This window comes from Callospermophilus lateralis, unplaced genomic scaffold (genome assembly GCF_048772815.1).
Source record: "Callospermophilus lateralis isolate mCalLat2 unplaced genomic scaffold, mCalLat2.hap1 Scaffold_86, whole genome shotgun sequence".
Lineage (NCBI taxonomy): Eukaryota > Metazoa > Chordata > Mammalia > Rodentia > Sciuridae > Callospermophilus > Callospermophilus lateralis.
The window spans coordinates 2,718,663-2,777,170 of NW_027516693.1; the positions used below are offsets into that span (position 1 = coordinate 2,718,663).

The 58,508-nt window shown below is 35.0% G+C and overlaps 1 pseudogene; it reads left to right on the top strand.

Moving 5' to 3' along the window:
- Positions 1-35,016: 35,016 nt before the first annotated feature.
- Positions 35,017-38,151, top strand: LOC143387822 (ADP-ribosylation factor-like protein 4A; annotated as a pseudogene).
- Positions 38,152-58,508: the final 20,357 nt, after the last annotated feature.

Below are 58,508 nucleotides of genomic sequence, written 5' to 3' on the forward strand. Positions count from 1 at the left end.
ATCTGGGCAAGTGTAGGCTGGATTCTTTGATGAAGCTTTGCTCTCTACTGTTGTGAATTATTTTGTGACAGCATTGGAGGTGAAACATTGCCAAACATTGCACCAAGAGGCCTTTCAATGGGTCATAAAAATGCTATGAAAATTGCTGCCATAAAAAAAAAGACTTATTACAGGGAAACTTCTAAATTCAGAAACTAAGAATAACCGAGAAAGGAAAACATTCTATACATTCCAAGGAGTTTGTAGGTACAGCACGCCTGCAGGCAAGTATTATTTGCATTTATAATATATTCCAGAAAACAATATCTGAACATTCTGCCATTAAGTTTATAATCACCTGACTCTCTCTAGAGAAGTCATCCTCAATTTGAATCCCTCTCTAGCTTTGTTGGATACATTGTAGACCATGAATTTTCTCTTTCTGTTCTTCCAAAGGACCCACAAAACTGCATTGCATAGGAGAGGATTACTGCATCACTTGGATGCTTGGGGAAAATGATGCTGTGTTAAAAGCCTAGTTTGGAATGAGGCTATCAACTTTCAACTGATATACAGCTTATTTGAAATATCTCTTGCTAATAAATCTGAGGACCAAGTTTCTTTCCTGACAATTGCACCTTTGCATTCATTTCCATCATTTGTCTTTCCTATAAAAATCCTGTATATCCATTAACATTGGTAATTTGGGGTAAAGTGTGCAGGGGGAATTCGTTTTCCATATGCCTTGTATGCAGATGTGGCTGTGTTGAGATACAGTAACTATTCATATCACTGTTATAAAATTCTGAACATGCTTAAGCAATAGTCATAAATGCATTAAATAACACCATCCCAAGCACTAGGAACCTCCGTCTGCTGTCTGGGTAAGCACCCTCTATATGTCATTTTGATGTAATGTGCTTCCATTTCTGCTATTATTAGATGCAAAGTATCTGAATATATGCTAGATTGAATTGAAATCTGATTACATCTGGGTTTAGGTTTTTGAGATATTGCCTATTTTCCTAAGATACACTGTTCTGTTTTCTTTTTAATCTCACAAATATGTACACAAATTCATACCCCTTCATTTCTTTCCACTCATCTTTTACATTCACGGGTCATATGGGATTCCTGATTCTAATTTTAAAATGTAATCAAGATGTAGAAATAATAAAGCAACATTTTGTAGGTTCTAAAAAAGGAGAAAGTAAGAAATAAGAAAGGGAGAGAAAGGAAGGAACAGAAAGAAAAAAGAAATAAAAAAAAAACAGAACTGCTTCTTATGAGAGGCTCATAGATGAGTGGTCTGCTGCACGCTGGATGGAAGTCCATAGTGTAGCCATTTGTTCTTCTTTGCCAATGCCCTCTTCCATCCATGGATTCACTTTCCAGTTTGGGTTATTCTTGGTCAACCAAGATCTACAAGGATTATGTGGGAAATATCAGAAGCAAACCAGTCATAAGCATCACTCTGAGTAACATGATGAAGTCTCATGCCAGTCTGTTTTACTCAGGCCATGAGTCCTCCCTTTGTCTAGCATATAAGGGCTACCTATGCAACCTGATGATCATCAGTTACTTCCTCTGCTATCAGGTCCCCTACTGCCGTATCACAGTGCTGTGATCAGGCAGCCCTTCTTTCCTTAATGATGGCCTCAAACCATAAGAGTAATGATGCTGGCTGGCACTTCTCACAAGCCAGAGAAACTGTTAAACCCTTTCTTTAAATGAAAAAGTGAAGGGGCAATATTTGAAATGAAGAGACCATATTCACATAACAATGCTTCAGAATATTCTTATAATGATTCTATCTAATAATTATTTATTATTACTACTCTCTTACTGTGCTGGTTTATAAACTCAATTTTATGATAGGAATGCATGCATAATGTCCTCACTCACTTGGAATGAGGGTCTTGGCATGTATCCTCCCCAGATAAGGGTGATTACTGTAATTTCTAAACCTGTATGTCATTAAAGTCCATGTTTATCATCATTCACTGCTTTTCACAGTATTTGTTTTCCTTTTTCAACACCTTTCACAGAGGAAGCCAGAGGGCATTTTTAGATATTTTCTTGAACTGTTTTATTTTGAAAAATTACATCTATACTTGAATCCTGTATCACAACCGAATGTGAGCATGAATCAGGATAGTATTTCCATAACCTTTAAAGTGACCAAGGAATATCAATTAATTTATTTGAAATCTGAACTCCTCTGGTGAGTTTTCAATGATGAAAGAGAGAAACTACATATTAGCACGGGGATGGCCTTCTCTCTGTATAGGACTGTGATTTGAGGGGAACAATGCCAGGAAGTGTGTGTCTCACAAGAAGACTGCTTAGCTAGAATAACTAGCACCAAGACAGTGCCTAACAAGAAGTATTACCTTGGTTAATTGGACACAGTGCAGCGCTCATCTCAAAACTTCTAGCATGTCCAAGCCCCAGAGTTAATTGGATCCGATGAGACACATTCTGCTCATCAAATTTACAAAGAACATATGTGTAAACAAGAATGCCAAAGATTCCTTTGTAATAGGGGCAGTACTTTCTAGAGCCTGTAGCATTTTTGATCCTAGTTCATAATTTTTCTTATATATAATATGTATATGGATGTATATATGTACACACACTTATAAAATACACAGAACTATAGATGTGCATAAACACACATATATATGTAAAATACAAAAACATATATATATATATATATATGAAAATATAGTATATGTATATATGTACATATGAAATCAAATAATTAGGAATTTTATTGGTGAAATTAGATGCAAAGAAAAGGGAGGTAGGTAGTATTTTGGAGAGTTGAGTGTCTTAAAACACACACGCTACACATTTATAGGGAGTCATAGCCTGTTGGTTTGCTTCTATGTAGGGTTAATCTCTTTCATAAACATTGACATTCCAATTAAGTTTCAGAGGTAACCTTATTCTCTCCTGCTTTCCCCCTCATCTTCCTTCCTTCATCCCTCCTTCCACAACTCTTTCTTCCTTTCTTTTGCAGCATACTTGGAGAATATCTCTCTGCTACCCTCATCCTGGCTACACAGTGTCTACACAATAAGTGCACTCACCCATCTTATTCACACAAAAGTTAGATGGTGTATTCAGTTGAGTTTTATCCCTGCTTTTTAGTACAGGACATCTACTTACTACATTCCTCTTGCGTCTTATCACTATCTAGAAATTTTAATGATATCCTTCCTATAGTATTTCCATACATGTAATTTCTCTCTCCTTTCCAAGTAGCTCTGCATATCAACACATAATCAATCTTCCTAAAACAATAGACTTCACTCAGCGGTTGACATCTTTCAAATTTTGATAGTTTTCCAGATTCTGTTGTCCATAATTTTCAGCATGTTCTCAAAGAGCTTCACCCAATCCACCCAGTGAAAATCAAATTCCAGAATTCTCTAATAAAAATAAACCTACAAGAGACATTAGAGAAGGAGGAGGAATGGGGAAGAGGACGGTAAGGGAAGGAAAAATGTAGATATGATCAAAGCATGTTGTATACATTTACAAATATGCCACAATGGAATCCAGTATTCTGTATGTTAATATGCAGTAAAAAATTCTTCTGTTCTAACCTCCATTCTGACATTGTTTTGCACTTTATTTTCTTCTTGATAATGAGACTCATTTTGGTTTATTTTGTTCTTATGTCATTATCCTAGGAACCTGTGCTTGTTCTGAACTTGCATTGAGGAATGTCTGTTCTCTGAACAAGAATACAGCTCCTAGGAGACTTACAACCTTGGAAACTTACACCAAGTAAGTATAGCCACAGCATTGAATGCACTTTACGTTTGTTTGTAATGTATGTTCATTACGAATAGACAGCAGTACCCTCTTATGCAGAGGGAAAATGTTCTAACACACCTCCAGTGAATACATAAAACTGCAAATAGGACCAAACTGTGCATACACTATCCTTTTTTCCTCAATGTACATATGTGTGATAAAGTTTAATTTATAAATTGAGCACAGTAAGAGATTCAGAACAATATCATAAAATGCAATAGTTAAAACAATATACTGTAATAAAAATTATATGACTATGCTCTCTTGCTCTCTTTAAATATCTTATTATACTTTCACTTAAAAGAAACATTTTATACCTTCTTTTTAGCATATTTGCATTTACAACACCCCGATTTTTACATTTATTAAATAAAATAAATGTCATTTGAACACTAACACTATCACACACTATGACAACCAGTTGATCTGATAACTGAAACAGCTACTTAAGGGACTAATGGGTGGGTAACATATACAGTGCAGATATGATGGGCAAAGGACTGATTTATGTCTCAGCCAGGGCAGAGTGAGACAATGCAAGGTTTTATCATACCAGACAGAATGGTATACAATTTCAAACTTATGGATTGTTTATTTCTGGAATTTCCCATTTAATATTTTCAATTTGCTGTTGACTGTGCATAACTGAAACCACAGAAAGAAAATCTATAGATAAGGGGCATACTGTTGAACTTTTAAAAACCTTTCTTCCATTTGCTATAACCAGTACTAGCTGTCTTATGTGATGCAATCTTAGGAAAAAAGAGGTGACTTTACCATTCTATTTTTAAGTTGCTTATGATGACATGTATAAGAGATGGGCCTCTACAACTTGATAAATATTGGACAATCTTGACTCCCACCAGAAGCTCAGTCTTCATGCCACAAAAGATCCAGGTTCTGTGGGATCTAGAACATCCAACCTGGGGCCCTGTTTGAAATAAAACTTACGAAATTATTGTACAACAACAACAAGAGCAATGTTTTATTTAGCTTTTTCACTGCTGTGACTAAAGGATGTGACCAGCACAACTGTAGGGAAGGAACAGTTTATTTGAGGGCTCACAGTTCCAGAGGTCTTAGTCCAGAGAAGGCTGGCTCCATTCCTCAGGGCTGGAAGTGAGGCAGAACATCATGGTGGGAAAGTGTGGCAGAGGGAAGCAATTCATATCATGGTGATCATGAAGCAGAAAGAGAGAGACTTCAGCTACAGATACAAAATATATAACCCATAGCCATGCCCCTGATTAACTACTTCCTCCAGCCACATCCCACCTGCCTCTAGTTACCACTCAGTAATCCCATCAGAGATTATTTCACTGATTGGGTTAAGACTCTCACAATCCAATCATTTCTCCTCTGAGACTTTCTTGCATTGTCTCACATGTGAGCTTTTGGGGAACATCTTATATCCAAACAATAACAAACAATAATCAAATTTTGAGAATATAGGTGGGAAGAATTTCTTTTCTCAGTATTTTCTTATGGATAGTTAAGTAAAGGGTCGCTTAACATTTCTCAAACCACACATGCATTAGCTGTAACCATACTGACTTCTCTCTCTTGACCCAGTATTTGCTTTTATACCATGCCTTCTGAGAGTTCTACTCTGGTCCACCTTCTATAACCTTCCCAAAACAACAACTCCAATTGGTTACAGAAGAGCTTCAGGATTTTCTTCACATCTTCCTCCCTGCAGTATGAGGATTAGGTACTCGGAATGAAAGGTGCTATTTCTGAATTTCCATAAACTAATTCATGGGCACTTCTTGTATTCCCTATATATGAAGATTTTCCAATGAGATCAAAACACAGTAACTAGCTTCAATGGATGGTAGTTTAATGCAATAGAAAAATGCATGGGATTTGAAAGCATTCAGATGGGTTCCAAAATTTCAGCTCCATCAAAAACACTGAACAAGTTATTTACATGATAGGATCTCATAGGTCTTTATTGTTAACCAGAAGCAAGAAAATTAACGTACTAATGTTAATATGAGGAAAGTAAACTGAAGGGGTTAAGTCTGCAACTCCGAAACCAAACAGCCCTGTATGAGTCATTTCCCTGTTAGTAATTAGGCTACTGCCTAATTTCCCCATCAGTAAAATAGAGGATAATCAGAGTATTCATAAGGTTGTTGTGAGGATTCAATGAGTTAATGTAAAATGCTTGAAATAGTATCTGTAATATGGTAAGTGTGTAAATGCTAAATAAGGGTCACATGCTGTTATGGAGAGGACTAAATTAATTAGCACACATAGAGTGTCTGCCAGTATCTGGGACATAAATATTAACCTCTCTTTCCCCATTGCCACACACTCTTTCTACCCACTTTTCTTATTATTGGAGTATGGAAATTCATCAAGTCATGTTTCCATTTCTTATAAAGAACTTCCAGGCTCCCGGCTTCTCATCTCTTCTGTTCTCAAACTTTGGAGATGCCTGACTCCTAACAAAAGCTTTTATGTCAGCATAGATCCAGATTCTGGGGGAGATGAAACATATAATCTGGGGAGCCCTGTTTGAGATAAAGCCTACAAAATTATTAATACAAATTAAGAAAAAATATAAAGTTATTAAAATAAGTTACATATTTAAGATGTGTTAAACAGTACTACCTTCAGAAAGTTCAGAAAAAATAGCGTAATTTTGATTAATTAACTGATACTTCTAAACCACATTTTATACTACATTATTTGGTTACATACTCTCTGAAAACCCATTTTATAATTATTTTTAAATATTATTTTCTATGGAAACATATATAGTTGAATTGACTAGGAATAAATTCATTTGTTATGTTTTAACTATTTATAGTTCTTTAAAAAATCATTCATCTTTATAACTCATTGATAAAGTCATATAGTTTTTAGAATGTTGTCAAAATTGGGTGTATTTTTCAAGTCTTTTTTCCTAAATTATCTGTGTATATTCTATTGTTGGAGAATTCACCAAATTTCATGAATTTCATATTGGTTAATGAATTTCACATCGATTTTGCCTCCATCACCCAAACATACTATAGTACCAGACACATAAGTAATTTTGTACAGTTGTATAACTTGGGGTCCTGAATCTTTATGCCATGAGTTTTAGTACATAGACAACTGAGTAGTAGAGGTATCTCTAGAACATATTTCTACACAGAAATTATGGTCAATCATATATCTACAGACAGGAGTGACTAAGATCCATATGTGTGTGACTAAGATCCATATGTACACATATATACTCACACACACACACACATATACATACACACACACACACACAACACAATAACTAGCCTTAAGAAATGTGTGTGTACAATATATATCACTAAATCTAAACTAAATATATAAGCTCCACTTGGACAGATCCCCAAATGTCTATGGCCACATGAGGGGGAGGGTGTAATAAAGGCAAAGTTATAGAGAAATACACAGTGGTTTTTACCAATTGTTCATAAAATATCATGTTTTTGAAATTTTGTGAATATAGTGTAAGGACCCCTTTTAGGACCTAAATGAAGGTTTCAGAATATACATTTCATTAGCTTTATGTTAAATATTCTGTGTGAAGCCACTCTTAGTGATGTGTAATCAAAGCTAATGTTCCGCTTTGACAATTTAGTTAGGCAGAGTCTTCCTTTCATATGAGTTGAAAATTTCCTGATTCTTCAGCACTATTCACCAAAACAAGGATTCTCTCCTATTATGCAAACTTTCCCTCTTCACTGAACTGTAATGTTCACCATTACATCAAATAGTCATCCCTCTTCTTTCCTTCACCACTACAATTATTTATTTTTTTTAATTATTGCTGGATCTTTTATTTGTTTATATGTGATGTTAAGAGTTGAGCTCAGTGCCTCATGCATGCTAGGTAAGCACTCCACCATTGAGCCACAACCCCAGCCCACCACTACAATTCTTACAAAACAAATTAAAGCTATTGCCCATACTGTCTCACTTTCATTCTTGCCTCAAACTATTGAAATTAGGCTTCTTCCTATGCAATGTATTGAAAATACAATTGTGATCACACCAGACCTAGTCTTAAGTTCAAATATCTTCTTAAGTTCTTGATGTATAAAACTTTGGCATAACATCTTGATTCTTTTTGACATTTGGTCTTTTGAGACTTTATATGAATCCAGTGTGATATACGTACTGACTATAGCACAATGCAGGATTGAACACATGACCCGATGAAATTGTGTACATAAAGTTTTTGTATCCCAACTCATCCCAGTATGGTTATTCAGCTGCCTGCTGAGATTGAAGCCCTTGTTGTGACATTTTCCTCACTAAGAAACTGCAAATAACATTTTCCGACCACATGTGGGTACTGTGAGAATCGATGCTCATTAAGTGTGTTAAATGAAACTCATGAGTGGAGTACCAAACATTAGCTATAAATCAAAATTAACAAATGTGACTTGAGTTCTCAGGAGGCAAAACACTTAGAATCTTAAATAATATGTCTGTCATGAATCACACTGAAAGATGCCTTTCTCCCCAAATATGTGCACAAATGAAATGCAAAGAAGTAAGCTGTCAAGATAGACAAGGAAAAGGAAATCTGTTGCTTGTCCCTTGAACAAGTTCATTTAGCGATATACACCATCGGAGTTTCCTTTTCAAATGGATCCATGTGGAAAATCCAAATGACTGAACAACTAACTCATAAATGTGAAAACCAAGTGAGCTCCAAGGCTCCAGTACAGTCAAGGCATTTTATTTACTCCTGAACATTTTTTTTATTATTCATATTTAAGGAAGACATATTCAGATCACTCCTTAAGAAAATAAATTTAGTTCATGCTGACTGTTTTAATGAGAATCAGTTTGTAGAGGTGATAGGGCAGGGAATAGTACTAGGGAAAGTCAGATAATTTAGAAAAAAGGATTTAAAAAAAATCACGAGCATCAGCTATGTGCCAGACACTCTGCTCCTAAATCTTGAAGTTATAGACACTGGGCTAATTTTTGGAAATCCCTTACTCAGTGCATTGCTAAAGCCTAGAAGGTGATAATCACCCTGGACTAATCAAACTTCTTTGTCCTCTTTCCTATTATCCAGTAAATTAACCAGCTGCTAATTTATACTTCATTATTATCTTGCAATCAAAAAGAATTTTATCCCTATTCTTTTTTTTAACCACCACAATTTTTACAAGAGAAATTACAACTACTGTACATACTTGCTCAGTTTCATTCTTACCTATTGAAATTAGGCTTCTTCCTGTGCAATCTTTTGAAAATACTTTGGTTGTGATCACCCACAACCTACCTCTTGAATTAGAATTGTTACTTTTGGTTTTATCTTTTGGAAAAAAGTGTATTCAATATTTTCTCTTGTTCTTGTCCACAGTGCCCCCTGCCTACTTCAGGTTTTCACAGTCTCAGACAACAAACTGGGCAGTTGTGTTGCCTCCTTGTCTCCTGAGGAAAAAAAATCATATGATATTTACAAGCATGAATAATTATACAAGGGAATTGGTAAACAAAGGTGAAATCACAGCAAATAAATGGAAAGTGATGACACTGGAGGTGAAATTCAAATTGAACTTAAGTAGAAATAGAGAAGATAATACCCAACTGTGGAACTGTGGACATTGCTGCTGCCATAACAGAGGCTCAAGGTATGTTGATGAGAAAAGAGCTTGAGTAGGACGCAGATTCCTCTGGAGGTGGTGATGCTGGCAAAAATTTAAAAAAAAAATACCCATTAAAAAAAGTCTTGTAGAAATCATGACATGGAAAATGCAAATAGTAAAATGTTGGAAGCTGACAAAACAATTTGCCAAGTGTCTCAGTCCATTCCAGTTTCCATAAGAAGTCACTATAAGCCAGGCAGGTCATCACAGAACATATTCTATTTCTCAGTGCCAGAGGCTTGAAGTCTAAGGTGGAGGTGCTAGCAGGTTTGGTTGTCCAGCAAAACATGCTTACTCATGGTTGGCACCTACTTTCTCTGTCCTCACATAGGGAGGAAAGCAAGTCAGACTTCTGGGGACTTTTTCATAAGGGCACTAAATCCCATTCACTAATCACTTATCAAATGGCTCCACCTCCAATATCTTCACCTTGGAGAATAGAATGTCATTATATGAATTACGTGTGTATAGAGGGGGAGTTTTAACCACAGAACTAAGACATAAAAAAGGTGATCACTCTGTATTGTAAACCACATTATGAGAAGAAGGAGGCAAGCACTGATCAAATTAGTGGATGCATTTAAAAAATTAATTCTCAATGTCTTTCATGTTTTTTAATTACATAAATATTATTTCCATGGTTTTTATTTTTCCTACATATTTGTAACTGATACTAACAGAGTTTTTAATAACGTCTTGACAAAAATGTTAAAAATTCATGGAACAATTCTTCTTCTTCTTATTGATGACTAAAATTAATGTGATTTTTTTTAGCTTGTGTGGTCATTTTTCCAGTCATACCTTCCTGTGCAAAATGAGAACTGCCTCACTTTATTTATGCACGCTCCCATAAGGAGAACTGATGGTACTGAGCTGAGTCTTAAAGGAAAAGTAATTATTCACCAGTAGTAAAAGCAATGAGGGGGACTGTGTTGGTCATTAGAGAGATGAGCTGGCATGTGCAGTGACCTGATATATATGATGGAGTGAGGTGAGTTCAGAGAACTAAAGTGGTTTGGTACAGCTAATGCTCAAATGTGCCCAAGGGTGAAGAGCAGCAAGAAACAAAACATAAAGGTCATTTGGTATCAGGTCTAATAGGGACTTCTCTGTTGGACAGACGATTTTGATCTTTATGCTTTTGATAATGAAAACCTGTGAAGGGTTTTAAGGAGAATCACATTCAGACTTCTCTTTTAGGAAAATCACTCTGAGGGATTTGGAGCTTGGATGGGTCAGAACCTGTAGCGTGAAGACAGGAGTGTCAGACACTGGTTAGATGACTGACATTACCATGGTAAGAAATGAGGACGGGACTTAGATACAGGCGAGAATGCAAAGCCATCACTCTTGCTCTTTATCATTATTCAGAAACTGTTGTTTTCTCCAAATTCAATTTTTCTAACATTTCTCAGTAATTCTCATTTAAAAATATTGAATAACACATCCTCATGGGCTGAACATTGTCATACTTCTGTCTACCAAATATACCAAGGACTCCGGAACAAATGCAGCCACCCTCCTGTGTAGGCTGAACACTAGCTCATTCCTCATTTACAAAATCAATGACTCCTTCCCTTTTTCTCTTCTGCATGTGCACTTTGCTGAACATAGCTTTGTTTTCCCTAGTCTGATTAGAAAAAAAAAATGTTCAGGTAAGATGCATCATTAACAAATAGTGCTCTCTTGTTCCTTTCAAGCTGTCTCCTACATTTTAATTTACTGGGCAATGCTAATGAACTCAATATGAGACCTAACAGTTTTCCTGGGGGATAGAGAAAATTAGGAAATTGCCAAGTAAACATGGGATAGTGAAGACAAAGCAATGCCAAATTCAAATCTTAATGACTCCAAATATCACATAGGTAATAAAGGGAAGGAGTGTCACTGAAATATACTTTTTTAATACACATTAACACTTCTAAAGGTTAACAATGCCCTAGGAAAACTGTGCCATATCCTTTTCCATACAAAATAATATAAAAGTAAAACAAGAAAATATTTTCTTCTTTACATTAGAGATTCTAACCTACCAAACATCATAATCTTACTCAGAATTTTCTTCTTGGATCCAAATGCCAATTTCCTCTCATATTCATAAAACTTCTTTGAATTATACATTTTGAGCCTTGTGGATCTGAGTTTTATTTCATAGAAAGAGAAAGAGACCTATTATACGGGGGCATTGTTTTTTTTTTTTTATAATCCAAGGGCACATCATTTCTCCAAGTATGTCTGGCAGCCTTTAAATAATGTTTTTGTTTTGTCCATATTGACTATTTATTATTAGTTCTGCCCTTGGATGAGATTCTGTTCTTTTCTAGAGAACATGTCCTAATTTTTTTCTTTGTTAAGACATTTTCTATTGTAGTAGATGGCAGTTTGTGATTTCACTACACACTTGGCAGATATCCTTATTCCTCATAATGACTGCATCAACATCAGCCATGAATATCAATGATAAACAGTGTCCCTCTTCAGGCTCATTCCTGGGCTAATGCATCTGGCCTCCTTGAATAGCATTCATTAGAACCATGCACCAAGACCATAATACACCAAAACAAATGATGCTGGCCTTTCTCTGTTTTACCAATTACCTCCTGGACCTTGTTCAAATGGAATCAAAACACCCTGAATAAGTTTACTCATCTTTAAGAAGTTTTGAAAATACAAGAGAAGCTTTAAAAAAAGACTTGAAGTCTTTTCTGGATGAAAGAAAAAAAATATTAATTCTACCTGTAAAATATCAGTGTTGTCTTATATATGTCATTATTTGTCAGGCGCTAAACAACAGAGAATGACAGGTTTCTATGGAAATTCAAAACTCAGCATTCAATATCCATAGAATATTGGAGGTTCAGTACACATATTTATATCAACAACTATAATACTACCCTGTGGTCATTAAATTAAAGTTCTGCACTATAGAAAAAATGCATTAAGAAGGCTGAGGCTGTAGCTCTGGTGGAGCACTTTCCTCGCACATATGAGGCACTGGGTTCGATTTTTAGCACCACATTAAAAAAATAAAATAATTCATTGGGTTCGTCTACAACTAAAATTATTTTTGAAAATCAGATTAATAGAATTTTCTATTGCTATATCAAGCCAAATGATGGTATCATTTTAAAAATTACAAGGAGTGCTTACACATTAAAATTCACAATTATATGAAAAATAAAGGATATAGCATAACATTCATGGAGGAAACACAATAAAGCATTCTTCCTTCTCAAGAAGTACAGTATAAGATGGCAATTTGGAAATAATCACAGCAACTGATGGGTTGTTGGAAATACCACAAAAGCAGATTGGGGATGAATTGAAGTGTCACAGAGATTATAAGATTTTGTGGAAAGCAGCTGGAGTTCCTAATCAAATCATAGGCTACACACCTTGAAAGGACAAATTTTTTTCCATTGACATGTATGCAAAACGTAGCATATGGAACCATTTCACTGGCATATTTGCATATATGATGGTGCACATGTGTAGCTACAGACTGGATACAGACACACATAAGAACTCATATAAGGCTTATCAGAGTTTTAAATTATATTATATAAAATGCTATAAACTTGGCTAACCAATATTACTCTAATCACAATCCTCTTTTGATTTACATTTCAGATGTGCACTCTCTTTATCATTAACGGCACTTATTATACAGCTTAATGATTCAGAGAATGAATTTTAAAGTTTTGAAAACAATGAAACACAATTCTTGCAAATACAGTAGTCTTTAACCATTATATTCCACTATTAACAATATTAGGCAATATAGTTAATATTTTTATATGAGTTATGCATTTGCTTGTGTTCATTGACATCTGCCTTTCATTTCAATTATTTTTTTAGTTTCTCCAAGTTAGACCCATGTTTTTCCTTTCTATCTAACTTAAATTTATCTTTTGACCAATATCTCCCCATCCCCTACCCTTCATGACTCCCACCTTCCCCAGATTCAACATTCTACACATATCTGTGAGATTGTGTGGTATTTGATTTCCTGTTCCTATTTCACCTAATATGATGTTTTCGGGTTCATCCATGTTGTGATAAATAACAGAATTTCCTTCTTTTTAAAAGGCAAAATAGCATGCCATTCTGTATATGTACCACATGTCCTTCATCTATTCATCTCTTGACAGACACTTAAGTTAATACTATACCTTGGTTTTAGTGATGGTGCTACAGGTGTACAGATATCTCTTTAAGACATCAATTTCATTTTCTTTGATGTGTATACCAAAAGAGGGATTGCTGGATCACATGATAATTCTGTGTGTGTGTGTGTGTGTGTGTGTGTGTGTGTGTGTGTGTGTGTATGTGTGTGAGTGTCAAACGGTTCTCTTATTTTTAAAAGGAAATATTATCAAGTTATAGTGGATAAAAGTGAAGCTGGACTGCAAAAGAGTATAATTCTTATCTTTGAAAAAGAACATTATTTTTTTTTACATTTGAATTAGATGGGATATAATTTCTCATTTTTCTGAGTGTGCAGGTTGCAGAATCACATTGGTCATGCAGTCACATATATACACACAGCAATAATAATGTCTACTTTATTCTGCTGTCCTTCCTTTCCCCCTTTCCCCTCCCCTCCCCTCCCATCACTTCTCTCTACCCAATCTAATGTGACACACTTTTTTTTTCTTTTTTCCCCCTCACATCATCATACATGTATTCTATATAATGATGAGGGTCTCCTTCATTTCTTCCGTGCAATTCCCCTTCTCCCTTCCTTTCCCTCCCACCTCTCTTCCCTATTTAGTGGTAATCTTCTTCTCATGCTCTTCCTCCCTACCCAATTTTGAGTCACCCCCCTTATATCAGAGAAGACATTCAGCATTTGCTTTTTAGGGATTGGCTAACTTCACTTAGCATAATCTGCTCTAATGCCATCCATTTCCCTGCAAATGCCATGATCTTGTTATTATTTATTGCTGAGTAATGTTCTATTGTGTATAAGTGCCACATTTTTTTTATCCATTCATCCATTGAAGGGCATTAGGTTGGTTCCACAGTCTAGCTATTGTGAATTGTGCTGCTATAAACATTGATGTGTCTCTGTCCCTGTAGTATGCTGTTTTTAGGTCCTTTGGGTATAGTCTGAGAAGAGGAATAGCTGGGTCAAATGGTGGTTCCATTCCCAGCTTTCAAAGAAGTCTCCATACTGCTTTCCAAATTGGCTGCACCAATTTGCAGCCCCACCAGCAATGTATGAATGTACCTTTTTCCCCTGCATCCTTGCCAACACTTGTTGTTTGACTTCATAATGGCTGCCATTCTTACTGGAGTGGACACATGATAGTTCTATTTTTAATATACATAAATATATATATAAATATAAATATAAATATATATATATATATATATATATATATATATATATATTTCTCAAAGGCAGTGAATTTTTTAAAAAAAACTTTATTTCTCTCTCTAGTCTCTCTCTCTCATATATATATATATATATACATACATATATATATATATATATATATATATATATATATATATATATATACATATATATACATACATACATACACACACACACCACGGATAGAACTCAGGGGCAGTCAACCACTGAGCCACATTCCAGGCCCTAGTTTATATTTTACTTATAGACAAGGACTCACTGAAGTACTTAGTGCCTCACTGTTGTTGAGGCTGGCTTTGAACTCAAGATCCTCCTTCCTGAGTCTCCCAAATCACTGGAATTACAGGTATGTGCCACTGTGCCTAGCTATCTATGCACTTTTGATATGGACTATGGGCTTATTTCAAATTATAAACTTAGCACAAGGTCCCTTCATAGACTTTGCTAATTTAGATATTATTCTCTCTTATTCATTATAGTTCAATTAAGCTTTACTCATGGATACAGGCAACAGAAATTCAAGATGTAGATCTTCCCAGTTAGTGACAAGAGAGTGACTAATGTAGTGGATAAGGAATACTTATATCAACACAAGCTTGTGAATAAGGAAATCACTGTATAGCATTGTGAAAAAGTTTATTTTGATGAGAAAAGTTTGAAGTATTTAGGGAAAAAAATGCTTGGTTCCTAAAGCATAACAAACAAAAAATAGCTATAAAGCTTTATATTAGGTACAAGAAGCTTCTGCCATGTCTCTAGAATGAGAGGAGCAGTGCAGTACTTTTCCAGAAGATCTACTTCCCAAATGGGTAAAGGAATAGAGGAATGAGAGTAAAAGTTTATAATAGTATTTGGAGGGTTATTTTCTCTTAGCTGTACAAATATAAGCTTGATGACTTTAGAAAAAAAAGATATAAAAAAATACTTTTTTTCTTTCCTGTTTGAGAATACAAGTACCAAAGAAGAAATTAAAGAAAATAAATATTTGGAGAGAATTGGAAATACAAAAGCTATCAGCATTTTCTCACAGACAAAACTCATTGCAATCTGTGTGCCTTTTAGTCTATTCTACCACCTGGAATCTACTAAAAGGTGAAGCAGTTGGAGAAAGTTTGAAAAAGTCATTTGTAAGGTACTCCTGAGCAGTGCCTAAGACCCAAGTTAAAGGTATCCCTTAAATGTGGAAAGGAAAACTTATACCTGGAAACCATACCACTAAAATTTAACATGGGGATATTGATGAATACATTAAGTACCTTAAATTTCAGAGAAAAAAAAAGTGTTCAGGAGACACCTCTCAAAACCCTTTTTTATTCTTGTTTTCTATGTTGATCCAATCAATGAGTTTGACAAGTGAGAGCTTTGGGCACATCAGGGTGAGTTAGAGCATATTCCCATGATTTTGTGTACTCAAAGGCAATGTGGTCTGATGGAACATCTCAGGAGCACTTCTCTCCCTCTCTGTGCACTGCATGTGCAGTAGAGATCATCTATGTAGTGTGATTTGAGAGTGTGGTTTTTGAAAAGTCTGAAATACCCTCAGTCAGTCTCCCCAGTACCTTGAGTTTCATCACCATGTCCTTTATGTTCGCTCACGACAATCTTTCTCAGAGACTGTACTGCCTTGTTATGACACTTCATTACTCATTATAATTGGATTTACACTGTTTTGTTAACATTTCTTTTGTGCATAAATTTCTGTAAGGAATATAAGGAAATTGAGGTTATAGAAGATAGGAAAGCAGCATTTCACAGACAGGGAACTACCTAAGCATTTGTTCTTATTTAGGAAGCATAGAAAGGATCCCTAGGTAGCTTAAGTTTTCTAAACACAATGCCACTTATATAGACTTTGGACATTCACAGTGCATTTTCCTTTATTTACTTCATTTATTTCTAATAATCTTCTCAGGCAAGCAATAGAAATCTCTCATTTGTGAAGAAGCTGAAATTGAAGGAGACTATATGGACTTGTTCAAATTCGTGCAGCTAAGAAGTAAGTGACAGCTGATACCGAGAGTCTTCCAATTGTAAATTTCCTGATCTTTTTAATATAGTGTGAAGGATCTCCAGTCTAAAATGATGGTATTTCTTCATTCCGCAATTCTGACAAATACATCTTAGAGGCTATACAAGTGATTTTTAAGGTTATCTATAATTCTGTATAAGGAGACTATGTTAACTATGTTCACAGTACTACTATGGAGTTGTACAATATGCTTTTTAAATGAGTTTAAACTAAAAAAAAAACACTGATCAGGAAAAATTAAGTCATCTAAGATCACATATGAATCATTTTCTATTCCCCTCAGTGGTTACATATCAACAAATGACTACATAATTAGACACAGGGATCTCTGTTATCACAGTGTGAGCATCTTACCCCATGTGTTGTTTAAAATGTTTATCATATGAGATTTTCACCTTAAGTACTCTGTTCTGAGTTGAAGCTTTTGGGATTCAGTTGCATAAAATTCTGTTTTTTTCTGAATAGCAATTTTTAATGGGCCTCCATAACATTAGTTCTACTTGCTATTAATTAATAAGTGAATAAACTGCATTGTCTAGAAAATTAACAGGGTCCACTGCAGAATTTTTTAATTCCCTTGATATATGAAGTTGAGCATAACTCTCTAATTGGTGTTGGGGGGCAAAGACCTATTGTGTAATATTTGTAGGGTGGGCCAAGGGTTTATTATAATGGGGAACAAATTTTGGAATGTATATTCAGTCACATATGCATGTATAAGACATTTATATATAAAAAGTATAACAGTAAGCTTTCTTATGATGAGAATAAAGTTTTAATGTCAAAGAGGGAAAATTGGTAATATTCAGATGGTTGAAAGAAGAGAAGGAAAGGCAGGAGTCATGTCTACATTTTCCATTGTGCCTACTGATTTGGGACTTGAAATTGGAAATAATCTCCCAGAATCTGTTTAAACTAGGTCAAGAGACATCACATGAAAAAGCTGAAGAGTTTGAATATGGGCATAGAAACATATCCCATGCCATCCCCACTGTCTACCCAGCCCCAACCCAGAGGGAAGTCTGTGCCTGAGGTAGAGGACAAACTAACCTCTAGATTTTCTGTGGCATCAATCTGATTTGGTAGACCAAATCAGAAGAATATCACATTGAGAAGGAATGATTTCTGAAGGAAGCAATGTTTATGCCAGAGAAAAAGAAAGCTGAGAGTCCTGCAGAAATCGTGTTCTTTCTCTTTTAATGCCATTTACTTCATTCACCTCGACTTTCCTGAAGGAGCCTCATTGATGATAATGAAGCCTACCAGAAACAAGCCTCCCAGCTCTTTTTGTGTGGAGATTAATGGGAAGAATAAGTATATGCCATTGACCATACTCGGTTGTTATGAGAATTATAGCCATTTGGGCTAAAGCCTAGCTTGTTGGCCAAGCAAAGATAATACAAAACACACATTAATTAATCATAGAAATTTCTTTCAAGAAATTTTCCAATAACAATATTGACCTCTCTCTGTCTTAGGAAAATAAGAGTGGATGCAAAATATACCCTTCCCATTTTTAAGTGATTACAGTGGGCAGGATTGAATCCAATGGGACCAAGCCAGGCATCCTCAGAAACTTATTTGAGTAAGACTAACTTCCTGGCTCCTTGTTATTTTATCTCCACAAAAGACTGTACTTTTCCTCTGTAGAAGAGTTTGTGGCAGCTATGAGCTAGTGAGACAAGAATTTCAGATTAGGGATGGGGATGCAAAAATACATGCTGGGGATCAACCACAGGATACCACTTTCAACAGAAATCCATTCATCGGCTTTCAAAGCAGAAATAATGCCATAGTTATAAGATGATGAAATGCATGCAGGCACAATGTAGAGTCACATAATAATTTCTTGTTTTATGTAACCATACCTCTTCCTTTAATTACAACACAACTGAAAAGATAGTTTGATAGTATGTCTGTAGTAGTAATCAGAATCAGAAACTTAATTAAGCCTCATATATCCTGGGGCAGGGAGAATAATTCAAGCACTGAATTATAGGGAAAGATTTAATTTCTGAAAGAAATACTCTCATTGTACAGATGAGAATCTGAGATACAGAGTAAGGTGCCTGGTCCACATTTTTTTCACGTTATCTCATGATTGCCTTATGTAAGCCAGTAAAGAACAGGAATTCAGATGTAGGTGTTCCTGAGAGATATTAATGCAAGAGGCTTTATGAGGTCACTAAGATGCTGTAACAGAGTTGAAAGGATGGCCCAAGAGAAGAATGACCTCTTTTCTCTTATTCATTATCCTGTCAACAAAGAACGATGGATATGAGGATGGTTATGGGAGGTAACCAGGAAAAGCACAGAAAAGAAGGGAAAGTTTTGTTACATAGAGTTAAATTGGTGCCTCAGCCATTGGAAAGAATTTCTAGTGATTCATTTACTTTTCTGGAGAATGTTTTTAGTGCCTATCTTGGTTTTGACCTCTACATACTTCCTGGTTCACTCAATTTCTTTGCAGTTGTTACTGTATTTTTGTTGTGGTATATAAATATGTAAAAAGCATAAGTTCACTTATTTATAAAATATTGTATATTCCTGAGATAAGAGGGATAGGTCATAAAATTTATCTGTTTCCAAATATCAACAATCTCAAACAGTTATGAGAACTAAAAGATGACACTTTTCTCTCTTCAGCTTTATTATAGTATAAGTAACAAATAATAATTATATATAATTATGTTGTGTGACATGATATTTTGTTCTATATATATATATATACACACACATATGTGTATATATATATTTTAATATCATTTAAAATTTTAATATATAATCATTTAATATTTTAATATATTTAATCTTAATATATGTATTAAAATAATTAAATTAATTTAATGGATATATTCATCACCTCAGATACTTACTATTTTTGTTTGATGAGAACATTTAAGATCTACCATTTTAGAATTTTCAGATATATGTTATTATTAACTATAATCACTATGCTGTACAATAGAACTCCAAAACTATTCCTCCCATCTAACTGAAAATTTGTACCCTTTGATCAATATTTTTCCAGGTCCTAATAACAACCTGATAGTCTCTATTTCTGAGTTCAGTTTATTTATTTTTTATTCTAAATATAAGCAAAATTGGATAGTCTTTGTCTTTCTGTGCCTAACTTATTTCACTTAGCATAAGATCCTCCAGGTTCCTCCACGCTCTTGCAAATGACAGGATTTCCTCCTTTGGTAAGGCTGAATAGCATTCCATTTTTCTTATCCATTCATCAGTTAATGGAACTTAAGTTGTTTCCATTTCCAGGATATTGCAGGAATAGTTCTGCAATGAAAATTGCGGTGCAGATGTCTCTTCAACATATTGATTTCATTTCTTGGGAGGTAGATCTAGGAAGCACATTGCTGGATCACATAGGCTTTCTATTTTTAATTTTTTGAGGAAACATCATATTGTTTTTCATGATGGTTTCACTAATTTGCATTTTCACCCACAGAATTCCTTTTTGTGGCATCCTCATCATCTTCTTTTGTCCTTTTGAAATTAGGCATTCCAACTGGTAGGAGTTCATAGGTTACTATGGGTTTAATTTGCATTTCCCTGATGATTGCAGAGGTTAAGCAATTTTTTATTTGTCATTTGTATATCTTCCTTTGAGCAATGACTGAATCCTTTGCACACTTTTTAATCAAGCTATTTGTTTACTTGCAATTGAGATGTTTGTATTCCTTATATATTTTAGGTATTAGCCATTTACCAGTTTCAGGGCCTGCAAATATATTCTCCCATTGCATAAGTTGCCTCCTCACTCTGTTGTTTCCCTTCCTGTGCAACAATTTTTAGTTTGATGTAATCCCACTTGTTAATTTTTGGTTTGGGTGCCTGTTGTTTGGGGGGTTATATTTTTTCCCAGGCAAGAACAAGAAACTCTATCCATCTTTTCTTCTAGAAGTTTCATGATTTCAGGACTTATGTTTAATTCTTTAATTTATTTTGAGTTGATTTTTTAAAAAAAAATAGTGAAAGAAAAGTGTTCAATTTAATTTCTGTAAGTGGATATTTGGTTTTCATCCCACATTTTATTGAAGTGAATGTCTTTCCCCATTCTATGTTCTTTGCAGCTTTGTCAAAGATCAGTTGATCATAAAACGTGTATTTCTTTATGATCTTTTTCTTTTTTCCCATTAGTTTGCTTTTATATAAATATCATGCTGCTTTGGTTACTATAGCTTTGTGGTATATTTTAATATCAGGTAGTGTGATGTCTGTAGCTTTGTTCTCTTTGCTCAAGATTGCTTCTGCTATTTGGAATCCTTTGTGGTTCTATACAAATTATAGGATTATTTTTTTTTTTGCTATTTTTGTGAGAAAATAGTATTGGAATGTTGATGGGGGTTACATTAATTCTATAGAACATTTTGAATAATATGCACATTTTGCCAATATTAATTTTTCTAACCTAAAAAAATAGAAGGAAATTGAAAAAGGTACAAATACATAGAAAGATACCCTGTATTTCCTTCATCAGTGTTTCATAGTTTTCTTTGTACAAATATTTCCTCATCCTTGGATGAATTTATTCCAAATATTGCATTCTTTGGATGCTATTATAAATGGTTTTATTTTTTATTTCTTTTTTAAGAAAATTAATTCTACTGATTTTGCAATTTTGTTTTGTATACTGAAACTTTACTGAATTTATATATTAGTTCTAATAGTTCTTTTATAGAACCTTTGTAGTTTTTTATTTTAAGATAATATTATCTGCATACAAAGGCAATTTTACTTTGTCTTTTCCAATTTGCGTGACTTATTTTTTCTTTTCTAATTAGTATGTTGAGGATTTCTAGTACTATATTTAATTGAAAGGGGCAAAAGTGGGCACCCTTATCTTGTAGAAAAATCTTTCAACTTTTCACTGTTGAATATGATGATCACATGATACTAAAGTCAGTGAAGTCTTTTACCTATTTGTCATATTTGGCTATATTATGTTGAGCATTCCATCTGTATCTAATTTGTTGGTAATGTTTTCACGAAAGAATGCTGACTTTTGTCAAATACTTTATTTTTGTATCTATTGAGATGATTATATGACTTTTATCTCTTATTCTATTAATGTAATATACCAAATTTATTGACTTTCATATGTCAAACCATCCTTGCATTTCAAGGATAAATCCCACTTGATCATGGTGTATAATCTTTTTATTTTATTTTATTAAATTTGACTTGTATTTTGTCAGGATTTTTTCCATCTGTCTTCATTAGTATAGTGGCTTGTGATTTCCTTTCTAGTAGAATGCTTGTCTGATAGCAGTATCAAGGTAGATTTGAGCTCATAAAATGAGTTTGTAGAATTTGTTGCTTTTCAAAGTATTTGTAAAGTTTGAAAAGGAATGGCATAAGTTATTCATTAACTGTTTTGTAGAATTCATTCTTGAAACAGCTCTTGGGATTTTATTTATTGAAAAAAATTTTGGTTAATAATTTAATGCCTTTAGTTGTTATTGGTCTGTTTAAATGTTCTACTTTCTTCACGATTCAGTGTTGCTGTGTTGCATGTGTCTATATCAGTATTTTTCTTTTTCAATGGACTTTTATGATCTCTTATGTTTTTGTAGTATCACTTGTAATATCTCTTTTTTCATTTCTGATTTACTTGAGACTTCTCTTTTTATCTAATCCAAAAATAAGTCTTAATTTAACTGATTTTTTTGTCATTTTTCTATTTAATTCACTTCTGCTCTGATTGGTAAAAGTGTTTTATTTTATTTTTTACTGGTTCATTGTTATTATATATAACATCGGGATTCCTTATGTCATATTTATACATGCACATAATAAAATTTCATTTGATTTCATTTCCTGGGGCTCTGATCTATAACTTCCTTCCTTATGTTATGTTAATGTTTAGTTTGATTTTGTTTTACTAGTTCTTAGAGGTTTTAAATTTAGATTGCTTGAAAGTTTTCTTTTTTTCTTAATGTAGTCATTTATCATTGTAATTTCCTTTTTAAAAATGTTTTTTTTTTCTGTATTCCATATGCTGTGTTTCCATTTTCATTTGTCTAAAGAAGATTTTTTAAAATTTCTCATTAACTTCTTTCTTCCTTCTCATTGATAGTTCAGGATTGCACTTTCTTAATGTCTTCATATTTTTAATCTTCTAATTTCTTCTTGTTATTGGTTTCTATATTCATACTATAGTGATTGGAAAAAATACTTGGTATAACTTCAATCTTCTTAAATTTATTGGTTTGTTTTGTAACCTAACATAGGCTCTATCCTAAAGAATGTTTCTGTGTCTGTGAAAAGCATTTATACTCTACTATTATTAGGTACAACATTGTTTGTGTGTGTCTGCTTTGTGTATGTGTATGTGTGTGTGTGTGTGTGTGTGTGTGTGTTGTGTGCTGTGTGATATTTATTTGTTCTACAGTATTAAGTCCATTGTGTCCCTATGGGTTTTATGTTCAGATGATATAGCCATTGTTAAAAGAGATGTAAAAGTTCATTACTATTACTATATTGCTGCTAATTACCCTTTTAGTTCTTTTAGCATTTGCTTTATAAACTTAGATGTGCTATGTTGGGTGCATAAATATTTAAAATTGTCATATGTAAATTCAACAAATTCAAATTCATCATGAATTTAGCCTTATATTATGTAATGAACTTTATTGTTTCTTGTGACAATTTTTGGCTAAAAGTCTAGTAAGTCTAATATAGCTACCTTTGATCCCATTGGTTAGCTTCTACATGGAATATCTTTTTATATCCCTTCACTTACAGCATACATGTGTTTTTAAAACTGAAGTGAGTCTCTTATGGGCAGTACATAGTTGGATCTTGTTTTTTTAAATACATCCAGCTATTCTATGTTTTTTCATTAGAAAATTTAATCAATTTACATTTAAAGTAACTATTGATAATTAAAGAATTGACATTGCTCTGTGATAATATTAAGAATATAACAACATATGAGTAACAATATTATTAATATTCCAACAGAGCAGGTCAATATTAATATTATAAAAAAGCAAATTAATATTACTAATTTGACTAAATTCTTAAAGTGAGTTTTGAAGTTTTATCTATTTTCACATTGCTTATCTTCTTTCATTTCAACTTAAAGAACTTCTTTTAGCATTTTTTAAGGCAGTCTTGCATTGGGCTTTCTGGATATGAATGTTTGTTCCTTTCTTCAAATTTGGGAAGTTTTCTCTTTTTGTCTTCAAAGAAACTTTCTACGCTTTCTTTTTCTCTGACTCCTTTGAACTCCCCCCATTTTTTCACTTGATGGTGTTCCATAAGTTCCATAGGCTTTTTCTGATTCATTTTATTCCATCCCTTTAGATTTTTTCCCTCTTAATGAGTGATTTCAAAAGACTCATCATTGAGTTTACTTAATCTTTTCTCTATTGATTAAATCTCCTGTCAAATATCATTGGGTTCTTTAGCATCAGAATTTCTGTTTGGTTCTTTTTTTTATGATTTCTCTTTGGTGATATTCTCATTTTGTTTGCTTATTGTTTTCCTGACATCATTTTGTATTCTGTTTTTTCTTAAAGCTCACGGATCTCTTTTAAAACAATTATTCTGAAGACTTTCTCAAGTTGTTTGTAGATCTCCATTTCTTTAGTGACTGTTATCAGTGTTTCATTATTTTTGTGCTGTCATGTTTCTCTGATCATTTATGACCTTTGTAGACTTGTTTTGATTTTTGTTCATTTGAAGAAGTAGGTACTTATTCCAGGATTTACAGATGGGTTTCCATAGGAAAAGTCCTTTACAAGTGAGCTCATTCAGATGATCTGAATGGGCTTTTGGGTAGAGTTCATGGTTGGGTTTGCTGCAAGAGTCCTCGGGCAGGCTGTCAGGGGTTGGTATGAAAAGATAGGTGAGAATGGCATCTGGTTGCATGGGTGAATGCTTGGTGTTTAGGTTTCTACAGTTAGCTTGATTCTGCTTTAGTGGACCTGCATCCTGCATGCATCCTGACCTAGTACTGCGGTGGACTAGTTGACTGGTTCTTTTGGGGGGTGGAGTACCCCTGAATCCTCAGGTTGGATACCTTCTCTCTCTGAGGGTTCAGCCTAAAGCCTATGTCCATGAGGTCTCGCCTGGTACTGGAATGCATTTGGTATCTGGGTCCATAAGAATTGTTCTGAAGTTTGACATTATGGAAGCTGACCTGGAATTGGAATGAGGCTGTGGCTTGAGTCCATGAGGTTGGGTTTAAGTCTTGGGTCTTCAGGGGCCAGCTTAAGGCCTATAAATACAGGGGTCCAGCAAACTAGGTCCTTGTCGGGTAGCCTGGAATCATGGTCTAGAGGACTTGGCGTTGAACTCTAGAGTAGTTCAAGATCCTGGATCGACTAGAGCTTTTGCCCACAGGATGGATCTAGAGAACAAGCCCTAAAGAACTCCCTTTTACTATTTTGCTGACATTACTCTCCAGAGTCTGTAATGATTTAGCATCATTCTTTTCTTCTGAGCATAGGGAGGGGATGAATCCTGACAAATGAAAAGTTCCTTTACAAATGTAAATTTACCTCATAAAAGGGTGTTTTATTCTGTTTTCAGAGCCTCTCTTATGCTACAGTGTTTCAAAATGATAATTTCTGAATGAAAAGGCCTATTTTGGGGTAGCCTATTCTGGTCTCCTACTTATTTAATCAATATTCTTTTTGGTGGATGGGAAGGGCAGGGCTGGTCTTGAACTCATGGACTCAAGTAATTCTCCCATAGTTTGATTTAACCAATAATATTACTCACACTAACGTTGCATCCATTTTTTTTTGTCATTGTTTTTAATTTTGTACATGGCTCTGGAAAATTTCCCAGAAGTTATATATTTATATACATCTTCAGTTCTCCCCTAGGAATGTACATTTAGATGTGGAATCTCTTAAGTCTAAATTTGCTAATATTCTTAGGGTTTTGATACAACCACATCCCTTTATGCTAATACAAATGTATCGGCTAACAACTCCATTCAGAGGAAAAACTGCTCTCAATGATCTGTCACTACTTCAGTGCACAGCCATTTCCTCACTGATGGGTTGACAAACTCAAGGTTCCCTTCTGTGCCTCAGTATCCTGCTTGCATTGCTTTTTTTAGAGGGAAATTTGAAGTAGATGGAGTTCAGACAGGACATAGGAGAAAGGAATGCAGACTAGGAGAGAGAGCCAATGTCCAAGGAAACAATGCTTCATTTTATCAGCTCTGGACTCAAAGCAACCCAGATGTCTAAAGGCAAAGGCAGATAGAGTGGATCAAGATACCATTGTCACCTAGAAAGGGAAATCAGAGGGAGAGAGAAAGCTGTGATGACAGAGAATTTCCCACTGTCCTGTGTATGTTAATTTCAGCCCATTCCCTTGGAAAAGGGTATGCTCTCTTTAAAGCTCAGCTAAGCCATGCTCCAGGGTAACATTTAAAAGCTTACCCTATGCCTTGAGTCACAAAGGCAAATTTATCAATTTTTGCCAGCCATCCCATTCTCAGGAAGCTTTTGCTGTTTTTAATTGCTCAGCTAGGGTTCATTGGACATAAATGAACAGCTACCTGATTAGAGGGCACAGGCTGAGAATGACAGGAGCCAGCTGTCATAAGTCACCTGCACTTGGAATGGATTCTTCCTGCTTGCTTTTTCCCTGCTGGGGTGGTTGGAACTGAACCATTCACTCATGCTCCTTCCACTCGGGAGGAGGACTAGAAGTCCCTTTGACCCAACCAGCCAGCCAGCCGCAGAGAAAAAGCCTGGCAAGAGTTGTAAACTGGAAGCCTCAAATTTCATGGATTTCATTAAATGTGAGAATCACACCTTCTTCTCATCACCTGCAAAGAGGTGAGGACTCCCTGAGGGAGAAAAGCAGCTATTCTTGCTGAGTGCCTCTTTCCTGATTCCCTGCTGACATCTTTGAATAGGGCCATGAAAGGGGATGTTATTTCTAATCCTGAGAGTCCTGGGGAAGGAAGCATTCACAGGGAAGGGAAGAGAACATTTTCTCTGAGCATTTGTCTTTGCCAGTGCCACAGTTACACTTCCAGCAACTAAAGTTTATCAGCTTCTGAAATACAATCATCTTATTGTGCAACAGCTGCTGCAGCTTGATTTTGCAAACAGTTTTCAAAACATTACCAGCATACGCTTTCTAGCCCACCCAGAAATTTTTCTTTGTACCTCTCACATTTGCTAGAGCAAATCTGTCATAATATTCCATTTCCTCATCTTTATGTCATAAAATTAGAGTTGATAGGAGTGGTTGTTGGAATAGACTTACTTTCATGGAATTTATTTACTTTTGGTTGCATTAATAAAAATAGAGCTTTATGGGATTCAAGATGTCAAAAATTAGGTGTGTCAGTCAGTTTGGCATCCCTGTGGCCAAAATACATGACAAGAAAACTTAGAGGTGGGAAGATTTATTTTGAGAGAATCCAGCCCATAGTCAGCCGGCTCTAGGGTAGGAACATGAAGGCAGACAGACATGATGGAGGACAGCTGTGCACCTCCTGCATGGCAGCCAGGAAACAAGAGAGAGTGAAGGGATGTTATCCCCCAGTGGCTACTTCCACTAGGTGTCACCTCCCAGTGGCCCCTTCAGCCATCAGTGGACTAATCCAACAAATGAATTAATCTACTGATGAGGTCAGAGCCCTCATGATCCAGTCATTGCCTAAAATATCTACCTCTGTATGCATAAAATTTTTGGGGACATTTTGTATCAAACTGTATATTCAGGCCAGTTAAACACGTCTTGTATTGGACTTAACTTCTTTTAATTTCGGTCCAGCAACTCTTCATGGTGGTCATAAAAGTGGTTTATCCTAGAGCCATAAAAGGATAATAATTAAGTCATAGTTTTGCTTCTCTACTAGTGATATATTTTGGTGTTTAAAGGCATTAGAGATCACACTTCTGCAAATATTTACTGAACATTGCTGCCCGAGTACACAAACAAGATATTTGCCCACTTCTACTTTCAGCTCAGGCAGTTTTCAACTATTAAGTTGAGAAAAGGAAAAATTTCCTCCAAACACTAGATGTGTCTGTTCAGCTGCAATCACTATTATTAGTGAGACTGTAAATCAGAATCAGCTATATAATTTTCAAAACTTAGTACACAATGAAAATGCAGAAGAATATCAAAATAGTGATAGCGGATCTGAAACCTAGACAGGGCCATTCTAAACTTGGGGCCCCCTGTGATTGCCCACAGTGCACATTCACAAGCCTGGCCCTGACTGAAACATACTGTATTCTGTTCTGTTCTCTGAAGTCCAGCATTCTTAGTCAATTTTAATTGAATGCATGATCAGAAGGAACTTGTATAAGGACCATTTTCAACTCTACCCACACTTAGTTTCTTAAACGAACATTAAAAGCTTTCACAACCCCAGACCTCTCAATGAAGTTCAGAGTTCCACATAACCATAATGTGGATTATTTTAATTTATTTGTATATTCATTTTTTTTTGTTTTACAATGGAGGCTAATTGAGATTTATCCAGACTGGTGAGGCATTTTGGGTCATGGAAAGATATTATCTTCCAAGATCCTTGAGTGCTGACACTGAATCACTCTTCTTTAACACCACACTCTCTGGATTGAAGTGGCTGCAAAGTGTCTCTTGTATCACTTAAAACATGTACCTGCTCCCTCTCAACACCACCTAAGCAAACCTCACCTGCCAACTGGCACGTTCTGCTTTATTCGTCCTTACATTTCCTAAATTTTTATTTTTACCTTACAAAAATCCATATTTCCACTTCTAAGTAGAGACTCTTAGCTAAGGGCAATGTTGGAGAGCTATTGAGACGCTTTCTAACTTTATATCTCTTGAGGAAAAAAATTAAAGGAACAACAATAAATATCCCAGCACTTCATTCTCTAAGGACAGTAGTAAATGTATTTTTGCAGGGTTTTCTTCAACTGCTCAGCTTGGTGGTTGGAAAGAATGCTGGCCTTAGTAAAACTGTGGCATGTCTATTTAGTATTAATGGTTGTCAGAGTGGGTAAGATTGAAGAAGAGATATGTAAAGAAAGTCCTTAACAGATATCGTACTAAGAAAGAATCCCTGAATGTTCTAATCTAAAATATGAAAGATTATTGGAAACCATTGAATTCATTTCCTTTCTCCTCATTTAGGATTTTTAAACTATTAGACATAGCACATCAGGGAGTTATACTTATTCTTAGTGAGAGCCCCAAATACCTCAGCATTAATAGTGAAAACTCAGGAATTGAAAACAGAGGGAATGTCACAATGTGAATATATGAATTCTTTCAACATCTCTGAATTATCCACTTTTTCATTGATGACATCAACTTTTCTTTCTTATTAATTCCAAATCTCTAACCCTGCCCAATATGAGATTCTGAGAGGCCTCTAGGTAATCATTTTATAAGTAGGTCTTGAATTTTAAATTTTCTTATCAAAACAATAATAAAAGAACAAAGGTCAAATTGGTATGTTGAAATTTTATAAAAAAGTTAAATATTTATTCCCTGAGGCCAAAAAATTTTATATACTGTTTAGACCAAGAATCAATTTTAGAGACAAATAGTGAAAATCTTCAAAGTGAGTTTCTAAAATAGAAATGTTGAAAAATCACCTATAACACAGTTATTGCTGGGAAAGAAATCCAGCCTATAACCATGAGAGGATAATTTTCCTTCCTTTCTGGTCTCTGCTCAGAACCAGAAATGCTCCTATGCCAACACTATTGGGACAGGTTGAAATGAATAAAGAATCTGTTAAAAGCAAGGACAAAAAAGGATTTTATATGTTTTTGGTTTGATTTTTTTGATAATTAAAAAATAATTCCCATTATTTTATTAGGGTAAATTTTAAATATGCAGAGAACTCGAAAGAATGATTTTTGTGAACACAATATACTCACTCACTAACAAGATTTGACAATCAATATTTTATTCTATTTATTTTTATCTAGTGCTAACACTAATCCATGAAACTTCCATCAGTCCATCTTATTTCATCACATTTCATACTGAGTTATAGAAGGGAGTACTTTTCTCCATTACCTGCTTTAACACCCATGTTATTTGTTTTGCTTTTTTTGTTCACTGACAATTCTGGTTACAAGAAATCTTTGTAAGGAATCTCAATATTATCAGAAAGACACACAAAAAGGGCCTCTGTCCCTGGCTTTATTTTTTGTTTATTTTTTGGAGTAATGGGCATTGAACCCAGGGTCTTGTGCATGTTAAGCCTGTACTCTACAACTGAACTACATTCCAGCTCATCCCTGACTTTTATAATTGTCTATTTACTATGCCCTATTTTAATATTTTAATGCTTATGTAATATGATTTCAGATTATATAACATCATTTTTATAAACCCAATGCCTTGCCACACATATTGGAGAAACATGAACTTTTATTTTAAAACAACCAGTTTGGAATGAAATCAATAGTGCAAGTTTCTTGCAATTACTAGTCCCAACTTATTTCTGTGAATTCTGTCTTCACTCCACAGCTGATGATCACAGCCACTCTAGTGACACTCTAGAACTCCATTTTCAAATGTACCAGCTTTAGGCTACATAACTGCAGTGACACATGAAAACTTGACATACCATTTTCTCTGTTTATTTTAAAAAGTAGCTTTTACTTTTACTATTTAATTTTACTTACAGTTATATATACATCAATAAATAATATTTCTGAACATCCATTTCTTCTTCTGTTTCCTATAGGATGCACATGATGTCACACAAGAAAGTGAGTGATCTAGAAACTACCCTGTACCACTTGTTACCTTTCTACAATGGTGAGAGAAACATGATGCAAACACGTGTGTGTTTTGTAGAAATTTTCTTAAAAATAAACAAAGTGAATCTATCATTTCAAGGAAATCAATTGGATACCAATGATAAAATTTGATTTTTAAGTGAAAATTAGGATTATGGAAAAATATAATGTTCATGACCACAGCTTGATGACTTCAAATACTAAAAGACTTACCTGATCAGATCAATGATTGTGTTTACAAATGATATTTGTTATTTTATAATTAAATATGCCAACATTCAAAATTTTCATTTCATTTAATTTTGTTCTAATTAGTTATATACGACAGTAGAATGAATTTTGACACATTATATATAAATGGAATATAACTTCTCACTCTTCTGGTTGTACATGATGTAGGATCACATCAGTCATGCAGTCATATATGCACATAGGGGATTAATGGCTGATTTATTCTGCTATCCTTCCTTCCCTCATACCTCCTCTCCTCTCTTCATACTCCTCTGCCTAATTCAAAGGACTTTTATTCTTCCCTATTTGCCCCCCACCATTGTGAATCAGCATCCATATATCAGAGAAAACATTCAGTCTTGGTTCTTTGTAATTGGCTTATTTCACTTAGCATGAGATTCCCTAGCTTCATCCATTTACCAGAAAATGCCACAATTCCACTCTTCTTTAGTGCTGAGTAATATTCCACTGTCTATACATACCACATTTTTCTTTATTCATTCATCTGCTGAAGGGCATCTAGGTTGCTTTCATAGTTTAGCTATTTTGAGTTGAGCTGTTATAAACATTGATGTGGCTAAGTCACTGTAGTATGCTGATTTTTAAAGCCCTTTGGGTATAAATGGAGGAGTGAAATTGCTGGGTCAAATGGTTGCTCCATTCCAAGTTTTCTGAGGAATCTTCATACTGCTTTCCATAGTGGTTGCACCAATTGCTGGTTGTACCACCAGCAATGTATGAGTGTGCCTGTTTCCACACATCCTCGCCAACATTTATTGATACTTTTATTCTTAATATTCCCATTTTTATTGGAGTGAGATAAAATCTTAGAGTAGTTTTGATTTGCATTTCTTTAATTGCCAAAGGTTTTGAACTTTTTTCATATATTTGTTGATCAATTGTATTTCTTCTTCTGTGAAGTATATACGTTCAGCTCCTTAGCCCATTTATTGATTGGATTATTTGGGTTTTTTTAGTGTTTTTTGAGCTTCTTATATATTTTGGAGATTAATGCTCTATCTGAGGTTCATGTGGTAAATATTTTTCTCCCATTCTGAAAACTCTCTCTTCACATTATGGGCCAATATTTTCTTAATGAACAACTTATGTATTAATAAAATAATTTGTGAGTAAAAGAACACATTGCAAGATAAGCCAATAGATTAATGTGATAAAGTATGAAAAGTTCATTGTACACTTTAGATTCCACATTGCACCCAACCTTCAAGAAATCACCACTTTTGTGTTTTGTTGTAGTATCAAAACGACTATCTACAATGCTCTAAAAAATAATTTCTGTGATCTCCAATCACATATCTGGGTGAGGGTAGGTTTTATTCATATACAGCCACCAAAGCACAATTCAAATTCAAACAAATCAAATGCAGAAACAAATATGATAATTCAGCTACCCTCTATTAAGCCAAATATTTTTAAAAATACAAAAATTAAAAATATGGTCACTAAGCATTTTTAAAATAGTTTAATTTCCACAACATTTCAATTTGTTAATTGAATGTATTTATTATTTTAAAATGAATAAATCATACTTATATCTTCTTAATTTAAATTTCTAATATGATAAACAATCATAATCTTCACAAGCAAAAGTTCACAGAGAACAAAATCTCAATAATTCTCTAACTGGTCCTATTGATTTTCTGTCTCCTAGAAATGGGTCAAAATCCCCAATATAACAATGACCATTTTTTCTATTAATTCCAGTACTCTTAGGGTTTTATTAATTTTCAGTAATTTTTAACTATTTCATATTATATTACTGTTATCATCTTTTTTTATATTTCAGAAGATAGGTTGAAAGGGAGAGTTCATTCAAATGATCTTCAAATTGTACCCCCATAATAAATAAATCATACAGCCTATAAGATTACTGCATAAACTGGAGTGTGATTTTTTTCCAAATATATGGAATAATTCCTATTTATTTACATATATATAGTAATTTCTTTATATACATATATGAGTTATATGATAGAGACATACACGCATGCTTTAATATATTTTTTAGAAATGTTTAGAGCTTATTTTAATAGTGAAAAAGAACATGCAGTAGGAATCAAAGTCAGTAGTCTTCTAAAGTAGTGGAGTAGCTGTGTTGGGGAAGAATAACTTCCATAGATTCTCAGGGACCCTTGTTACAATAGAATAATTAGCTCTAGAAACAAAATATTGTTAGCATGAAGTTGTCAAAGAGATGGTTTTGAAATTCAACTTATGTAATATCTTCAACAAAGAATAATACATTTTTAGAATAATGAGAAGACAAAGGGAAAGGATTTGGTGTCTCAAGAGTCCGAAATACGGAGGAAGGCGAATAAAACTGGATGACAAAGGCTAGTTAGTAAAAATTTGTGAATGTAGATACTTCTGGTTTCATCCTAGTGACAGGGATCGTCTTCTGTGTTCAGCCTTTGTTCTGCCTGATAGAAAGTGGGCGAGAATCCTAGGTAAATAGGAGGCAGGCAGAGATCTTTCCTGAATCTGCTGTTTCTTAATTGCCTTTAGCATTGGGGGAGTATTTTCGGTCATGCTTTCTGAATTGCACATTTGTGTAATTCAGCTCCCCCATTCAAAATGGATGTTGTATCCAATTCATATAAAGTTCTTCTGATCTGCAAATTATGATGGTGTTTGTTTCATTTAATAGTGAATGAGCAATTATTCATCATTTTCTATATTAAAGGCTTTTAGCTAGGAGTAAAAGGGATGCAGAGACATATAGGATCTACATTCTCACAAAATTATAATTTGGACATTTAGAAAATAAAATCATGAAAAGGTAACAGTCAGTATTAGGTATTTTTTTATCTTTCCTACCACCCTTTTTTTTCTATGAAATAAAAAGACAAATGAGAACAAGCAAAAAATGGTTATTCAGAGCTTTCTATAGCAAAGGAGTCAGCTGCCATTGCTTTCCTTCAACAGAGGCTGTTGGCATGAGGAAGCTGCAGGCAGGCTAACTGGAAGCTGGGAGTCCAATGCGGTTGGCTAGGGGAGCACATTTGGCTTTCTCCAGTGGGTTCTAAGCTGGAAGTGAGAATAAAAATTAGGGGAGTGAGCTATTAATTCACTCCTGGAATTTGGGGTTTATTATTTGGTAAGCTATTATTCAGCTTGGGGAATGTTACTAGAAATAGCAATTTGGCTTCCTAATTGTGGGAGTTTCCTGAGCAGGTTGCTGCAGGTTGTGGGTCTGAGTTCTTTCTTTATAGTCTGGTCATGGTCTGTTTATATATTTGGTCTCTCACTTCCTTTGTTACTTGCTCCCTTCTTCCTTCTTTCCACTCTTCCTCAGTCTTCCCTCCTTCTCTTTATTGTTTCTTTTTTATCATTCCTTTTTGTACTTTTGTTTTGTGTCATGAAAGGGAGATTACAGGGCAAAGGAAGAGGGCAGAGAGTGGGAGGAGAATAATGTGATGGAATTTTTGCCAGAGGCCTGACTCTGGAGATCCAACAATCAGGTCTGGCTCCTTGCCCCAACATCCAAACAAAAGGTAATGATGGCCCATGAAAGGAACTTAAATCAGTGTAGCTGCACTGTGAAGGCAAGGGGATCCAGCCCTTAACCCTGTCTTTAGGGAGCTGACAATAAAAAGGGGAATAAGGGCAAATGTTTGGGGTTTGCATAGCTGAGAGCTCTTCACAGCTGCCAAAGCAGGTGACCTTGATCAGCAGGGCTTGCTTGTTGTCTCAAGATTGGTAAGGCCAGGTCTTTTCCTGGATAAGAAGGTCTCTGTGGCCTAGGGAGATAGGCAGCTTTGACTTATCACAAGATGTTGATTGGATCAGATCTTGTCCCTGGCATCCAAAGTAATTCAAAGGAGATGGATGAAAACTGAGGTAGAGATGTCAAGTGTTTATGTCTGCTTTTAGCCACCCATTGTACCTATGCAAAATTGAAGTCTTTGTTATGGAATGAGCCTGAAAGTTAAAGAAATATCAAAGCACCCAAGTGGTGAGGTACATTTTAAGCGGTGAAGGACATTTTAAGAAGGAAGAAGCTGAGGGTGTCCTGTAAAGTTATGCGTAAGCTGCAATGGATACCACATATGCTTCTGTCTTCCCTCACCTCCCTCACTGTGGTCCCAACTCCCATTCCCAGGAGACTGCAGGAAGGAGCACACCTAGGAACCCTCCGCAAGAATGTTAGTTCTGGGCTGTTTTGTCAAAAATGAGCAGGTAATGAGAGCCCATACAGACGACTCGATAGGTTAGGCAGATTCATCTTCAATTACCACTCCCCTCCGTGCCTGACAAGTCCGAACAAAGTTCGTTGTTGACTAAAAAGAAATCTAAAAAGACAAGATTTTTTGATCTGAAAACCTCGATATATGCTACTGTAGCTAAAATGGGTGAGCAGTCCCCGCGACAGAGGACAGCACCTCGTTCCCCTCATTCTTGCTGCTAGCAGGTCCTCCTTTCCCCAGCTGCCTCCTCAGCTCTGTGAGACCAGAGAAGTTCCGGTTTGAAGCTGCAGGACCAAGCTGTGAAAGATCCCGCCTCTTCATTGTGATTGGCTGCATGTTATAGTCCTCAGCCCAGGGTGACTCCACCTCCTCTACATCTTCCCTTCCCCCACCACAAGGGCTCAATTTGAGATTAACAGCAAATAGTAACTGTCATTTTTATTTATTTATTTAGTTAGTTTTAAATAAAGGCCGACAGATTTTGATTTAGTATCTCCATACATTCAGTTAGAATTTGGGGAAAAATAAGAAAAAAAAGTTGCTGAAACCTAATTGAAGGATTACTACTTACTGAGTCATTTAAAACATAAACTATCATCATTTTCTCTTCATTTTGGAGTTGTGAAATTGATTTTTGATTTTTATACTACGCACCTTCTTCTTTCTAAAATCTGTGCTTGTTTTACTTATGTGAGGTTTAGTTGTAAGAACATTTTGTGGGAGGAGAATATTATATGAAAATAGTTAAGAGAACCAGAGTCAGTCATTTTAAATCTTGTATTCATCACTTATTTATTGTATGCAAAAGTTATTAATATGTACTTCAGTTTCCTTCATCAATAAATGGCCTGATACCTGTGCCTCAATCATCAGTTTTCTATAGGGTTAAATGAAATTATTTAGGAAAAAATCCTTAGGCCAGTACTGCTTCTAGCACATGGCAATGTTGAAAGTTCTATTGAGAGTGCTGGGGGTTGAACTCAGTGGTAGAGGGCTTGCCTAACCCATAAGGCCCTGGTTTCTAACCCTAGCCCTGCAAAAACAAAGTAATAAACAACTTGGGTATGAAGGAGTTCTGCTTTAAGAAATACGGTGCTTAAGAGAGAAAGACAAGCCTGTTCAATGGGTAATATACTTCAAGTTTTCAGATGTTGATATCTTTAAAACTATTAATTCTTTAATTTCTCTCTCTTGCCAAAACTTAATACGTTTAAGCAGACACTGTGTTTAATGCATATGGTATGGAGGACATTATGTTTTCTGGTTTCATTTTCTTTTTATGTGTTTCATTGATATCATTAACTGTTTTTGTCCCATTATCCCAGATATATAGCATCTATAAAAAAACTTGAGCAACAAATATACCACTTATGGTAGGATGGAAATAATTATTATGTTTTATTATGATTATTATTTTTGAGAAAAGTAGTAGTTGAATGACTGGAGTGTTCAAAAGTATTTTTAAATTCATTGTGATAATGGCATTTTGCTCTGGAAGTTACTTCAAGGATAAACTATACAGAATATTGTGTACATAACTAATATATAAGTATAAGAAAGACATTCATGGAAGAACTAGGTTTTCATTTTATTTTAAAGAATGCACTGTGTTTCAAATTATCAATGGTGGAAAGTAGCAGTCCCATATAAAAGACACTGGGACAAAGCACTGTACCTCTGAGCTACATTCCCATCCCTAGTTTTCTTCAGGAATGTAGAGGAGCACTGGAAGGTTATTTTGACCTTGTAAAACCTTGGTTTTAAGCTTTGTTTTTAAGCTTTCTTATATTTAAATATCATGTTGCCTTAATTCCAAAGTTCTGATCCTTTTGGGCCCTAGATGTTTCTATACCTTGTATAGGCTTGAAGTCCATCTTCTGTTGGGTGCTGAAATCATTACTTGGTTCCTTAGACTCTAAACTATGTTTTCTGGTGGATTTTGGATTTTGTTTTGTGCATACTAAGTTTAGGAACTGATTTTGTTGTCAAGTAAGCTACCATATTGATCAGAGTTTCTATCTACATTAATGAACTTCTTTTCTGCAGTTTCCTCTTCTTTTGGTGTTTGCCCTCAATCCTAGCCATTTTGGCAGCCCTAAACTTTGACCTTTTTACTCCTCAGCTTAGAAATATTGCTGCCTTTTACTTAGCTGTTATTCTTTTGCTCTTAGTTTTGAAAATTCTCTCAGGATAGAAATCCTAGGGAACATTGTGCTCATGTAGTATCTTTTAAGGGATCATACATTTAAATTCTGTGTGCTTTGGCAACTATTCAATGCCTTTCAAGAGTTGTTCATATAAACTTTATATATAAACCCTATGTTAGAGGTTTCTAGTGCAGCAGCTGTTAGAACTGCATGGAAGTCTAAGCTGGATGGATATGTGGTGCATTCCCCCTGCAAGGAAATACTTTCCCGGTGCTTTCTCATTTGTACCTGGACTCCATTTTAGGTCTTGTAGCGGAATCACCTAAGAAGAGAAATTCCACATGAGAAAAAGAGTTTAAATCTGGAACACTTATTTGCAGCTGGAAAATGGACTATCAGACTAGACTTCTATTCTTCATTTTAGTCCTTTCTCATTGTTGTTCTGGTTTTGGACTGTGTTGGAAAGACAACTGTTTTATACAGGCTGCAATTCAATGAATTTGTAAATATTGTACCTACCAAAGGATTTAACACTGAGAAAACTGAGGTAATCTTGGAAAATTCTAAAACAGTCACTTTCCACTCTGGGGATGTTGGTGGTCAGGAGAAATGAAGAACACCATGAAAGTCATATGCCAGATGCACAGAGGGCATTTGTTGCTATGGACTCCATTAATTGAAAAAGCTGAAAACAGAATTTCAGAAAATAACAGTTTATTAGAAAAATCAAGGAACCCCTGTATTTACAGTTGCTAGCAAACAAGCCCCAAGAAACTCACTGTCTCATTGAAATTGAAAAATTGTTAGCAAGTTCATAAATTCCTTGGCATTTGCAGCCTAATGGTGCAATCATAGGAGAGGGACTAAGAGCAAGACTTGAGAAACTATACAACATGATAATTAAAAGAAGAAAAATGTTGCGGCAACAGAAAAAGAAAAGATGAATAGCAATACCTATAACATTTGTGTAGAGTAGGTTTTCTCTGGTCTAATTTTGGTAAATGAAGAGTGTCTATAGCTTGGTTTGCTTGGATGCTATTATGTTTTGTTGAACAATCAGATGCCCAACTCATTTGCCTTGTGGAAGATGAGTAAATACAGTGTTTCTTAGAGTGGTCTCTTCTCCATACCCCACAAATATATTGGTATTACCATTTTGGGACACCAAGCAAGGATAGTAAATTGACCAGAAAATAGTTGTGGAAGATTGACCTGAAGTTAGTAAAATAAAACGTTGACGAGTGTCAAAAAAAAAAAAAAAAAAAGACACTGGGACGATGTATACTTCATAGTAGTGTGCAGTGCACAGTAGCTGACAAACTCCACTGTATTGTTAGTTGTGGTTATTCGTTGGTAAGTCTTGGCCTGTTTTCATACTGTTCCTAAATAATTTTTGCACCCATTATTGTGACATTATTTATAATGTCATATAAGCCCATAAGATTTGATTATGAATTCTGGGTACTGTGTGGAATATCAGAATATTGTTACTTTGACTTATATTGGGCAAAAAGTGCTCAAGAAGGACCCAGTGATGATTTTTGCTTGGAAGTAAGGTAGATCTAGAAATGCTTGATATGTAGAGAATTCACAACCACACACTGTTTTTTTTCTTTTTTTTTCTTTTGTGACAATCTATTCACTGATTATAACTTGTCAGTACATCTTTGAAATATTGGGTTCTGTACTACAGGAACCATGAGTGAAATGAGACTGGACATGTGTCTTCTGAAACTGACAATGCTCATGAAAAAACAAAAAGAAGTTTCTTCAATGATGAAAAAAAGGGAAAAAAGAAGAGCCAATACACCTCAACCAAAGGTATGGGGTACCTATATCAATTTCAGTGATGTTGTGAATAAGCAAGATTAGTTGATTTTCAAATATTCCACTTCTATTAGAAGTGGTATTGGCCTTCATTCATTCGAATAATTGATATGCATATTGTAAATGAATGAATTATTCACAAATTTGTGAACAAAGGCAAGGAAGATCTCATAAATTTGTTGGATTTCAAAAGAGACATATGCTTAATATACCTAAAATAATGCAATGAGAATGCATGAGCAGGAAGTAAGTGTAATACTTGCCAAACTGCCACTGTCCAAGATGATATACAATTTGACATGAGAAGTCATATTATTCTCAAATATCAAGAACGGTATGATGTCAAAACAAGCCATTTCATGTGAAACCAAAAGCATATTTTCATAAATATAATGTAACCCTTTGTTTGAAGTATTTTGCTTCTATCAACCAAAAATTGTTGTCAAACAAGTTATGAAAGTCACTTTTCACATGTTGTGCAATGTATGAAGGATATCATAATTCCCCAAAGCATTATTTATAGGATAGCTTATATATGTAAAGGATACTATGTTGTTTTAGTGTCTTATAGGATGATCTGAATTTTCAGTCTTAACATTAATAAAGGTTATATAAGCTCTCGATTATGATTTCCAACCCACTTCAGTGCACATGTGTGAATTTTAAATATTCACAGAGTTAAAAACTTAGAATTTAGTGAGTCAGTAATATTATTAATGTTATTATGCTTATTTTATTTTGTGGCTCTGATATTGGCTTCACACTAAAGGCATCATAAGTAGTGAATGACTATTAGAAATATTCATTAAAGTCATGTTTATCTTACACTGGTCATGTCTAATCATTGATCTAGTTTGGTTGAATGCTCCCTGATTTATTAAAGTCATTATTGCGAATGTAGATTGTCCTTTTAAGGAGCCACTCTTGGACAATATTATTTATTGAGTTATGTGTTTTGAAATGCCCAGGAAAATCAAGCAAAAAATTAATTTAACATTACAGTAAAATGATTATCATGAGTCCAAATAAGATTGTAGTCTTAAGCGACCAGCTTTTATGTTAACAAGGTCACACTAGCAGGGAAAGTAAAATCTGTCCTTTTTATTTCTGTATTCTCACAGTGAAGCACTGTGGCAAATGATAGATGTGTGATTAATTTTTACTGAAATGAATTTAAACAAATTATCTCAATTCCCTTTTTAAAAGAGTATGGCCATTATGAAACACCAAGCATTTGAATAAAAGAAAATTCTTCTCATTAGACTAAATGATATGGGATATTGTGAGACAATGTGTGATAGTGTGAGAATTTTGAATTGGAAAGTAGATTTTTTGAGAGAGGGGGAGGTTGTTCTAGAATATTGGATTAGCATTAAAAAAAAGATATGGTAAAAACAAATTGCAGTATCCAGTTTTTCTCCTTAAGTAGAAAAAATTTAGATGATTAAAATCAGTAATGAATATTGTTTGAGAAATAATATATGAGAAATAAAACAGAAAACATTGTCTTATTTCATTGCTCGTATTTTAAACATGTTGTCATGCTCTTTATATTTTCCTATTTGTCCATACTTTCATCCACTTACATATATGTGTGTGTGTATATATATATATATACACACACACACACACACACACATATACACAAACAACTACACACACACACACACACAGAGAGAGAAACATGCACATATATATAGAATTTTAATGAGGGGCAAGTACCAACTGGACTCTCCCCAGTCTCAGAGCAGAACATCTAGACATATAAAGTCTGTGGAGATGAAACAGGAACAGACCAAATCAATCACATTGTACATATGTGAAAATGGCATAGGTCTTTGAAAGGAAAGGAATCACATCTATTCTGAGGGGAGGGGGGAATTTCTCAGACAATGATAATGAGTGGAGGTAAGGAGATCATGAGTTTACTCAACAAAGACAGGAAGGGTACACAGCACAGGCAACCACACCTGACAAGCTCGTCTTGCAGGAAGAAACAAGACACATCTAAGGAATTGCAGAAAGGCTATGTGTCAGGATTTCAGAGACTGAGACAAAGGTCATGTACAGTGGGTCTTCAGAAATAGGCAGAAACTTCATGAAATAGGATTTTCTGTTTTTCTTATACTTGGAGAAATGGAAACTCTAAAGGGTATTAGGCGAAATGAATTTGGGGAACATATCAGATTTGTATTTTGAAATAATCAATTTAGTTTTATTTTGAAGAGAAAACCTTTGTGGTGTAGGGAGACCTGGTAACAGGCTATTACAGAACTGCAGGTAACACTTGGCAGGTTGGTTTTGTCTAGTGACCCTGATGATGGAAAGAAAGGAGGGACTTCACAGGTATTCATAGTAGAAAGGCTTTGGTGGCCCTGGTGATGGGCAGGAATGTAGCGTGAGGAAGAGTCAGAGTTTCTCAGGCTTTCTGTTTATATAACTGAGTGAAGTTTGACACTATTCTAATGAGATTAAAACACTGGGAGATAAGTGAATTGTTCCCCAGTACAAGAAAAGAGAACTGAGAAATTGTTTTTGTTCTGCTTAAAGTATATTTGAGGTGTCCAGAGGGAGGTTTTGGGTAGGCAGTTTTTATATACATAGTTTGGAGCTTAGTAGAGAAGCCTGAGTTAAAGGTCACTGGCACATTATGAACTCTTAAAAACCTGAGGGGTAAAGGTAAAATGGAACCCATATTAGAAAATGAAAGGAAGATGAGATTCTGAGCTTAAAAAAAAATTTAACACCTGAGTAGAAGAGGAATGTTCAAAGAAGTATAGACAGGGTGAACAGAAAAACAGGAAGAAAATGAGGATAAAGAATTCCAGAGGCCAATGGAAGAACATTCAAGAAGGAGAGGGGGTAAGTCTACAAATGCTGTGAGAGGTCAAGCAACTTGGCTCATTAAATATTCCGAAAATACCTTTTCTTATTTTTCAGGCAGTGATTGGAAAAGATACTAGATTTTTGTCTGATTAAAAATTTAGGGATGGAGACCATGAGATTAACTTTTGGTGATGAAAAGAGGAAACAGAAGATGAGGTTTGAGAGATTTGGGGTTCATGGAAAGTTTTTTGACTGTGGGAGATATTTCAACATGTTAAAATGCCAGAGGGAAGACTGTGTCAAAGAAGATATTAAATCTACAGAAAAGAAATATTTTAATATTCAATTTTTTAATAAGTGGTGACCAGGTGAAATCCAGTAGATAGTCTAGCCTCAGCTGAGAGGAGAAATAGTGTCTCTGTTTTACCAGAGAAAAGGAAGATAGAATAGTGCAGTAAGAGAGAGTTTGATATTTGCTACTGTGAAGATCAAGAGTTTTCTAGGGTGTGGTGTTGCAAAACTGTAATCCCAGTAACTTGGGAGGCTGAGGCAGGAGGATTGGTAGTTCGAGGTTAGCTTCAGCAATTTAGCAAGACGCTGTCTCAAATTAAATGAAAAAAGTGGGGGTGTGGGTGCTGGGGGTGTAGCTTAGTAGTAACCCTGGGTTCCATTCCCAGTTCCAAAAAAATATAATTTTGGTCAAATATTGGAAATAATTATCCACTGATAGGAAAAGAAAGGGTGAATTAGAATTTTGAGGACAGGGAAGAAAGTGTGAAATAGTTGCAGAAGGTGGGAGAATGAGGTCACTACAGCTACTCTAAGAGCCCATTTTAATGGTAACCATACGTGTTCATGGAATCCATTCACCTTTTTGTATGAAGTAGTGCTTAGCTGTCCTGTCAGGACCACATGTGGAGAAAGAAGATAATGAAGTTCTTCCAGGGTTTTGTGTTGGCTAAAAGTAATAAAACGCTGGAGCAAAATATATTACCAAAAATGACTATATAAACTTAGCTGAATAATTGGGAAAAGTGGAAAAGTAAAGATCTGGGAGAAGGTAAAGGATTTAACTCATTAGAAAACTAGATGAGCTGACCGTTTGTAACAGGAATAAATTAAAAAAATTAGAAAGGGAGAAAGTTGTAGTTACACATTATTATTTGTGGATTTGTAATTTTTGACAAAAATTTTAAGAAGTGGCTGGATCCTGGTGTATCTGTGGAAGCAGGGAGCAAAAGTGGAGTGGAAGGAAAAGTCATTGGCAATGAGACAACAACAACAACAAAAAACCATGACAGGTTAGGATATGAAAAGACATTGAAGCCATCCTGTGTGACTTCACAGTTGTGGGTAATGAGGAAGATTGTAGTCAAGCAGCAAAGTCTGATTGACTGCTAGGCTGGAGTACCCGGATGGGGGACTGGGTGGCATAGTCAATAGCACAGACTGCAGACAACCAAAGCTTTCAAGATAGTGAGAGAAACATGCACTTTGAACTCTGATCTGCAGTAAGTGCTCCAGCAATAGTGTAAAGCACACTGGTTACTACAGTAGAACAGAAGGTGCTAACTCACCTTTGGAGTTAGATCCAAGGGGAACTCGCATAATGGCATGAAAATTTAGCTGTTAGTAATAATTAGAACCACTGCTGTTACCTCTGAATTTATAATTAAAATACCAATTCCTATTATAAGAAGCACAATCCTGGTAATGCTTAAGTGTAATTTCCATAATAAAATATTTTATTATCTACAAACACATGTCATCCTCTTTTCCCTTGATTGGGGTCTTAAATATACAATTTTCTTATTCAGCTAGAATGATTTCCCTGGTCAGTGCATTGTTCCCAATACCATCAAGTAACACAAAGTCATCAGCATCTTCAAAGTCCTTTAGGGGATTGCCTAGGGAGGCTGGGGACATTGTCCCAGACCCATCAGAGGAAAAACTGTTTTCATAATTATATAGCTCTCACATGCAAGTTCTTTCGCATGCCTTATCTTTATTGGATGCACATGGTTAATAAGGAGATGCTTTGCTTGCTTGCTGCATTCTTCCTGCCATGCTTATGGTTTCTGGCAAGTAATTTATTTAGTCACTGAGCATTATAGTCTACTTTACTGACTCTTAATGTGTAAAGTGCTTTAACCACCTCACAACCATCAAAGTAAAAGATGCAGCTCAGTGCCTCACTCTCCAGCATTGCCACAGGGCTCAATAATCTATAGATCATGTAATAATTTCATTTAGCAGCACAATAAAAGTCAAATTAGTTTCCATGAGACAGTTATGTATGATAATCTGGATTACTGTGGCCTCCTACTGACTGTATTAGCATTGTAATGTTATTTCCCCTTCTAGGATTCTGATGGTGTTTTTTTTTCTTTCAGTTTATATTTATTGAATCATTATGAAAACTGAATTCTTAAAGTCTTGAAGAAATGTATTTATAAAAAATTAATGTGCAGTGATAATGATCTCAACCTGTAATGCATAACTTTTCTTCTCCTTTAGTTACTTTAACTCCTGGATTTTGAAAGTGTAGTTGAAAAGGTGACTCCATGAGGTTACAGCTGAAAATGAATAGCTAAACCCTATGTCTGCACTTACCAGGGCCAACATTTGCCAGTGACTTACCTTCTTTTATACAAAGTTGTCCTCCAGTTATATGGCAATGGAGAACCCATCATTTTGTCTGCATTTCAAAGCACTTGACTGTAATGTAAGTAATTTCAATCTTATGGATATGTTTCCCCTAGAATGAGTGTGTGTGCGTGTGTGTGTGTGTGTGTGTGTGTGTGTAACAGTCTTGGGTCAAGTTAAGGGTGAAGTGTAACCTGGTGTGCATCCTACCTGAAAAATAAGAAATGAAAGCACTTTTTAAAAACAGGATTAATGAGTTGTTTCTCAATATTTCAAAGTACTGGCTCACACATTTTGTTAAGCTTCTTTAGTAATACAGAGTTTAGCAGTTTTTCAACCTGATCTTCTTTTTAAAGGTTGGTGCTACTTAAAGTGATTCAGTTCTACTGAAGAGGTTGAGAATTCGAAGATTTTCTACCTTAAGAAAAAAGAATTCAGTCCTATGGAGCTTCCATATTAGCTGTTATAAAATCCACATATGAACTATTGATTCACATTCTGCCAAAATTTAGCTTTTAATTTTGAAAAAACGAGACTATTCTCTCCTCTGCTTCAGCTCCTACCTAGGAGCTCCTGTTATGCCAGATTGCTCATCTCCATGCTCCAGTACGTCCTCAAAGTGTTCTTTCACCCTTTTTACTTGCAGCTGCTGTGCTTCAGTTCACCAGACAGCATCATCTCAGCATCCTGTTATCTTAGTGCTGCTGAGTGTGTCTAACTCAGCAAAGCTACACTTCGTAGAACATCATTTCAGGGCCGTGAGACTGGACTGTGTAGCAGGAACCCACTGAGAATGAGCCTTTTTAGGCATCATTATGCAGAGACAAGAATAAAGAAAAGAAGGAAAATATGCACTGTGTTTTATCCCGGAGACTTTTACGGTAGGAATGAAAGTATGTAGAAAGTGATGAAGGAAGACAAGGAAAGATCTGAGGAAGGAAGAAGAAGAGAGAAGGGATGAGAGTAGGAGAGAGGAATGACAGAGCCAGGAAAGGAACTTACAGAGAGGAAGTCGACTTCATTCCTCATTTAAGACTTCTCCTTAAGAGACTTACCCTTCCACAAAGAAAGCAGAACCAAGCATGACAGAGCCTTGCCACCTTTCTGCAAAGGTTGTAACTTTCTGTGTTCTGCTAAATTCCTAATTATGTCCACCCCATCCAGTGTAACTATACTTTAGATCTTTGTGTATTAAAAAGTTACATAGATAAAGACAAAATTGATTAGAGGAAGTATTAAAACCCCTTCCTGAAATTAATAAATGATATTCAGTTTACTAAATAACAAAACATGCACAAAAAGAAAGCAAGAGCAAATGATATACAATGTGTGGGGCTTTTGTTTAAAATCTTGCCTCCTAATAAGGCAGTAAAATCTCCTGTCAGGGCATCTGTAATATATTCTCTTTTCTTTAGTCTATTCCAGACTTTATTCTGGTTCCATTTTGTTAATTATCTGTGCTGTTCTTGATTTTGTCCAACATGCACTATTTCCAAGATTGTGACATTGAAATGGGAAAAAAAAGGTAGAGAATTCTTATTCTGTCTGCAGTTGCAAAAAAATAAGGATTTCAAGATAATATTCTCCTTCCAATGTAAATTCATAGCCCTATTCATCTCTTTTCTGATTTCCTATTTTTATGTTAGACGCTCCGCTTCATTCAATGCCTTGACTGTAAAGTGTCATTGCAGGTGCTAGTTTCCTTTGACGACAGCTCTGTCTGCTCTACTCTGTGGCATGGTGGTTGAAGAAATTATATAAACTTCCTCATCTTTTTGTAGGAGAAAAATAATTTTCAACTTGAGTATTAGTGAAAAGACTCACCCCATCAAGCAGAGGACAACGAACAACGTGATGCCACTTTCCTTGCTCCTTATACATTTCTTTACATTTCTTCCCCCACCTCCAGCAAGCAGCTCAGTTGTATTAGTAATTTTTATGTTTAGAAGTTTCATGACTGGAAATGTGAGCTATTATCATGGGAACAAAAGTTACTTCATGTACACCCAGGTATGATGATGGGTGTAATCCCATTGGTCTTTCAGGGGAAATTCAGTTACTTAGAAGTCATAAAATGTTCCATTAATTACCATTAATGACAACTGACAATGACTTCTGGGGATTTTGAGAAATCTATGCAACAAATGTTTGAACAAAGAAAATATTATGTGTGGTTACTCTTCCAGATGACTCAAATTTAGTGCTTCTTATTTAAAAAAATGAAAATACAAATAGGCATGTTGCCTTCCTGAAACAATATACAAAAACAGATTAATGCATGTGCATGATAAAAAATATTTATGCATTTTGGATGAAGCATGCTTTTTAACGTTTTTACCTAATGCTCCAAAATTCTGGAGAGGTGAATACCATTGATAAGGAAACATTCTATTCCTGAAAGGGACATTGGAGATGTCAAAATTGAGTTGTTCCAACCCAAGGGTGAGAATTAGTACCAATTTAGTATCTAAAAAACACTGATTCCTGGGATTCCATATTTAGAGATTCTCCTGCAGTAAGTCAAGGGTTGAGTACAAGCGTTTATATATTGAAAACTTGCATTTGGTTAGGACGATGTTGAATAAAAGTGGTGAAAGAAGGCAATCTTTTCTTGTTCCAGTTTTTGGAGGAAATGCTTTCAGTTTTTCTCTGTTTAATATTATGTTGGCCTTGGATTCGGCATATATGTCCAGTTTTGTTTCTAGTATCCCTAGTTATTCTAATGTTCTGAACAGGAAGAGGTGCTGTATTTTGTCAAATGATTTTTCAACATCTATCTTGTTTTAAAGTCTATTGATATAGTGAATTGTTTATTGATTTCCATATGATCAAATAACCTTGTATCCTGGGATGAACCACACTTGATCATGATGCACCTTTTAAATATGCTTTTTTATGTGATTTGCCAGAATTTTGTTGAGAACTTTTGCATCTATGTAAATCAGGGATATTGGTCTGATGTTTTTTTCCCTTGATGTGTCTATATCTGGTTTTGGTATCAGGATGATATTAGCCACATAGATTGAGTTTAGGGGGGTTTCCTCCTTCTCTATTTCATGGAATACTTTAAGGAGCAATTAGACAGAAGAAAAAAAATTAAAGGGATATAAATAGGCAAAGAAGTACTCAAACTATCACTATTTTCTTCTATATACAGATGATCCAAAATACTCCACCAGGAAACTTATAGAACTAATGAATGGATTCAGCAAAGTAGCAGGATATAAAATCACCCATAAATCAAACATGTTTCTATACATCAGTGATGAATCTACTGAAAGATAAATTAGGAAAACTACCCGATACACTATTAATACCCTCAAAGAAAAAATGAAATACTTGGGAATCAATCTAACAAACGACATGAAAAAACTCTACAATGAAAACTACAGAACACCAAAAGGAATAAATTGAAGAAGACCTTAGAAGATGGAAAGACTTCCCTTGCTCTAGATAGGCAGAATTAATATTGTCAAAATGGCCATACTGCCAAAAGCATTTATACAGATTTAATGCAATTTCTGTTAAAATCTCGATGACATTTTTCATGGAATTAGAAAAAGCAATCGGGAAATTCATTTGGAAAAATAAGAGAATAGCCAAAGTAATCCTTAGCAAGAAAAGTGAAGCATACCAGACCTTCAACTATACTACAGAGCTATAGTAACAAAACCAGCATAGCATCAGCACCAAAATAGACATGTAGATCAATGGTATAGAGTAGAAGACACAGAGACAAACCCCCACATAAATACAGTTATCTCACACTAGAGAAAGTCACCAAAAACATCCACTGGAGAAAAGAGCCTATTCAACAAATGTTGCTAGGAAAATTGGAAAGTCACCTGTAACAAAATGAAACTAAATCTCTATCTCTCATCCTTCATGAAACTCAACTGAAAATGGATGAAAGACTCAGGCACTAGAACAAAGATCCCGCATCAATAGAAGAAAAACGTAGTCACAAATATTCATGATGTCAGCCTAGGATCTGACTTCCTTAACAAGACCCCTCAAATGCAAGAAGTAAAATCAAGAATCTATAAATGGGATGAATTCAAACTAAAAAGCTGCTTAGCAAAGGAAATAATCAAGAATGTGAAGAGTGCACCTACAGATTGGGAGAAAATCTTTACCACATGCACCACAGGTAAAGCACTAATCTCCAGGATATATAAGAGCTCAAAAAAAATTAGCACACACAAACAAAAATCTCAAATAACCCAATTAATAAATGGGCTAAGGAACTGAACAGACACTTCACAGAAGAAGAAATACAATCAACCATTAAATATACGAAAAAATGTTCAACATCTTTAGCATTTAGAGAAATGCTAATCAAAACTGATCTATGATTTCATCTCATTCCAATCAGAATCACAATTATGGAGGATTCAAGCAACAATAAATGTTGATGAGAACATGGGGAAAATGTACACTCATACATTGCTGGTGGGTCCACCATTATGAAAAGTGGTATGGAGATTCCTCAGAAAGCTTGGAATGGAACCACCATTTGACCAAGGTATTCCACTCCTCAGTTTATACCCAAAGGACTTTAAAATCAGCATTCTATAGTGACACAGCCACATCAATGTTTCAGCTCAACTCAAAATAGTGAACTATGAAACCAACCTAGATGCCCTTCAACAGGTGAAAGGATAAAGAAAATATGGTATCTATCTATTTATGTATCTATTTATCCATCCATCCATTTATCTACCTATCTATATGGTTAATGTATTCCCATGACATTTTTATATGTATCGATATAAGTCTACATTATCATATATATATATATATATATATGCTATATATATGGAATGTTACTCAGCTTTAAAGATGAATAAAATTATGGCATTTGCCGGTAAATGGATGACTCTGGAGAATATCATGCTGAGTGAAATAAGTCAATTCCAATAAACAAAGGCCAGACGTTTTCTCTGATATGCAGATGCTAATCCACAATAAGGGAGGGGGGGACTAGAGAAGAATAGTGTTACTTTAGGTTGAAGCAAGTGAAGGGGAGTGAAGAGATGGGAGGGCATATGGGGGTAGGAATGAAACAGACAATATTACCTTATGCACATATATGACTGCATGACCGATGTGATTCTACAACATGTACAATCAGAAAAATGAGAAGTTATACTCCATTTATTATGGTATATCAAAGTGCATAAATACATTGTACTGTCATGTATAACTAATTAGAACAAATTTTAAAAAAAGGAAAAGTTGCATTTATCACTCTGAATCAAAGACCGCTTCAATCACTTGCCTAAGATTATAGTAATCATTGAAAGAACAGATTGTGGATCAGCTACAGGATTAGTGTATTCCCATGATATTTTTATTATGTTATCAAAATAAAAGTAATATGGATATGTTCATTACTCTAGTATTGTCTTACTCTGAGGATTACACATTAAGTCAAAAGTAAAGACCATGTGCCAGATGAGACCATCTAGACTTAGGCAACTTTGAACGTGAAAAGCTGGAATTGGTATAATTCATGGCCCCTGGTATATTGAGAAAGTTGGGGAAAGAATGATAGTTGAGGTAGAATAGTAAGCCAGAGTAAGAGAAACAGAGAAAGATTTAAGAACAGTACTGAAGTAGCAACTCTAGTCACAGACCTACTGAGCACAATGGCCTGACAGTGAATAGTAATTAGGTCAACATCCAGGGAAAATAGACACAGAGGGGGAAGACAAATTAACCCAGGGAGGCCAAGTACCATAGGGGGCATCAAAATGCTTATATGATTAAAGTACTTATGTCAGGCATTTATCACCTAATACCATAAAATGGGCATGATTGCTTTATTAGGCCTTTACAATTGCCTGCTGCCTGGGCAGGACTCCTTTCCCAGCACTACCTGGCTTCTTTATAGGGACAGATGCAGCTTCTATCATCAAGTTGAAAGCTTGTTGCAGACAAAGGGAGGAACAGAAGAAATGAAGAAAGGGAAAAAGAAAGACAGGAATGCATCTGACACATCTTTCCTATGTACATATATGAATACACCGCATTGAATCTTACTATCATGTACATCCACAAGACTGGGGTTGTAATTAGAATAATATATATTCCACGCTGGTAATTATATCAAAACAGATTCTATTTTCATATATGACTAAAAAGAACAACAACAAAATTGTTGCAGGACCAGTATATTAAGTTTTCATACACCAATCACCATCGTATTTGGTCTCTCTTACATCTTACAATAAGTGAAAATTTGGAACATATGAACAAAGTAATATAAACAATAATGAAAGAAACAAAAATATAAGATTTTATAATAGATGATTCTAAAATTGGTGCCTGAATCACAACACATGGTAGCTTCAAGGAGAATGGGTAATTTGACAAATAGCCAAAAATAAAAGACCAAGGAAACAGTTAAGGAATGTAGGGAGAAGAAGAAAGAGAGAGGAGAGAGGAGAGAGGAGAGAGGAGAGAGGAGAGAGGACAGAGAGAGAGAGAGAGAGAGAGAGAGAGAGAGAGAGAGAGAGAAGAAAAAGGGATGGAGGGAGAGGAAAAAATATCAGAGAGTAGAATCAAGCCAAACTGCATCACGACATCAGGTGTAGTAACCTGTCACAACAAACAGTTATTTTTACTGAACTAAAAAAATCTCCTCTCTAATAAGAATAAATTTATGTGCAGGGGCCTCTGATTTCTTTTTTTTTTCTAATCATTATTGGGTACAGACTCAAAAGGACAGTTAAAGCAGTTACACAAATTTAGTTTGATATATAATTAAACACGTATCTACTATATACCAGTCACTTTTTTAGACATTAGAGAATGCAGATAAATAAAATGCTATCCTTTCTTTGAGGAGCTCATAATGTGGAAGAAGGGACAGAACAGTAAACAATTAATTGTGACATAATGTGAAAACTGGCACAGAAGAAGCCTGATCATTGTGCTGTGGAAATAATTAAATGTTGTCTAGGGAAAGGAAGGGAGAAGGCAGAGTTCATAAGGTGTAAGTGATATTGGAGACATTGGAGGATGAAGGAGTTTATCCAAATCATCACAAGGAAGAGCTAAGGGGAGCACAGACCCAGGCACAGAGACCAATGCATGGACAAGCACACAGTGTGTGGTCCTTTGGTAAGGTGAAGAGGGGTTCTAAGGCAGCCGGTAATGAGAGGTCAGTGGTTCTCAATCTTGAGTGTGAGTGCAGGTTACATGGAAGAGAAAGATGAAGTGCTGGAGAATTTGTACCTGCATCCTGTCTCTCCAGTCAAGAGCAATGGGATCTTTGTCAGATTCTCTCTACATTTGTGCCTCCATTTCTTCATTTCCTCATCTGTACATTGGGAATGGCAAAAACAATTCTAATCTTCTTGTATGGTTTTAAGAATGAAATGAAATAATCCATGTAAAGAACAAAACAGTGCCTATTCACCTAGAAGTACACTCTATGTCAAATACTGTCAATATTATTTAGTAATAAAAAACATTGTATTAGTCAACTTTGAGTCTCTACAATAAAACATCAGACACAGGCTGCTGATCAATTAATAAGAGGCTTATTTTGAGTCACGTTTCAGAAGTTTCAAATCTAAGATTGGGCAACCCCTTTGGTTTGGGCCTTGGTAGGCACAAAACATTATGGTAAGAATGAATATTGAAGCAAATGCTCACATCTAGATTCAGGAAGCCATGAGAGATAGGGACATGCAAAGTTCCAAATTCACTTTGAATGCCCTCTCCCAATGACCAAAGGATCTCCCAGTAGACCCCCACCTCTTAAATTTTCAGTACTTTTCTATAACAAGTCTTCAGGTTGCGAACTTCTGGAGATCCTGTTCATATTCAAACCATGCCAAACTTGAAGGAAAAAATAAAGTAATAAGTAACATCACTGACTCTGGATTCAGACCAAGGAAGAAGTATGACTTATTATCCATATAAAATTATTGAGAGTGTTACTCAAGTTTGCTGTGTTGAAGACGATAACGGTAAAAGATGACAACTTAGTTTTGAGGATGAGAAGGTACAGAACACTTGGCCTCTGTCAGGTAGAAAGTCCTCAGTGAAGTTAGCAATTCCTTCAGAGTCATCAAAGAGGAGGTGAGAGTTACAGGCATTTGTATGGGTTAGGGAGGAAATTCGATATATTTACCTCAGGTAAAAAAAAGAAAAAAAATCACAAGAAAATAACAATGAGATTAAAATATAAGTACTTTATTTTGACTTTGGAAAGTGAATGGCTAATATTTTAGTGATGGAAATAGTAATGTGTATGTGTGTGTTTGTGTGTGTATTTCCATTGGAAAATGCAGCTTTTCCATATTTTTAAAATACTGGCATTTTCATTGACAAGTGCACTGGCTTCAAGTCCCTCCAATTCTTCTGAGTGTAATTTCTGCAATCATGCAGAGACAAAAAAAAAAATTTCTCTCAGGGCAGTCAGAAGCAAGACTCCCGACTCTGAGCATTAAAAATGTATTTAACCTGTGAATCTGCTTGGTTTTGCAACTGATTTCAAATGGCAGAGACCATGACGTGCTAGGGGTAGGAGAGGCGACAGAGTGAGGACTTGCCAGAGGACTACTTAGAGAAACAAAACAAAACAAAAGAAAAACCACAATGGGTAGTCTAAGTCCCTTAAAAAGCACTTTGAAAAATGACACATTTTAACACTTGCAAATCATTCCTGGTTGTGATTATTCTATGATTTTTCAGATATGAAGAATGAGTTTCAGATATGTTAGCTGGTTTGCTCAAAAATTCATAGTAAGGAAACAGTAGAATCTGCTTGGCTTCCACATCCTCCTGTGAACATTCTAGCATATCTTACTGTGTGCAAAGTAAGGAACTGTTATTTTCGGCAGTGGAGGCAGAGGTGTGACTCATCATGCAAAGACTTAGCAATAGCTTCCCTGGTCAGAGGTCAGTAAATTAAAATGTGTCCCTCCACCTTCAATACTCACTGAAATGCTTTACTCTGATTCTGTTTGAGAGAGGTCTTTATAGAAGTATTTTCAGCTGATGTATATAGTTCCTTTGGAAAATTTGTTAGTAAATTGATTACTTCTTGAAATTGAGGTGACAAAAGCAGGCTACAGGCTCATAAAGTGAAGTTGAACAGCATTGCATTCTTCTTCTGCCTCCTAATCATGCAGGGCCCTAAGGGGAGTGCATTCAGACTATCAGACACTCAGCAGCATCCTGCTTTGCCATTCTTGAATTGTTTCTGTCACCACTAAGGGCAATTCCTAAATTCACTTTGACTGTCTCAATCTCATGGTTAGTTCCATTCCAATGACTCATACTCAAAAAGAAATTAGCTAGAGAATAGATTCTGCAGACATTTCAGGTGAATGCATATGTAGGGGGACATGGCTAGTTGATGCAGGGATAAGGAACCTTTCAGGTGGAACTGTGTGTTTGATCTATTTTGCCAGATCTACATTTACACTATTCTTCTTCCTCTCATTTCCAGGACCCTAAGTTCAGAGTGAGAGAAGTCAGAAATTTGCTGTGGTAGGGAGAAATAGAAGTAATAAAGAAAGAGGAAATTAATTCTAATTTTCATATTTTCAACCCTAAGTTCTGACCTTCAGGCAATCATGTGTTAGGCCTAAGCTCTTCAATATAATGCAAGCTTTACTTTGATACTCAAATATGTTGGTTTAGACTGTGATGCCATCAATGGTTTGTTGTTTCCTATCTTTAAAATTAACAAATATTGATGAGAGTATAGCAAAAAAAAACAATAAAATGTTATGTTGATGGGAATATAAATTAGCATTTTTTTGCAAGATAATCCACTTTAAATAATATAAAATATTGACATTAAAATCAAATTATTCTCATTCTAGAAATATACCTTTAAAAAAGAATCAGAATACAATTAAATTATTAATTAAATTTGTTGAAGAATCACATTTTAACTTCTAACAATATCAATATATAATACCAATAAGTAAGAAAAGATAAAAAATAATGCAGTGATAAAAGCTATACTTTACTATTTTTAGAGGCATGAAAATTTAAGGCACTCTACATTTTATGTGTAGTATTTTGATTTTAATAAAATAATTAATTTCCACAGTAAAAATAATAAAAATATTGAATTTCAAATATTGAATGTTCTGTTTGATGACATCTGTATTTTTTATATATTTCATCATGAGCACATAATGAGTTTATAACTCAAATATAAAACTATTTGCAACAGTAAAAATAACTACATATAATATATGCATAAAAATGCATATAAATTTTTCTTATGTTAGTGTCAATTTTGCAATAACCCTAGCCAACTGTTGTAATTATTGTTGCTTTCTAATTTCAGTACTTTAGTATCTATTTAATGCAGCTACATCTAGATCTCCTGGGTCAAACTGCATGTTCTTTTCTGTCTCCAACCTTATTTTGTGCTTTTTTAAATTAAGGAATTGACCCCTTGTATTTGTATTTTTTGTATAGCAACTGATATTTTTATTCTGATATATTTATGTTCTTAAATAACTCCATAACTCCTGAGATTAGGAATAGACTTGCCCATGAAAGGTGGAGATACTTAAAATCCGCAATATCAGTCATTCATAAAAAGGTAAGTTTTGTTTCTGTTGTAGTAAGTTATTGCTGTTGTAATGAAGAAACTGATTTATTCTTTTACATACTGATACATGGACATTAGTTGTCATAAACAATAATAAAGGATTGATCAATCTCAAAGCAGCTCATTATGGCTTAAGAAATTAATGATCTTTAAATCAAGATCCACCTTGTAAAGATAAAAGGAACATGCCTTTAAATGAGTGAATTGTATTGTATGTGAATTATATCACAATAATCCCACTTGAAAACAAAATTTGTACCTTATTAGTCAAGGCAAATAAATATTACCTGCCATTGAAAATGAAAAAGGTTAAATAGAAAACATAAAAACATGATGCCAAAAGTTAGATTATAATATAGAACTTAGTAAATAAGATAATTAAAGCCACTGTTTCTCAGATTAAATTAGAATCACATTAATGTGTGTACTATAAAAAATATACTCAAAGACAAATGTTGAAAACTCAAAATGACATACCAGGCCAATACTTGGGGGAGGGTAAGTGTAAGAAATCTTACATTCTGTCAAAATAAAATTGAGAACCCAAAATTTCATAAGGAGCAAAGACTGATGTAATATACTGGTAAAAAAGAAATACAACACTGTAAATATAATCACAGAATACAGCTTCAAAATATATTGAACAACCGATAGCACTACCAAAAAATTTATAGATCAACATTTTTAGTGGAAAACCTCAATATATCTTTCTCAGATGTTGGTAGAACAAGAAGAATGAAAGTAAGAAACATAGAGATTTCTTGTTTCAACTCCTACCTGAAAGGAGTGTGAGAGCTTTGACTCCCATATTTAAAAGAAAAAGCTGAACAAATTTTAAAAAATCAATGATTTCTTGGATTCATCAAGGAATGGTGCTTGGAGGACCAGTTCCACCACAAAATCTAGAGACAGGTAGGTGAGTCCAGAATCACAGCTGAGATCAGTTTACCTAGAGCAGAAGCCAGGGGAGCCCTAAACTTGAAGGTAAACATAAAAGGCAACTTCAGAAAAATAAAACAAAAAAACCCAGTAACATTGATGAATCACTGGAGGCTAAGTGTAGATCAGTGTGGAAAATAAGAAACTCCCCGGAGCTTCAATCTTGGAGGAATCTGAACGTTTTCAGAAGTTTTACATCTAGAATCTCCAACATATTCTCACATTGAAATGTCAAGAGAGATCCCCTCTGGCCCTAGCATAGACAGCAAAATTCATTTCAAAGTAATGTTCTTCAGGGAAAAGACTTTAGCAGACTCATCCCTCGTGAATATTCCTAACACAAAAGGTCCCTCTAGCCTATTTTACCTAAGAAGAGGGAAGCTATACTACTAAAAGCCATTGTGAAAATCAGAACTCCAATACAGGTTCACTAGAAGACAGATTTGATCATAAGATTAGAGGCTGCCCTTTTCCCCAAATTCACCTCCACACTGAAGGGCTCCAGTACTCCAGTGGCACACTGGCGCTGAAAGAGCTGCAAGATGCAGGCTGTCTCTGGAACACACTCTTGAGAAAAGACCCAAGTCAAGAGAGGAAGCACAAACATGAACACTGGAAGTATATGAATCCTCTGGTGCCTCTAGCAACAGCAAATATTAAGTCCTATACAAGTCATAGCCAGATTAAGAGATGCACAGGAAAGGGTTATTTATCTGAGTTCCTATTAGCTGATACAGTACGATTGACTTTCAACATAGAATTACAAGGGTTGGCAAAATTTAAGGGAAAAGATCTTAACAGATACAGCAAACATTAGAGCCAGACTCAGAATTATCATTCAGGAAACTATGGTTAATATGTTAGGGGATCTGTATTAGTTTAGTCAGATTTTTTTTCCCAGACAAACAAAACCAATAGGGTGTGGTGTATATGAGTGTTCATTCATCAGTATGTGTCATTTAACCAGTTGCAAGATACGATTCTGCTTCTGCATTTGATCTTTAGCAATTGTTATCCTTTGGCTACAGGTGATCAGTTCTCCTGAAGAGTATACATAGAAAAATTTTCCAATGTACTTGGGGGGGGGGTGCGGATTTTGAATGCCTGAGTTCAGTCTTTTTTTTTTTTAAACAGGTTTTCCAACTATATTAGGAACAAGTAGCCAATATTATTATATTCATTGGTTTTCCAAAAATGTTCGAAAGCTAAAGACTGATCTTAATCAGAGGACGAATTTTATCTTTCCCTGACTTCTTCTGTACTAAGCCCTCTGTGAATTGGATAACACCCATCCACATTGAAAGGGAGTCTGGTTTACTCAGTTCACAGATTGAAATGCTCTTTTCCAGAATCACCCTCACAGGCATGGCCTTGCCCTATCAAGTTGACACATATAATATCACAACACACACACACACACACACACACACACACACACACACACACATCCTCCAATTATAAAGGTGTTCAATTGTAAAATTAGAGGAAATGTATCCAAACAATTAGAATTAAGCAACATACTTCTAGATGACACTTGGACCAATACTTCACAAAATAATTTTTAAATTTATAAATAAATGATAATGAAAATATATGTTATTCCAATTTGTGCAATGCAACAAAAGCTGATGTGTAGAGGAATATAGAGAATTAAAAAAAATTAAAGTCCATAATCTAAACTTGCATCTTAGGAATTAGAGAAAAAAGAACTATTTAAATCTCAAGAGAGTAGAAGAAAAGAATAGAAATCACAGCAGAAATTGATAAAATTTCAAAAAGGAAAACTATAAGGAAAATCAATAAAAACCAAAAGGTAGAACTGTGTCTCAGAGTTGTGACCCATGTTTCTCTGAAGAAACAATATCACTGAAAAAGTCAACAAACAAGAAAAAAGAGTAAAGATATGAATTACCAATAGTGTAAATGAAGGAAGGATAAACACAACTGAGTGTTTATCATTAAACATTAAAAGATAATAAAGAATACCATTAACAATGTTAAGTTCCCAAATCTGATAATTTAGATGAAATAGACAAATTTCTTGTAAGATGAAAATAGATAAAATTTACATAAGGAGAAATAGAATACAATTAAACCAACATCTCTGACAGAAATTTAATCAATAATTAATACTCTTCCTAATATAAATGACCTAAGATTGTTCACTGCTCAATTCTACATAACATTCAAGGGAGATATGATACCAGTTATCCTTTCTAGGAAAGAGCAGAAAAGGCCACCCTTTCTAAATCATTCTGCAAGGTCAGCATTACACTGAGACAAGCCTGATAAAGATATTACAAGAAAAGAAAACCACAAAATATAACCATTCATGACCATTGATGCAAAACTCCTTGACAAAATATTAGTAAAGTAAGTGCAGCAATGTACAGAAAGAATTATACATCACAGAAAAATGGGCTTTATTCCAGGTATGTAAGGCTAGTTCAACACTAGGAAATCAATATA